The following is a 72,089-nucleotide window of genomic DNA, read 5'->3' as shown; positions in this document are numbered from 1 at the left end:
ACATATGTGCCTAAATGATATAAATACGTTCAATATTTCCTAAATGTAAAACTTTCCGAAAAATATATTTTTTGCTTCTTTTCGCTCTCCTGCAAACCAATGTAAGTGGCGTATGCAGGGCGTATGGCACAAACGTATTCTCACCCGACATTAACTTCTTGTTTCTTTCCCCGAAACAAATGGCGTAAAGTGAAGTTGAGAAAGATTTTTAATGGAGTTACAGGTCGAGTTTACTACAAAAAGTCTCCACCCTCTATGGTAATGTTCACGGCCTACCTACAGTCACAGGAAAAATAAGGGTTTTTGACTTGAAACCAATCAATAAGGGTTTTTATCAACCAATACAGGACAGCTATTCTCAATATTTTGTTTGTAACAGTCTGGAGAAACTGACAAGGCATTACAGGTAGGTACCTAATACACAACTTAAATTTACATTGTTTATTAAATTCGCATTTTATGTAATATAAGCTTAAATAAGTGCACATCAATTACTGAATGTGAATATAATGTATGTATGGAACCGTTATGATAAGCCACTGCTATACCGAACCACGAACGTTGCTCGCGATGTTTACCCGAACGGGAAAACATATTGTTGTGTTTGGTCCACGGGGAGTACGCACACGAGGCGTAGAGGGCAAATGGTACAATATGTGGCAATCGGCGTACGGTAGGTACGATTTAGTCAACAATTGGTAGGTCAGTAGGTATAGTTGAATTATCGAGAAGATGGAATTGCATTTGTAGTGGTTGTATGCTGATAGTACAAGAAAATAGAAAATTCAAATATAGAATGCCTGTAAACAAACAATACTACTACATATGCAATTCCACGCTCTCGATGATTCAACTATATAACCCATTTAATTGATTTAATACCCCCTTAATACACAATTCTTCCTGTAAAAAATCTGTTCTGCCTCTTTTTATATTGATAAAAACTTGAGCGCTTGAGATTGCTCAAGTGTCAAAGTGACATAAGAACAAGGCCATCCAACGTAGCAATGCAGGCTGCAGCCAGCCTTTTGGGCACATTGTCCATTGGCAGTGACTTGGGGAACGTTATTACTGCGGCCTTTATTTTAAGTTTATATTTATAGTTAGTATTATGTATTTCCCATCACGGAACAATTATGTTCTGGACACACAAATCATTTATTTGCCATAGGATACAAATTTTCGTTTCTCTAATAGTTTTAGATAGCCATATTTGCCTGTTTCTGGATTTATTTATCGGACATCGCTTATCTCTTGCTCCACAGTATTGCGTGACATTACGAGTACCTACATGTTTATTTGTACGGCGCCTGTACGGGCTCGTAAATATGCATATTGTGACATGGGCTCAAGTTTACAGCTCGTACATATGAAATGCTACTTTGTATCAGACAAGAAAAATGCTTCCAACCGAACTATTTTGTGTCATATCCTTGAAATATTCTGAAAGTTCAAACCAAAATGGTGCAATCGATATCCAGTTCGACTTCATATCGCTTTTAACTTGTTATTGTATTCGTTTTTTTTTACAATTTATTATAGACTATTTGAAACACACACAAATTGTAATCTCATCACATCGAAAGGTAATATTTGCATGCAAGGTTGTTAGGTAAAAAGAGGTACCTACCAGATAGACAACTTAAATGCTTGTCATAATCATAACTGAATCCCGAATATGCAAATTTTGCATTTAAATAGGTTCTAATTCTAATTTATGTTCACATACTTCTGAACTGAACTCTAACTCGTCAGAGAAACTAGATGGCGCGTAATTATTGCTCGTGAATATTGGAATACAATTACTGTTAAAAGGAGTTTATCCCACGTTTTACGTCACTTAATTGCTATGAACGGGACAGGTATTTTGAAGCTCTTCAAACGCTTTCCAATAAGCGGTCACTCCATTGGAAGATGTTTTAGCAATAAAGTTAGACCAAGAAAAGTCTGCAGCGATTTTGATAGCCCACGCAGTGCAAGTGTTATTTATACGTCATAATTTCATAGAAGTTTGACATTTGGTCTTGGTCTGACTCTACCTAGAAATTATCCAGGAGCCCGATTCAGATTTTAATTTCCTGTCAGCTTTCAAAAGTGACATAACTGGACTTGTCATTAATAAAAACAAAGCTGACGTATGGAAAAGAGACAAAACTAGCGACAGTTCTATTTCTTACCTTCCGAGGACTTACGTAGTTAGGGTATGTAAATATTGTAAATATAAAGTGACAATGAATGTAATTAATATTTTTTAGCGCAATAAACAATCGGCCCTTGCGCCGGAATGGTAATCATTAAATTTTGAATATAAAAAGCCACTTAACACAATTTTGTTATACTTAACTCAAAGTAAAAATATATTGTTATAAAACAAATTCTGTCTCAATCTCAAAGTCTACCTCAAGTAGGCATAAGTATGTAGGTATTCGATAACCATTTTACCGAACAACTTACCACGCATATTTACCTTTTGATGTATTTGGAAGCCACCTTACTACATCTAATTTATCTAGGTTCAGCAGAGCTCGAATCCCAAGAAGTCTGCCTAAATATTTGAATAATTTATCATTCTGATTACCTAGAGACTCTTGAGTTTTTGGCAAAAATACGTCCAATTTGGAATTTCAAGTTATTATTCTGACGAATTGCTTTTGTGACCTCGAATCGAAGAAGTGTTTCAAACTTTAACATTTCTAAGCCTACACGTGGTGCGAAAGTACCTAAATCACAGGATAATTTTGTGCTATCGCGATTAAGAACTTACCTTCTTTACTGATAAGAAAGTAACTGAATTTTATGTTCGCGCTTCGTTAGAATAGACTAATAGCATATTGTTAACCAAGGGATGAAATGATGCCTTTAACCCGAGTTAAACACTCTACTTTTCATTTCGAATACGAGGAAAGTAAAATGCATGTTTTTATAAAACATGACTTAAGTATATATTTTTATAGTATTTATTGAGGATACTTTCAATTAACAATTTAGGCAAAAGTATCGTTATTTATGAAACGGGGAATTAATTATCAGAACCGTAATTGTGTAACAAATCCATTTAAAACAAATATCAATTGCTTATCGTAAAAAAAATTTAAAAATCGTACTTGGAACGCAAAATGCTCTAGTGCAGAAACGTATTGTTTTTTGTACACCGTTTAGAACAACAATGTCCCTCTTTCAGAGCATGAAAAATGAAAAAATATTATTTTGGGTATTACTATATAGCAAAAAATGAATTTTACCCAAATAAGTGACAGATAGATAAATATGGGTAAATAATGGGTAAGCTAGGAGCTAGCTCCGGAAAAGGTATTCAAATTTATTGACTGTTGACAACTGTTTATTGATGGAGGTCATGGTGGCGGGCCGCAAAGAGGTTGTAAAACGTTTGGATTTGGATTTTCTAACTTGCGATTTCGATCTAGTTGATCTAGTGGGATTTTAACAGCTCAATCCGAAGGCTTTTGATTTAGGGCCACCACAAACACAATATCTGAGTTCAAAGGATTTCTGATTCAAAGGAGTTCAAAGGAAAGGATATCTGAGTTCAAAGGATCGGTTTCGGTAACATAAAAACTAGTTGATGTATTCAAAAGGTACTTAAATACACAATACAGTACGTAGCGGCCCCCTTTTTTTAATACCTGTCGTTAAATTTAAATAATCACGATTATTTAGCAGTGGCGCTAGTGTGCACGTTGATGGGCTCTTAAATAAGATGGGTGCCAGTACGCCACAAAAGCATAACAATTAAGCGCCCTTTTATGACACCCACATTTAAAGAGGCTCACATTTTAACGCAGAAATTACAATAAGACGGAAACGTAAAATACCTATCTACCACGCACATATTCACTGTTAGTATAAAAGGGTAGAGGGGGAGATCGACTCAGATTTCTATGTTAAAAAAAAAAAAAAAAATAATAATAATAATATAGTAATAATATAATAATAATAATATACTGTATAACACAATGTTATGGCAGGTGTCCGGAACTCTTAGCAATAGCCCAGACTTATTTTCCACTCAAATTTAAACCATAGACCAGGACTCTTTCCATTTTTCTATAATAGCTCCCAATGCCTGCTGAAATCGGTTTACGGGTATCTATTTATGTACCCGTGAACGGGTTCCAGCAGGCGTTCTACATGACATCAAAGCTCTCCAAACGGCCTCTACGTGTTGGATCTATATCCCCACGCACGCCTAATAAATAACCGGGCTTAAAAACCCGAGAGTTTGTAACGGAGATACAAATAATAATATTTGTATTTCACGAGACTTGCCTATCTACATTAAAAACACGCCAAGTTTTTGTACTTGGCTGGGTTGGCTAGGTTGCACCAATGCACTAATCGTAATATGTAAGTGCCTTCATTCAAACGATACCACCATCAAAAGAACGCCCATTCATAATCAAACACATAACTCCTTTTTTATTTATCCAGAATTATACAGGTAATTATTATAACCATGAAGTAAAAAATCAAGAAATTGAAAATAAGCCTGTGATTTTACATAAACTGACCGAGACCTAGTCATATATTAACCCCTATAAAACTATAGCTCGTAAATAATTGTTTTTTAAGCATTTGGCGTAAAGTTGGGTCCGGGCAGTGGGCCAAGGGCGGCCGGCAAGCCGGCATATCTATGGTGTAGCGATCAATAGTGTCTGGCTCTTCTATAGGCCATGCTTTTGCAGAACGCGTCATCAATAATTACGTACAGCAATTAGCAATCAAGGGACTAAACATACATACATTCACTTAAAGTATCTACCTTTCACTATTTTTTTTTATAATACTTATTTCATTTCCACTCCGCTTTCAATAACGACCAAATCACAGTACTAATAAATTAACAAATACAATCCTGTAACTACACTCATTGTCTTATAATAATTTTAATGAAGATGACCTTAAGTGGAAAGCAAGTGACCCTAATGCAGTTTTCAGCTTATAAGTATCGCAGGATTAAAAAGAACTTACAATATTTAATTTATACGTATAGTACGAGTTTTCACGCGTGTTACGGTTATCTTCTTGTTACGTAATCTTGTTATATTTTGTTTATTTATCTGAGCCGTCATATATAGGTACCTACCTTGTTTTATCTTACGTGAACTTTTTTATTAATAAACACGTGCTGCGTAAACAAAAACTAGATTTATTTTAAATATAAAGAGTCACGTCAGGCCTACTCTTCTGCTTCCAATTTAATGGCGTAAATAATAGAATAAAAGAAATTTTGTGAAAGAAAGTGCGTGATTAATTTCTCCCGGCAACGGTCCTATTGTAAAGTTCTAGCAAAACACTCAAGTTTATGTAAATATAATTAAAAGTTTAATGAATAAAATGTCTGTATTAGTTATAACGTAATATTTCAAAAACTTTAGGGTAAACCGAGTATGTTTTGTACAGACGGTTGGAGGCGGTTGGCCTCTTGATTTTATTAATTAAGCCAGCTATGTAAATGTATGAAGTTGTTAATTGCTGTGTGTTTCACGTTACATAAGTATGCATCCACGTCCCGCCTTTCTCGCACTAAACCACGCTACCACACAAAGCATCAAGACTAAATAATGCAGGATTAGTTCACTCAAGACTCATATTCATATTAATACACAGAGGCAGAGGTGTGAGGTTACACTTCGGCGTCTCAAAAGGAGAGAAATCTACTATCTAGACTATACTAGACTACTAAGTTAACTATTAGACTACTACTATAAGTGCAGATATATTAATACGTTACATAGGTTCTAATTACTGGCTAAACTAAATGATAATCAACTGAAATGAAATAGATAGCATACGCTAAAGAAATAGTGACCAAGTCCACCGGTGGCCGAGGCGGGAATCGAACCCGCGTCTTCAGCTTACGCGGCTAACGTCCTGACCACTAGACCACCCGGCCACCGCCCGCCGCGTTTGTTCCCTAGTTGGTTATACATACCTACTAATGACAATAGCAAATATAAGAATACAATTTTTATATCTAAACCCTTTATTGTATTTTTGGGATTAGATACATATACAAATTTTCGGTTTCATTTTTTTTTGCGTACGGCTATACGTCTTGTTGAGTATGCACTAGGTATAATACTCATCAAGACGATTTAACGACTGTCCGAAAAGATGGTAAAATCTCATTATTAACAAAAAATATTAAGCGTTTTCGGACAAAATGTTGAATGACCCTTTCCTCGTTGGTCGAGATGCAAGAATACCTACAGAAATGTATTACTCTTGTTATTTTATTCCGTCGCAAGATAAAATATAAAGTTACAGCTAACTTTTACCCGTTTAAAGTTGGTATTTAGCCAACGGAGCGGCGGAGCAAAAGGTTAGTGTTGAAGTTACCTGCCGGCGCCGGCGCTGCGGCTTCTTTGTTGTACTTTATTGTGAAGTTATAAAATAAGATAAAGTAAATGGACTAATTAGATTAGTTGCAAGCAAACTAATTAGAACTCCTATGTTTTACTCTATAATTTTTCATGTCCCTACCATTCAAAGCTAATCATAATAAGTTCATTGTTTTGCAGTATTTTGAGGACTTGTTTACAATAAATATATTAAACATGCTATGGCAGTGATATAAGCGTAGCAGGAAATCGATTTGAACTTACTAGTATACAAAAGAGTGTGATAACCAATTAATAGGTATAAATTAATACAGACATTTGTGTCACTCTCTTTTAACTAATGCATTTTATATATAAAATAAACTTCCCGGGAAAAAAGCCATTAACATATTTTTTTATTTATATTTATTTTCCCGTCTTCGCAATTTGCAGTACATATTTCCATTTCAAATTCTGTCCGCACCGCACGATTTCAGCGCGAACGTTTGGCTCAGCTTTTACTTGCAAAACGAGGACAAGGTTTTAATAATTTTGATGTAGCATATGCGGATTTTGGTTGGGTGGCAGAATCTATATTTAATTCAAAAATGTTTTTTATTTGACTAGTGCAATTACATTACGAGTAGGTAAATTCATTTTTACCTTGCTGCCTTCATTTAGGTTTGTACATACAAGTATCACCACCTATCATCAGTTCACCAGTATACTTATAGTAAGGAATTTGAAAGATATCCGAATGTTATGAATTAGCATTGATTAGTGTTATTTGGATACCTTAGAAACTCTTAACCATAAGCTGTACAATGACATGATCTTACTAGCCAAACTGTCTAGAGGCAAAAAAGTTGTGAGCAAAAAATGTACCATTATTTTTACCCCCCTTATTCATAAACGCGCTACAAACCTCAATTAGCTGATAATCGTTTGTCCTTATCTGTCATTTTGACTTATGTATTTGTAAGAAAGGGATAAAACATAATTTAACTAAATCAGGCCCGTAAAGTTTTATGAATAAGGGGGTAAAGGAAGAACACCGAGAAACTTAAACCATCGGGAAAGTTGAATCACTTGTCAAAAGTCAGATGAATTTGCGCTAATGAAATCGTTCGCTTAACGGAACCGTAATGAGTGAATATTTAATAATGAGTTAAACAGTGAAAAATTCATCTATAATTTATCTAAACAATGGAGAACATACGTCCCATCGTTATCGATTGGAAGTTGTAAAATATTCACGAACATGTATATCGTATTCCGCGTACAATATAGCAGGCGATTCTTATACAATAATATTTTGCTTTTTCGATATATGTAAATATATGTAGGATAGGATCCAAGCTACATGAATACAAGAGATATAAGCTTAGGTTTATAAAAATATTTAATTGAAATTGCTATTTCTCACAGAATTTCTTATATGGTTTAACACAGTCATTGCCTCTAAGTGCTACGGTTGCCGTATGGAGCGCGTAGTCGCTACGAACAGTGTACCCGACAGTCGGGTTCTCGGCGCTGAATGTGTTAATGTCAATATAATTGTTAAAAGCAGCTGTCTTTTTCATATGTGCTACATGTCTCTTCCATTTAGCTCCAGCGGGCATCTAATTGTAAGTCAAAGAAGAATTTGAAGAAGGTAGCCTGTAAGAACAACCGTATTTTTATAAAAACCATTGAAAACATGCGTTTTGCTAGAAAAACAACATTGCTCGTGCCACTTCTACGTGTATAACGTAGTTTGTACGACAACTATGAATTTCATTATACGATCGACCGGTTTTCGTGGAACCTACGCCGTAATTGCCGAAACCAATTAGCATTGATTATCTTCATTTACGTAACTAAAAGCTGTATATGCTAATGATTGTAGGAACATAAATAATATAATTTAAGCGTTTGTTAGGTATTTTGTAATAAATCTATTTATGTTTTATAATAGGTATACCTACTTAAAAGAATTAGTAAGTGATGATGGTGATTGTCATTCAATTATTATTCTTTTTTTTCTACCTATCTAGAATATGAATATAGAATAAATTAATTACCATGCAAAAAGTAAATTTAGTAGCTCCATAAAATCGTAGCAGATGCTACGCTTGCAGACCCGTAGCGCTGTCTACGTTTCGGCGCATTATGGCGAGACGAGTTTCATAACGACTTTTGTTCTGTACTAGTTACGACCAATGCAAAACTAGTATTTTGCGTAGATAATTATGTTCGTGCTAAGTCACTTATTTTCATTGCTTTTAAGTGTAGTTCCCGCGCTTTAAACTCAATTATTTAGCAGGTGACATTAAAGTTTAGTGAGATTCCAAGTTTCACTTCGGAAACTAATCTGAAGTAACAGTTAATCAGTTTTACGTTTAAGTAACTTGAGAAAAAGTGTCATTAAACATATTATCATAACGTGGCTACTAAGTATAATAAATAAATAGATGGCTGCCGTTGACTGTAACTTGCTAAAACTAGAATCCAAATCGTTCCATCTCATTTCATACGTCAGCATAATGCACGAAGTTCACGAACGTGACAGACAAACGACTTTACTTTGAAAACTTCCCAACCCGTGATTCAGAATGAACCAAAAGACTTCGTATAAAAAAATATGTCGCAAAGCTCATTCCGCTAATCTAACAATACAATCAATCAAAAGCATCATCAACGTCGTTCGTTTGAAGACAGGCGTCCTCAAATCAACGACAGGCACGAGTTGACAACGCAATCAATGGCCTTTGATTCCCCCTTCAATCAAGGAGCCTCCACAGAATTAGGTCTTAATTTATTTAAGGCTCGGTACAAACACGCCGCCTGAGCAAGAACTAGTTTCAATGGAGCTCAACAAAAATAAATATTTTCAAAAGCCCTAGTTGGTTGTAGATCAAAATGATGTCAAAGACAAATTAATGAGGTTGCGACAGCTATAGGTAATTATCTAATGATAGCTAGGTCATATACAGATATTAAAACAAAGGTTGTCTTTTAGGCTATTAGTATTACACTGGTTAGCAAAAAAAAATAGTTTTGAGGCTAATGAGATAAAAGCACCTACAGTCGAAAAATTAGGCTATATAGCCCTTCAATTTGAGTATGTCCACAGTAGAAACGCGACCCTATTTAATTTGCATTATATTACTCTATATAAGAATTACAGATTTGTGTGCTCAATTTTATATAAGTTAGTTCTCGTATAATAAATAAATAATCAAATACTTGTAATCACAGATAAGGTTTAATTATACAAAACAGACATAGAAAACCAAAGTCAAGTAGGTAGTTGTCTAGACTTAGAACAAAAATAGAAATTGATCAATAGCATGTCTGGTTCAGAAATAAAACAGCGGACGAAAAGTTCGGCAGTACAATAATCATAGGGTTAGAAAATATAAATAATTACACCGACATTATTCTTAGACATTATTATCTGTCGAACCCTTTTAGGTAAGTCAGCATTACATTAGGCAATTTATAAACTACAACTAGTTGTTTGCTCCGAATCCGAATTGATACCCGACAATTACAAAAACATTTCTATGAAATTATTTATTGTAAAAATCATAATTGCAAATGAAACGAATAATATTTCTAGAATATATAAGTATTATTTTTATAAAAAAAATCAATTTACCGTTGTTTCTAACTTCATTATAACATTGTGATTAATATTCCTATACACTTAGCAACTTGCTAACGAATAAATAGACATTTCATTATAACTCAACGCAGGACTTACATATTGAGTTACAAGTCTAAAGTTCACTACGTTTTGAATGTTTTAAATATTACTTAATATAAGTACTTTGGTTACGTTGGATTTGTGCCGAGCAACCATGTGGGGAAACCTGTTAAAGTGCCTGGGTGCATTTCAATTCCCGTTGATCCGCGGGAAAGGGTAAAGGTTCTTATCGAACAGTGTGCCTCGGAGTCAACGGTAAATGATCTCTTGGAAGATTACTGATCCTGCTGATATCCTTAACAAGCAGAAGGCGATATTCGTAATTAAATAGTCCGTCGTTTGTATAGACAGTTAAAATGAAAAGCTTTGATTGTTCGCATGACATTAATTTGACGTATTTTTGTCGCTTAATGAGAAATAGTCGATTTGACCTATCAGACAACGGTTCAGTTGTATGATAAACGATGTTTAATGCGAGCCTGGGTTCCGCCGCGCCTTGCTAAGGGCCCACGCTTGTGTTACAATAAATAATTATTTGCTGCCAGCAGCGGGATCAGCCTGTCGACCCTCGTCAGCGCGTGGTGATAGAAATTAGCTGCTCTTTGTAGTCTGCGCTACAATTTAGTACTGAATGGAGAGGGTCAGTTGCGCATGATTTACTAGCATGTGTGGGGAAACATGATAATATTAGATATCGCCATTCATTATTGATAACTCTAACATTTTATGTCAGATCTAAAAAAAGTAACAATGTTAAATTTTCTTTTTAACCCTGGCTGATATCGAATTTGACTGAGCACTGTTTAATAGGGTATTTCACTACTAGAAGTCTGGCTACTGAAATATTACACAAATGTATGGCGGGAAATTCAAAAAATCTTGGGCTGGTCACACTTTGTGTAGTAGGAATTATAGTTTAGATACTAGAGTATATTTTTGATTTTCTGTGCACACGTAAGGTACCTAAGGATATAAGTTAAATATACGTTGACGTGCACTCAAACTCAGCTCATATAATTTCTACCACTATGTAAAGTACAGTCAACGATAAACACATATGTTAACACGTTCTCACCATATACCATTGTAACAAGGTGAAAAATGAAATGTAGTGTAAATAAGACTTAGCTCGATAATACTGTAATATTAATCCATCACCAAAAAAAATACATAAGTACTATGCCAAATATGCTAAATGCTAAGTAGGTATCAAAATCTTTATAGAGCACCAACCTCCTAATTTGTTTACATTTGTTTAGGAGTTGTAAACATTGCAGTTTTTCGTTATACAACGCTACACGTCGACTTCGCACATTGTCGTAATTATTTACGAGCTTAAATAATAGTTTGCAAACCTCACTCAGTATAGACATTATTAATATTATTTAAAATAAACCCCTTATTATCCGCAAATAATTTGAATGAATGACATAAATTGACAACTGACTTTTAGCTTTTTTTAAATTAATAGGTGATGCAACAACGAAATATCTGTCAACAATTTTTGGCTAGCCACACTTCTATTCAAATCAGATTCCTTTTTCAAATTGTCAAAACGATTTTGCTCCTATTGAATTTATATGAAACACTAGCATGTGACGTCACAATAAAATTACCTACTGTTCTGTACGTGTACACACGCACACCTATATGCGCGTCTATGTTTCATGGTTCCATTTTCCGCGTGTCACGATTAAGTTTATGAAGTGCTATCACCGGCATTTTATATCGTTAGAGTAATTATAATAATAGTGTAAGTTTGTTGAACCCAATCTACGTGAAAAGCTTTTTTAACATTGATTTTTGTGGTCCGACTAAATAACGTGATGACATGTGTTTTTTTACCTTTTAACATTTTACAATTACAATCCATTAATAGATAGTATCTTGGTACTTGTATTATAATTTTGACTTAGGTGCGTCAGGTTTATTTAAAGTACCTACTGTACGCCCATTTGAAATCTTTAATTCCTTAATGTAATGAAATTATAGTCGTTATACATTTAAAGACGACCCGGTCTGACCCAGATATACAAGGCTTTATATAAGACTTCATTCAACATTCAGAACACGACCGTCTTGACCACAAACCAAAGGTCAGACCAGACCAGACTGTCATTTGTTGAACAAATAGTCTAATCATGGAGGTATACCATACCTATGATTAGACTAGTACCTACTTAGTGGTGCTCAAAAGTAGGTAAACCTAAAAATAGAAAAAAAAATACAATTTGTATGGAGGGTCCTAATTGCGGTAGCTACTCTTAAAATGTATTTAAACAATTCTGAAAACCAAATTACATTGGTTTTTTAGTGGTAGATTTTATATTACGCGGGTGCCCCGTAGAAAAATATAACTTCGTCGAAATAAGGACCACCCTAGTCTAGAGAAATTTAAACCCATCACTAAACATAAATGTGAAAAATGAGAGCCAAGATCAACATTAAGAGTATGCGTGGTTGTTGACTTTGCAAACAAAAGAATTGATATATATAGGTACGAGTATGAGTGCAAAGTTCTAGTTCACTTCGGCTGTAATTAATGTTCAGAAATAGACTTGACTAGGTTTTACGTACAGTCAACGGTAAAAATATGCGTGTAGACAACTTACTCAAAAATATGTCCCATAGTTCTTAATTCACTGACATAAGAGTTATGGGACATATTTTTGAAATTATTTGTACACCCATATTTTTACCGTTGACTGTACAGGGGGCCGATTTTTGAATTTCGATTCTATCGATTTCGAGTATTTCGTCCAATAATATCTCCACTACTAGGCATTTAAATTCTACTAATAGAATTGAAATCGAGTGGTCAATACCACTAGATTCCAATTTTCGATCGCTCGTATTTCAAAAATTAGTAGCATTTCGCCGTTTTCCACCGATTTTCGAGTGACGAAATCGAGCGATCGAAATTCAAAAATCGGCCCCCAGGCTATATTATATTTGTATACGTTACTTTTAAAATTAGTTTGTTGGTATAAAAACTAGCCGAGATAAATCCTGAACTTAACACATCAAGCGGGTCGTGGTTTAAAAAACAGCTCCTTTTTGAAGTTATAAGAAATCTCTAGCTCTTTTTTGTGAAGCTTGACGCTATTTAGTACTTATGAACTTTTGAAGTTTTTCTAAATAAGTCACGTTCTACCAAGAGGCATTCACGGTAAAGTAAAAGGGTCTAACCTTTTTGTGTATATTTTTAAACATTACTCTCCCATTGTGATCATAATTGTGAAGCCATATTTTAGGTTATTAATTTTTGGACAATACATGGATTCAGATAACTGAACACGTACCGAAGAGAACCATTAATAAATAAACTTTTGCAATAAAACCGACCTATAAATTAATATTAAACGGCAAAAGCTTGTTTTAACTCTCAATAATGCCTTCTGGTATTACGGATGCCATATTAATTTATTGGAAACCTTTACCTATAATATGAAACACAAAAATTTTGTATGGACAAAAACCTGTAGTAAAGTTTAAACGTTATCTCTATGTGGCTAGCTTACGCTAGCTTTGTGTAGACAAAAAACCGGGCAAGTGCGAGTCAGACTCGCGCACGAAGGGTTCCGTACCATAATGCAAAAAAAAAACAAAAAAAAAGCAACAAAAAAACGGTCACCCATCCAAATACTGACCACTCCCGACGTTGCTTAACTTTGGTCAAAAATCACGTTTGTTGTATGGGAGCCCCATTTAAATCTTTATTTTATTCTGTTTTTAGTATTTGTTGTTATAGCGGCAACAGAAATACATCATCTGTGAAAATTTCAACTGTCTAGCTATCACGGTTCGTGAGATACAGCCTGGTGACAGACGGACGGACGGACGGACGGACGGACGGACAGCGAAGTCTTAGTAATAGGGTCCCGTTTTACCCTTTGGGTACGGAACCCTAAAAATGAGGACTATATACTACTTAGTAAAAAAACAGATGTTAGAAAAACCTATATAACCTAACCTAATATTCCCCTATTTCAAATTATCTTTGCCAACAGCAGAGCTGCTAAAGGTGTGCTACGACAGCTGATCTAACACCCCTTTTGCACTTATGTAGCATAATTAATTTTTAGCACGCCAACTATAGACTGCGCACACATACGCTGAAGCTATCAAATTGAAAGCAAACCAAGCATGTTGTTTGTGGAAACAATATAGCAATTTGTATGCAAAGCATGCAAAGTCATTGTTTGGGTCCCCACGGGCCTTGACGTTCGAATTTGGGTATATAATTTTGGGTAAATACTTATGTATTTGTCGCGTATTGTTTTTTTTGTGTGATGCTTCTTTCTATAAGGTTTTTGGTCGACGACACGCAAGGACGAGTTTTACATGAAATCACATACCTACAGTTTTAGGACGCAATTCAATTGTTAATTAACATTTATCATAAATCAGACAAATGCAAAAAGAACAAAATAGAAAAGTACCTATTTTGATACAATCTAAAGCCCAAGTTATTTCGATTGAAAACTTGCGTTACTAGGTTTATTACTTTAGCAATACAGGGCCAATGAAAACACCAAATTCTTTCATCGTAGTACCTTATCTCTCTTATTATCTGTAAATTCATAATTTAATCCATTAAAAACGAGAAAATATTATGCCGTATAAAAACGAGTTGACCGAGGACTTTTTTATTGAAGGCCCGCCCTTAATTACACTTACAAATAGAAAACGGACAATCCGATACTAGTTATTATCGCCGCATTTAGGATTTCAAGGCTATGGTATGATCGATAAAATGCTGAATAATTACATTGTCGGCCCGATTCTAACTTTAAGATACGTCAATTAATAGATCTAGAAACGATATGGATTAGATATGTCAGTGTCAAAATTTACGTTTCTTCAAACAAAAACGTCAATTTTGACACTTGTTTGACACTGACATATCCAATCCATATCGTTTCAATATCTAGTATTTGACGTATCTCATTGTTCGGATACGGCTGTGTGTCTTTAACTCAGCCTCTACTTGTGTTAGTAATCCCATGTAGGCTTGCTTTTCTACATATTATGTATATAGAATTGTGACTAAAACAGAAAAATTCTAAAGCAAGTACTTAGATATCTAAGTACTTACTAGAATCTAGATAAGTACATACCTAAAGCAAATTATAACACGTGACCATTTAGTCTAGTGTCTTAAACTTTTAAATATCCTAGAGATTGATTTTGGCTGCTATTTAACTGATCACCAGATTTAATAAAATTTAATACCAAAAAAATCTATTTTACCACCCTAAAATCATGAACGATCACCAAAATTATAACACCATTTTAATGTGAAATGATTACCAATTTTATTACATTTTACTATCCTTTTAAAGGAAATGACACCAAAATAATCATTATTAACCCAAAAATAGTCAATGATTACCAAATTTCAATCCCCATTTTAATGTGAAATGATAACCAAATTTTTACATCTTGCTATCCTATTAAAGAAAATGACACCAAAATAATCATTGTAAACCCAAAAATAGTAAATGACCACCAAAATTAGAACTCCATTTTAATGTAAAATGATAACCAAATTTTTAAATCTTGCTATCCTATTAAAGCAAATGGCTCCAAAATAATCATTGTAAACGCAAAAATAGTAAATGATCACAAAATTGTAACCACATTTTAATTAAAAATGTGCAATCATTTAATATATCGTTATCCTATTAAATTAATTAATCCACTTCGTCACCTTTTTCTAGTAGCATTTTATTTCTGTAACAGTCGCAGTTCTAACCTAACCTAACCCACTTTTCTAGTAGTATTTTGTTTCTGTAAGGGTCGCAGTTCAAACCTAACCTAACCCACTTTTCTAGTAGCATTTCTTTTCTGCAAGGGTCGCAGTTCAAACCTAACCTAACCCACTTTTCTAGTAGCATTTCGTTTCTGTATGGGTCGCAGTTCAAACCTAACCTAACCCACTTTTCTAGTAGCATTTCTTTTCTGTAAGGGTCGTAGTTCAAACCTAACCTAACCCACTTTTCTAGTAGCGTTTCGTATCTGTATGGGTAGCAGTTGAAACTTAACCTAACCTACTTTTCTAGTACCATTTCGTTTCTGTAAGGGTCGCAGTGCTAACCTAACCTAACCTACTTAACTGATAGCAGTTTAACTTACTTTTCTAGTAGCATAACGAAATGCTACTAGAAAAGTAGATTAGGTTAGGTAGGTATGCGGTGCGGGCTACGGGGGGTTGAGCGGGAGGGGCTAGTAATTTTGGCATCAGTTTACTTTATTTGGTAATATGTATAAATTTTTTGGTAATCATAGTGGTTTATTTAGGTGAAAATATCGCATTAATTTGGTCTTCAAGATTTGGTGATCATTAATGATTTTTGGTGATCATTCAATATATTTGGTATTTGAATACAATTTGAAGTGCAGTCGTAATTAAAGTGGTGGTACTTTTGTATTTTTAGGCCTTATTTTTTTGGTGTTCAGTAATTTTTTTTGGTAAGCATGATTTTTTTATTTAGGGTACCAAAGTATTTTTTGGTGGTCATTATATTTGTAGCCATTGATTTTTACAACGCTGTGAGAGACTAACTCTACTTAAATGTGAAAGTGCCTAACTAAACAAGGCTTTCTTTGAAATATATTTGTTTCGCCATACTCACTAACTAGTATTAGCTATTTCAATAGGTATTCGTAATACAATAACCTAAGCTGATTGTTCCAAATAACCTTTGCCCTTGGTTCGACACAATCGAGCAATGGAGACCATTTTTATTAATTTCTAACATTGGTCCTTGCATTGTTATATAAATAAAATAAAATAAATATAAATAATTTAGCCTATATACGTCCCACTGCTGGGCACAGGCCTCCTCTCAAGCATGAGAGGGTTTGGGCTATAGTCCCCACGCTGGCCCAATGCGGGTTGGGGACTTCACATATATCTTTGAATTTCTTCGCGGATGTATGCAGGTTTCCTCACGATGTTTTCCTTCACCTAAAAGCTAGTGGTAAATATGAAATGAAATTCCGTACATAAGTTTCGAAAAACTCATTGGTACGAGCCAGGATTTGAACCCGCGACCTCCAGATTGAAAGTCGGACGTCAGATCCACTCGGCCACCACTGCATTTAAGCTCACACAATGTGTTTGTACTAAAAATGGAAAGCTCCGGTGATAAAGTACGAGTAACAAAGCGTAAATAATACATATCATGAAATATAATATTCTCAAGCTTTACCGCAAAGAACAGCTGCGGTAATACTTCATAATGAAAAACTGCCAATTAATATATATTTTTAACACATTCATTGCCCTAAGTGCTACGGGTTACGCTCGTACCGCGTAGCCACGGTTTTGCCGTATGTAGCGTGTACTCGCTACGAACAGTGTACCCGACAGTCGGGTTCTTGGCCCTGAATGTGTTAACGGTCACAAGTTGCAAAATCTATAGCAGCGCCATTCTTGAAGCGTTACTATGCCGGCCGCGTTCCTTGGTTGCTGTTTATTGGCGAATTTACGAAAAAATAACTGCACTAAGTACGAGGAATATGAGTAAATCTGAATTTTAGTTGAGGAACCGTTCTAACAGGGGAATGACTCAGATGGAGTCTTTTTTTTAAGCATTTAGTTTTAAGAGTGCTGAAAAAACTCGATCAAGTGCCGACGGATCCGTCCACTTCCTATAACAAAGAGTAGGAGTTGTTCCGGGATTCAAAAAGGTTTAACAGTAATGATAAATCGAAAATGGAACTGCAGGGCTCCTAGTTCTATGGATAAAACTGTATTTAAGATATCTAGAGTTATTTATATTTTCATGCAATTGTTAAACATAAATGTTTAGGCCCCGTACAAATTCACATCTTAGAATCCTCTATTGGATTATGAAATACCTATTAAATAAGCCAATATTACTGAATTGTCATTTTTTAAGAATTTCGAAGACAAATTATGAGTCAGTTTTTAAACAAAGACAATGTCGAGGAATAAAGAAAGAACATGATTATATTTATACGATGTATGAGGGTCTAACACTATTCCCAAATATAAATAAAAAACATACTCTACACCATGCCAGGTTAAACAACATCACTATGCATGTGGAGCTATGGAGCTCCACTATCATTATGCATATTAATTATGACCATTAAAAGGCACAGCAATGGAAAAATTATTTAAGTAAACACAATCCTGATTGCTCCGGCTGTTTCAGGCACAAAAAACTCTTTGTATCGGGTATAAGCGTAAAAGTCTACTTGTTGAGTAAAGCAACAGTTTCTTTGTACCGGGAAGCGCGGGGAACGCCTTTGTACCGACGGATTAAATGTTAAAAGCGGTACGTCCTTTGAACCTTATTGGCCATTCAGATAAAACGGTCTATTTCATCTGAAAAAGATATTTCTGCTTAAGTATTTCGCATTTTTCTGTGCACTTGTTGCAGAAAAATATTATTATTAATAGAAACAAACATGTTACTACATGATGTAACGCTGGATGCACTTAATTTAGTGGAATTAATAGTGTTAATCAGGTCATAATTAAATTATTAATAAATGTTGCGCCATAAATCCATTGCTGATACATATTTATTTTTAATACATCTTTTCGTTTACATAAAGCTTCAAAAATAATCTAAGCAAAGATTAATTAAAGTAAAAGAAGAACAAAAAAGACTAACCTGTATATGTTCGACAAAGACACCAGAGAGCAAACACAGTATGTCATAAACAAGGGTGTTTCCCGGCCGCACGTCCTGTCGCTGGGGCTGCGGAGCGCGACTGCAAACGCCAGAACCCAATACCTTTACCTGTTACTTTGTGGCGTAGAGACGCACCCATTTCAGCGCACCGGATACTTTCTACGTACTTTTTCCACAATTTCAAGGTGTTTTGAGTAACTTTTGTATTTGTGATAAGTACTTTCGCTTTTTTCCACTATATGTGACTGGACCGGCCGGACTAATACCGATAAGGCCTAGTTTACCCTCTGGGGTGGAAGGTCAGATGGCAGTCGCTTTCGTAAAAACTAGTACCTACGCCAATTCTTGGGATTAGTTGCCAAGCGGACCCAAGGCTAGTTTTGTCACGTGGGAACGAGCCGTGGCAAAAATACCAGCATAACGCGACGAAGAAGTATTAACAGGTACCTACTGAAATTACCTAGTACTATACACCCGCGAAAATACTTAATGAAAATCACCGCGGTACGAGCCATTCGCACACGTTCTGACACGCCATCTGCTTCCATCGAGCCATACTTTATTCGGAGCACGTCACGCTTTCCCGCCCTGTTCGCCGTCTCTCTTCCACCCACCGCCCACATCAAATTTATGAATGCGCCCGACAGAGACAACTATACGTTTCGGTGTTAATGAGTTACAGTTTGTTGTTGGACATGTTAGTAATGTAATATAATTTTCTGGCCCGTAGGGTGTTCTGCGTTTAATTAAATTTGTTTTGGACACGTTTCGCTGAAAAGGTTTTCCTTTGTAATCTTACATACTCGGCATTTCTTACATTTATATTATGTATATCGATTCACATATTTACAAACCAAACACTTGTAAAAAGTAGAATAGTTATTTGTTTTACAAGGGGGCAAAGTTGTTGTTTAACCGCTCGTGCTAATATTGATACCCGAGCAAGCGAAAGATTCCAAAATTGAACCACGAGCGTAGCGAGTGGTTTGAAAAATGGAATCTTGAGCGTTGCGAGGGTTTTGAAACCATTACGACGCACGAGGGTTGAACAAAATTTGCCCCCGAGTGAAACACAAAATTTTTCACCACACCAACCCGAAGCAAACATTAAATGTAAAATATCAAACAAAATCAAATTCAAATGAATGTTATTAAATGTTTATCATCCAAAATAATCATTTAAAAGTCAATTCTATACCAGCAAACATAAGAAAACATCTCAAAATTTGCATTTGATTACTTTGCCTCACATGTGAATTACTAGTTGCACTTTGCTATCCGATTTTGAAGTGCAAAGTATGCGTTTCCGAGCTGGTGTGGTGAAAAATAATTTGTCTGTGTCTCAGGGAATGAGGAACCTACATCGTATCGCAAAACGCCATAACTTACGTAATTAGCCTGTACTTACACTCTGTGTAACGTTAACATTTTACTAAAAATATTTTATTTCATTTACGCAGCAAATCAAGTTAGGTTTCGTTATTAATTAGGTGCATTGGGATAACTTCGACAGCCGGATAATTGAAAATGGCAAATATCTTCTGTAAAAGAAGGTTTCTACTGTAGTAACAGTAAGCAAGATGCCTTCCTTAGCGTTGCAGTAGCTTACACTGAGAGAAAAAACTAACAAAAACACACTTAGAATTACAAAAATAAAACTTAATCCGGGGACAAGGAGAGTCAACTAATAGGAACAAATTGACTTTTGCAATTTCCATTTAGTAGGAAATACAACTTCTATATTTGTAATTTGAAGTATGCTAGAGTAATTTCAGAAATTTGGTTTTGTTATTCCGAGAGGTGCTTTAGCAATATCGGAGGTGATGACGTCATGGGTGAAAACTAACCGTTTTGTAATTCTAAGCGTGCTTTAGCAATATCGGAGACGATGACGTCATAGGTTTTACTAAACTGTACTGCGATTCCAAGCTAGCTGTTGTTATTCTAGAGATGATGACGTCACAGGCAAAAACTAAACTAACTTTGCAATTCCTCCGCCCCTAGCAAACGGGCGCCGCGAGAGCATGTCGCGCGCGTGGTAGCTACCCGTCTCTATTTCTGTCTGTATGAATAAAAAAGCATTTGGTAGTATATCTCTGTACTAAAGAGGCACTATAAAAGCCTGTCGAGATATTCTACCCATTCCTTTCTTATTCATACAGTCAGAAAGAGACTAGTAGTTATTACGCGCGCAACATGCTCTCGCGGCGCACCTGTGCTAGGGAGGTTGGAATTGCAAACAGTTTAGATTTACCTTTGATGTCATTATCACTAGAATAACAACAGCTAGCTCGAAGTTGCAGAACAATATATTCCTGTAGACCCCAACTACACAGTAGGTCGCGGGTTAATATGTCCATGGCCCACAATATATCCTAAATTTATTATTTAACTTAAGTATGTTTTAAACAAAGAAGACACGAGACACGCCCGCCCGACATCCGACACAATACTAACTCTAACCAAATGAACGTAGCAAGTAGCTGTGTTGGTATTACAAAACTCGTTTAGTGATTGGTACAACAATGAACATAAACCCAACAAGTCTATCTACTAAATACCAGTAAACTTTGTAATGTCGCTATAGTAACAACTGAATTGTTATTTTAAATGGGGTAATGTTATTCCCGCGAACTCGTTTTTTAGATATTACAAAACTATGTAAGTGAGACATTTACTAAAATCATAACTTGAAATCACAGATGCTTTTTTCCAAAAATCACAAACTTTACTAGTATAAATCGGAGAATTTTAGTAGTAATAAAAATGGATTGTAACAAATACTGAACTTTGTTTAATGCTCCATTTACTAAAGTCTGTTTGCTGAAATTAGATTTAGTATTACTGAGCTGTTTGTAGAAATAAATAAATTTTACAGAAATAGTGAAACTTCCATGATTACTACTAAAACTTCATTTTTTCCCCCAGTACAGAACTGTTTATTAATTCCTGGTGGTGATTTTTCTCTCAGTGTAACAGGCCTATTCGGATTTCGAGATAATCACAAGATCTTGAGACGATTTAGAGATCAACTAGATCTACATTAGATATCGACTAGATGTGACTTGGATATCTAAGTCATAACTTGTCGAAATCGTTCAAGAGGACCTCCAGAATCGCGGAAACGTCAAATTTGACATATCTATCTTACAAATATCTTTAAATTATCCGTACCGTAACTTGTTGAAGTCTAGTAGAAATCTAATTCATTTTCCGAATCGAGCCGTAAGTGTGGCTAAAGTATGAAGTGCTTCTTGTTTTATAGATATTTAGTATTTTAGCGCCTTCCTTACTCTTTATTTGTTCTTATGTGTAACTTATTAAAACAGAATTTGCCGTTTCTTGTGATTGACAACACAATCTAAAAAATATATTAGAAATAAGTAACTCTGTGAGTTCAGACCTTCCAACCTCAATAAAAACCGATATTAATGCTGTCAAAACAATTTTCTGTTATTGATTCTCCCTCGAATCTAAATTACTTTACTTCAATCAAGCGTATTCAATAATTCAATTTCGTATCCAATATTTGAAATTAAAGATTATTTTCCAATAATATTTAATGCCGCACACAAATATAGCTTGTGAAATGTTTACACCGACGTCTGCTATGTAAGTATCTTACTTATAATTAATAATGATTTGGTTAACTACTTAGTAAGTAGGTATATTATTGAATTGCACAGTGCACAAGTGCACATACTGTATTTTTTTTCTTTGTATGTGATCTTCTGCTAGGAGTGCGATTTATAGATATGTACAAGCGAAAGATTTATAGATCCAAGACAAATATGAATAAAAAAATCGGGACTCAAGGCTCGAGGCGCAAATAATAGTCTCGTGTTGCAGGTACAACTTTTCACCTCAACAACAATACAACATGAAAGTGTGGTCCTCGATGTATATTTTTAAGTTAAATGGTCTCGCACAATTTTGACTAGGTACATTACCCGCCTTCGCCACTCAGAAGGTCAATTGGTGTTTTAAATATTTATCTAAATAATAAAATATAGGTATCTAAATGATGTCATTTTGCTCTCAGTCGCGCGTGCATTTCGCTCGTACAAGTATAGGCGCGACTGGCGCGAGCGAGACTCGACTCGCCGGCACTCAGTAACCGAAGTACGTATATTTTATGCAGGTGGTTGTGGCACGTGGCACGAGCGGTTTTACTTAACAATAGACAATAGGATTAGCCGTCGAGCTCTATTTGAAAGCTACATATACTATACCAACCTTAAGTATACGATCAATCTTTGGGACATACTAACCAATAAGTACCTACTAACGCAAATACTTGCACCTTCATGAATGTCAAATTTAACTGAAGCAGTTTCCTATTTACTAGGATAACATTTTAAATCTATCTTAGATGCACGTATTCCCGGACAAAACGCTAACCTGGCACGCGTTTAGAGCAATTTGCAAACTGCATTATGCAACTGCTGACCTCCATTTTGCTTTACCATCGTTATACTATTCTCAACTCTAATGTCAAGCCACTACAGTCCTAATTTAAACTAGAAACTGGGTAGTTATTTCCAGCGACAGTTCAGCTAAATTAGACCTTAAACCCTTGACGTTGAGTTTGAATTGTCATGTGCTGAGATTGGTTTTGATAGAGCCTTCAACACTTGAATTTGAAATTAGTCTGAGATGTTATTACAGGGAGCATAACATAAGCTAACTTCAAGCTACTGCTGATATTTAAGCATTAGGTGCACGTGCCATAATATTTCAAGCTAATAAATGTTATACTTTAGACGCAATATGTGACGCAATCTATGAAAAGGGACCATATTGTCGATGGCGCTTACGCCATTATTAACGATGCTCCGATATAAATGCAATGCCGCGCCACGCTGTGCGGCGTAAGCGCCATCGACAATAAGGTCCCTTTTCATAGATAATTCCCCATATAGTCAATATTAGGTATCCATAATAAATGAGTTTCGATAAGTACGAAGATGATTTTACATCTAACCTAAGGACGAAAAGAGGGTGGCTTATGGAATGGCATCAATTTCAATTTTATGTGATAGTTTCTGAGCGCCAAGGGCTGAGAACACGTCATTTGAATATATTTTGTCATTTTTAATATGCAGTATTTCATAATAAAACCATTCATCTATACACGTATCTTAAACCCTCTATGATGCGTTCAAAAACCGCAAATTACGACCTGTTTATCTCTGAAAATATTGAACAATTCTGAAAAACAAAGCAATTTGATTTGACCTCTATACTAATATCAGCCGAGATGACGATTTATTCGATCACACTTCAGATCGTTGAGGTTGCAAACAATTTTGACAAATTTCGCGTTACTCGTACTTGATATCGAACTATTCTCTACTGTGTTCAAAGCGGGCGGTGGCGGAAGCCGAAACGATCACAGCGCTCGCTATGGCTAAAAATGAAACCATTTCGCTATCTGCCTCTCTATCGCTCTTGCATTATTGTCATTTTTGTATCTGCGTCTCTATTGCCTATTCGAGCGATAGAGACGCAGATACAAAAATGACAATTTTCGTTTTTCGCGGTAGAGCTTCTGGCATGAGTTTTAGTAACAGGTTATGTATTAGATCTGGATTAGTTATGGATATGATCTGACAGATCATCCAGATCTAATTCATAACCTGAGTTGCTGTCGCTGCTCAGGGAGTTTTCCTAGACACCACGCGCTAAATGACATCGGCTAACATCCCGTGTGTTTTGGAACCGCCGGTCCTCTGTCGTACCGATGGCAAACGGCCGGTCATCTTAACTTTGGTGCCATGGCAGAAGGGGAAGCGCCTACTGTGGGACGCCACGTGCGTCAGCACTTTCGCCGCCTCACACCTCAGCCGGACGGTGCAGACAGCCGGAGCTGCGGCAGAGTTAGCGGCGTCCAGAAAGAGGGCAAAATACTCTGTCCTTGAGGCAGAGTATACACTGAGAGAAAAATCACCACCAGGAATTAATAAACAGTTCTGTACTGGGGGAAAAAATGAAGTTTTAGTAGTAATCATGGAAGTTTCACTATTTCTGTAAAATTTATTTATTTCTACAAACAGCTCAGTAATACTAAATCTAATTTCAGCAAACAGACTTTAGTAAATGGAGCATTAAACAAAGTTCAGTATTTGTTACAATCCATTTTTATTACTACTAAAATTCTCCGATTTATACTAGTAAAGTTTGTGATTTTTGGAAAAAAGCATCTGTGATTTCAAGTTATGATTTTAGTAAATGTCTCACTTACATAGTTTTGTAATATCTAAAAAACGAGTTCGCGGGAATAACATTACCCCATTTAAAATAACAATTCAGTTGTTACTATAGCGACATTACAAAGTTTACTGGTATTTAGTAGATAGACTTGTTGGGTTTATGTTCATTGTTGTACCAATCACTAAACGAGTTTTGTAATACCAACACAGCTACTTGCTACGTTCATTTGGTTAGAGTTAGTATTGTGTCGGATGTCGGGCGGGCGTGTCTCGTGTCTTCTTTGTTTAAAACATACTTAAGTTAAATAATAAATTTAGGATATATTGTGGGCCATGGACATATTAACCCGCGACCTACTGTGTAGTTGGGGTCTACAGGAATATATTGTTCTGCAACTTCGAGCTAGCTGTTGTTATTCTAGTGATAATGACATCAAAGGTAAATCTAAACTGTTTGCAATTCCAACCTCCCTAGCACAGGTGCGCCGCGAGAGCATGTTGCGCGCGTAATAACTACTAGTCTCTTTCTGACTGTATGAATAAGAAAGGAATGGGTAGAATATCTCGACAGGCTTTTATAGTGCCTCTTTAGTACAGAGATATACTACCAAATGCTTTTTTATTCATACAGACAGAAATAGAGACGGGTAGCTACCACGCGCGCGACATGCTCTCGCGGCGCCCGTTTGCTAGGGGCGGAGGAATTGCAAAGTTAGTTTAGTTTTTGCCTGTGACGTCATCATCTCTAGAATAACAACAGCTAGCTTGGAATCGCAGTACAGTTTAGTAAAACCTATGACGTCATCGTCTCCGATATTGCTAAAGCACGCTTAGAATTACAAAACGGTTAGTTTTCACCCATGACGTCATCACCTCCGATATTGCTAAAGCACCTCTCGGAATAACAAAACCAAATTTCTGAAATTACTCTAGCATACTTCAAATTACAAATATAGAAGTTGTATTTCCTACTAAATGGAAATTGCAAAAGTCAATTTGTTCCTATTAGTTGACTCTCCTTGTCCCCGGATTAAGTTTTATTTTTGTAATTCTAAGTGTGTTTTTGTTAGTTTTTTCTCTCAGTGTATTATTTTGTACCCCTCGCCTTCGAGACAACGGGGTGTTGGGGGTCTGACGCCATTGCGTTTATATTAAGGGAGGTAGGACGTAGGATTAGATTAGGGAGAAGACCTTTGAAGCTCGCGCGTGTTCGTACCTGGTGCAAAAGTTGGCCATCGCTATCCAGCGTGGTAACGCGGCAAGTATGATGGGCACCTTTGCACCCGGTCCAGCTCGCGGTTTGTTAGAATAAGATGTTATTTAGATAAATTTAAGTTATTGATTTTAGTTATGGTTGTGTGTGAACTTTCCTAGTTATATGTTAATTATAATGTGTGTATTTATTGCTTATTATGTTAGAATAGAATGTGTAATGTAAAAACCCATTTATGTAAAGAATAAATAAATTTTATTCATAACCTGTTATTAAAATCAGATTACGCCTCTAAGCGATATTCGATACTGTGACACATACCTACATATCATAATTAGTAGGTAGCTATATGTGCGCCGCTAGCAAATGAGTAACACATAAGTAAAAAAGAGATTTATTCAAGAAGACCTTACATTATAATACCTCACTCGCGCATTAAAAACCACCCTTATCTACATCGCAGTCCATTACAGCTCAGTATGAGTAGACGGGAACTTCTTAAGAACAGCATGATACAAATTGTAGAAGGCGTACACGGATACACTGAGGATGACGACCAGCGAGCCTCCGAACACGAAGCTGAGGAAGTTGCCGTCGATCATGTTGGTGCCCTGCAGGCTGGCCGCGTGACCTTGGAACAGGTCCTTGGTGCCTGTGCCGGTGGCCTTGCGCTCCTCCATCAGCCGCTTCATGGAGGACAGCCGTTCTTTCAGTTCGTCTATTGATTCCAGCATGTCCTCGGACGCTGAAACAAAAGAAGATTTCAACTATTTTATTTTGTTACTGGTAGTTTACCTATCCCCGTCATTTCTTGTCAGTGTTTGCTCCTTGTGTACCTAGTCATAATCCAATACTTACCTAGTCAAAGACTATTAGTTTAGCATTAAGTAGCATACCTATAGCTCTGTCGCTGTCAGTCCCTTGATATAATAGGGGATATTACTGCAATGTTCTGCCGCCAGAGTGCAGCACTCAATAAATTAATAGACTAACTTATACATACTGTGCCTTATACTGTTTTTTGACAAGTTTTCACAGACAATAAAATATGACATTGATGCATCAAGGCGGTTTGTTAACAAGGGCCTACCGGTAAACGCGAAAATCGAAATTTTGTTATCTGCCTCTTTATCGCTCGAATATGCAAGAGTGATAGAGAGATTAGATAACGAAATTTCGATTTTCTTGTTTCGCGGTAGGCCATGTGATTGACGTGACGTGTGATGTGTAAATGTGGTTTGTTTACTATATGTGCCACAAAGGTGCCACCTACGCAGAGCTTTGCCTAATATTCCCTATTAGTGACGGATTGAATGTTCAAATCGCGGCAGTAATGCGGCTTAGAAGGTTCCTCATTGTGCCAAGTCAATTGACAGAGCCCGCATATATGCCACAGCCTTGGAGGATATAACCAAATGGAGACGCCTTGTCTGTCATTTTCGGTACAAAACAGTCTGCCGATTTTTACGGGGAGGGGCACGTCAAATGCATACGTAAAGTAAAAATTGCCGTGTCAGATGAACGTCAGTCCATACATTATCCTAGGTGTCGACATCTCCAGTGACGTCCAATTCCGTAGCCACCTGGAAGGTAACGCTGCGCTGGCATCCATAAAACTCGGTGTGCTCAATAAAGCGAGGCGATACTTTACTCCGGGGCAAAAACTGCTGCTTTATAAATCGCAAGTCAGACCCCATATGGAGTACTGCTGTCACCTTTGGGCAGGAGCACCTGGATGCCAGCTTGGACCCTTCGACTCAGTCCAAAGGTGCGCTGTACGAATCGTCGATGATCCCAAACTCACAAGCGGTATTGAACCTTTAAGTCTAAGGAGAGACTTGGCCTCCTTGTGTGTGTTCTACCGCTTGTACAATGGGCTGTGCTCTGAGGAATTATTTGACATGATGCCAACGGCCGCTTTCTATCACCGCACCGCTCGCCGTCGGCAGGGTGTTCATCCTCACACCCTAGAACCTAAATGGTCGCGTACTGTGCGATTTAAGAGGAATTTCCTCCCGCGGACGCTCCGGCTGTGGAATGAGCTCCCTTCCGAGGTTTTCCCGAGGGTCTACAGTATGGGGTTCTTCAAAAAAGGAGTGTACATGTTTTAAAAAGGTCGGCAACGCGCTTGTAATACCTCTGGAGTTGCAGGCGTCCATAGGCTACGGTGACTGCTTACCACCAGGCGGGCCGTAAGCTTGTTTGCCACCGATGTGGTATAAAAAAAATACAATGTTTAACGGCCTCCTAGCCTAGTCGGTAGTGACCCTGCCTACGAAGCAGGAGGTCCCGGGTTCGAATCCTGGTAAGGGCATTTGTGTGTTCATCACAAATATTTGTTCCTGAGTTATGGATGTTTTCTATGTATATAAGTATTTATATATATGTGTATATTATATATATCGTCATCTAGTATCCACAACACAAGCTTTATGGAGCTTACTGGTGGGACTAGGTGGATCTGTGTAAACATTATCCTATAATATTTATTTATTTATTTCATGTGTATGACCATTGGTCATAGAGTTTTGACAGAGGAGAACACCTGTTAATGGCTACTCCGTTTGGTTATATCCTCCAAGGCCGCAGCAGTAATGCCGCACCAGTAACGCAGCTGCAATTTTCATCTGAATATCGCTTAAGGCAAATAGATCTCAAGTGAAAATTCTCATAATTTTAAGGATATATTATATATTATCTGCAGTTTAAAGGCAAGGTTATTTTACTTTAGATTTTAGATAGGAATGAGAAGATTTAGTGTTATTCGGATTTGGAAGAAATATGTTTAGATAGGTACACCATGCAAAAATATTAAATGTTTCACTATATGCTACCCACCTAAGACAATAAACGATAACCTAACTTTTTACAACATAACCTCTTCACATTTCTTCCCCGAATACAACAATTTTGTCTTTACACTTGAGAAAAGCGCTTCATGAATACGACCCACACCATTCTGTATCGAAAACATTAGTTCCACAATACGCCGCTTACATGCACAACGTTGTCACAGTAAACACTATCTGTAAACGCATTAAATACGTCACAAATGTAATAAAGTCTTTATAAATACCTTCAGTTTCAGGATCTGGACTCATTTTGTCGAAGAAACTATGGATTGTTGGTTTATTTCAGGTGTAAATCGGCAGTGTTGTGTAGCCTGGTCTCTCCTGGTTTGGGTCCCGTGAGCACGACGCATGCGTGGGATACGTGGGAGCTATTGATCCACCCGGACCACCTAGGGACTAAGTCTAGACCTTTTGAAGTAGGCTTCTACCATAAAAAAAATACTAATATGATTAAAAATAAAGATGATTTTTTATTTTATTTAAAATCGCAACATGAATAGAGTTATCCCATTTTGAACAATTTTGATAGCATACGCAGTGCAGGTGTTATTTACCATCATAATTTCATAGAAGTCTGACGTTTAAAATAACACTTGCACTAGTTTGTAGAAAAACCAAAGACTCGAAATCTGCTGAGTATTTGAAAAAAATCAGTAAGACCGAATGTTAGTTGTAAATCGTTGGACGTTATTAAAATAATATATTTACTTGTTTTTAGACAGGAAAGGTACAACTATATAAAAAAACAACGGGTTGCACTCCGGGAGTGCCGACAGAAGTGAAAACTCAATGACTAGTCCAAAATATCTGCAGCACTATGTATAATTGACCCATCCTCCTTTCTATTGAAAAACTTTAGTTCCGAAATTGCTGGTCAGTGAACTTGTTTAAAATTCGAAATTCAAATTTGTAGCGTTAATTGTTTTAAATTCGAATAGAAATTGTAGAGTTACCTTGCAGACCTCGCATCTAAATATATTTGGTCATGATATTTTGAGTTTTATTTACCAGTACCAAAAAGAATAGATAGTATAGAGGGGTCCTGTCATTGTAAATTTTGTAGTCACTGTAAATTTACTGCCATCTATCGACACACGACTAAAACTCAAAATGAAAACGTATAAAGTTATCAAAAAATGTATATATATGGATAAATAATTTTATAATTTTTATATCATTTTGATCCATGTTCGTTCACTGATATCTATGTGTTAAAATTGTTAAATATGGAACGGTGTCGTCACGCCATCTAGCCGAGGATAGGCTAAAGGTGTGTGCGCCACCTATTCGAGAATGACTTTTACTTGAATTCCGAGGCACGTTTTTTCCTTAGACTTTATTCGTCTTATACGAAGTTACATATGTCTTTGCCAGTACTAAGTAGAGTTCACTTTTATTTAGCGATTTCATCAAGATGTAGCTTTATTGAATTATATTTGAGTGATATAATACAAAGTTAGAATGTAACTGTGAGATCCTCGTATTTCAACCCGTACAAGATTAGAACCTTTTTCATGTAATGTCATTGAGTTTTTCTTTATTGATTTAAATGCCATCTAAATGAGTGGCCATCTAAACCTTACGGTCACGTGATCGCGTTACGCTGTCCCGTGTTTATCATTTTTTCCCCACCTCAAAAAGTGCCTAGCGCCGCTAAAGAAGTTTTCACTTCAAAAATATTCATACAACACACATACCTCTGTCAAAGTGATTTTGAGTTGCACTAACAATATTATTTCACTTCGCTTCCTTGTAAATATAGGCATTTCTAAGAAATAAATGCTATGAACAAGATGTTAATTAATTTGTCTCCGACCGAACTCGTTGTATATTTTGGATAAAACTGGGGGTTGGAGGGCAAAAACTTGATCAAAAATCCTCAACTTTCTTAGCTCCTTAGAAGCAGAAACAAATCGACCTGATATTTCTTTTTATCTCAGCCTTTGAATGCTGCTTTGTTTTATAGCTGACGTTTATTAAAACCAGGCCAAGACAATGCTGTTCCGTCGTGAAGAGTTTATGTGGGTTTTTTCAGAATCAAATGTAAGGTACTTATTGAAGTGTACATTTTTGGTTTCTCTACTTGCTTATAAAACCAGGTGGAGTATGTGTACGAGTAGATAGAGTTTATTGATCATATTATATAAAAAAGATTATGTAGGCACTTATCATTTATTGCACATTTATTGCGTGGGCCGATTTCGATGATTATTTAGTCAATCGATTTGTATTTAATTGTCCCAGTGTCACTGAAGACATAACATTAAAAAACAGACGGACAAACGGTCAGAGTCGCACCATAAAGAATGACTCACGTTAGACCGGGCCGGAGCTTCTGGCGCTTACTTTTCTATGACATGACGTGATCCTTTCCATAGAAAACGATGCGCCGGAAGCACTGGCCCGGACACGGCCCGGGGGGCGATTTATGAAATTCGATCGCTCGATTTCGTCACTCGAAAATCGGTGGAAAACGGCCAAATGCTAATTTTTGAAATACGAACGATAGAAATTTGGAATCGAGTGGTATTGACCACTCGTTTTTAATTCTATTAGTAGAAATAAAATGCCTAATAGCGGAGATATTATTGAACGAAATGCACGAAATCGCGCGGTCGAATTTAAAAAATCGGCCCGCCGGTCTAACGTGAATCATCCTTAAGGGTCCTTTTGTACCTTTTTGGTACGGAACTCTAATAATGACGACTGATTGTGGCATAATTATGTGAAAAATAATGAAATGAAAATCGACATATTTATTATGCCGAGTCGGGTATCATTTAATAGGAATCATTCTTAGGTTTCTGCGATAATTTTTCTAATTAGGATTTATAACAATTAATAGTCAGTAGGGATTGCAATCCGGTCCGGCCGGATCCGGCACATTTTTCAAGATACCGGATCCGGCAAAATTCACCCGATCTCGTCTCGGATCCGGTAAAGTGAATCAAAGCGCTAAAATATAAAATAACAGCTTAAAACACTGCTAAAATTTAAAAGTTCTCGCCAATATTCGAATTTTCTCGCTCGCAAACAGCAACACAACAACTTGTTTGTTAATTGACGCCAGTCTTCTAGCCAACGAAATATGTGTCGTTATAGCGTTGAGATTTCCGTGCACCGTAAGTACTGGATTGGTTTATATTCAATTTATTGTGTTGTTACATTGTAATTTAATGTACATGTTCTTTCGTTTTATTTTGTACAAACCATTATAGCCCAGTTATAATAAGTGTTACCTGCATTTAAAATATAATGAATAAATATTTATAAAACTTAATTCAGCACTTCAGCAGTTAAGTTAAATGTTTTGTCGAATTAAAAGTAATTAGAGGAATATATGTTGACTTTTGACGACCGGTCTGACCTAGTGGGTAGTGACCCTGCCTCTGAAGCCGCGATCCTAGGTTCGAATCCCTGTAAGGACATTTATTTGTGTGATATTTGTTCCTGAGTCATGGTTGTTTTCTATTGTATTTAAGTATTAGTATATTATATATATCCTTGGCTGAGTACCAACAACACAACCTTTCTTGAGCTTACCGTGGGGCTTAGTCAATTTGTGTAAAAATGTCCTATACTTAATATTAATTTATTATTGTTATTTATTTGTTATTTTGTTATTATTATGCTACTAAATAAAGCGGGCAAATGTAGTAGTAGTAGTAGTAAACAGTTTATTGCACAAAACAAGTACATAACACAGAGAGAATACAGTAAATGTGTACAAAGGCGAACTTATCCCGTTAAAAATGTGAAATGTTTTGTGTGAATAAATGTTTTAATGTATACTTGTTTGCTCAAACTAAAATGGTTGAATTGAAAGCACCTTTTTGTGGGAAATGTGGGTTGGGCTATATAATATTTTAAGAGAAAAAGATTTCATTTGTGAGACTGATTATTGTAATAAGACTTAAATAAATAAATAATAAATAAATAAATACCTACCTATTATAAGACATTCTTACACAGATTGACTAAGTCCCACAGAAAGCTCAAGAAGGCTTGTGTTGTGGGTACTCAGACAACGATATATATAATATATAAATACTTAAATATGTACATAGAAAACAACCAAGACTCAGGAACAAATATCTGTGTCATCACACTAATAAATGCCCTCACTGGGATTCGAACCCTGGACCATAGGCTTCACAGGCAGGGTCACTACCCACTAGGACAGACCGGTCGTCAAAACTTAGTGGTTAAGAAATAGAAATAGAAATAGAATAGAAGACTTAGTGGTAAAGTAATAAAAACGTTGATTTTTGAATCTTAAAACAGCCGTTTTATTAATCCATTAAACGTATCCTTAACTTCGCATAATATAACGCTAAAAAACATAATAAAATACGTAACTTGATGAATTTTTTTTCCGCAATACCAATCCGGCCGGATCTGGCCGGATCCGCCGGATTGAGGCCTAAATCCGGCCGGATCCGGCGGGATTCAAAACCAGACCGGATTGCAATCCCTAATAGTCAGTAATACTTAATTGTATTAAATAAACAATTCTCATTTAACCCTTAAATACATAGTGTTGCCAAATGTCTACTAAGCATTAGATAGCTCACAGATAAAAAAAAAGGCGTACGTTCTTGAACGCACCTTCATACTAAACGTCAAGTAGTAGGGTGATGATTTAAGGGTTAAATTTACGCAATATTATTAATTTATAAAAAATACATTCGTTTTAAGACGAAAAGTCGGAAACCTTGGAAAAATCCAGAAGTTGATAATTTTTAGTAGGTAAGTATGTGATTATGAACCGATTTGTTTGACCAATTTTCGGGGTTTGTAATTATTTTATATTTAAAAACTTTATCATAGGTATACCACAAATAGTCTAGTGGTAGTAAAAAAAATCATATACTGAAAATTACATATTTACATAAATATGATTTAGCCAATTCAACTTCTAACACTGATTTCGCAGTGAAAATCGAAGTATATTACGTTGTCGAGTTTTCTTTTTGTATGCTTATTGATGTATGAATTACCTACTGTAAATAGTCTTTCCTTCATTATTTATTTTGTGTTAATTCGACATTGACGTGCCACACCCCACCCCGGAATGGCAGCAGCAATACCAAATACGAATACAACTGAAATAAAATAAGTACCAATATAATAGAATAGGGAATATTACGCGAAACTCTGCGTAGGGGGCGCCACTACCACAATCCATCACAATCTGGGGGTCTACCGCGAAACAACAAAATCGAAATTTCGTTAACTAACTCTATCACTCTTGCATATTCGAGCGATAAATCAATGATGATGTCATCAATGTCATATTGTATTGTATATTGTGAGATAAATAAATCATATCATATTGTCTATGAAAACTTGTCAAAAAACAGTTTAAGGATGGTTTACTAGAGGCGCTAGTGCTGCACTCTGGCGGCAAAACATTGCAGTAAAACCTACCCCTTATTATGCCTTTCTTAAAATTACATTACAAATCTCTTTTATTAGGTACCTATGGTGGTATTTTCGCGGTTTAAAGCCCACGTCCAAAGATACAGATAAGGATTAAATTAGTAGCGGTACTTAATCGATTTATTACTATTTTTACTACTACGTGTTAAAGGATAAGATTGTCAGTCACGTTTCACGTCATATATTGTCAATTTATTGAATAAGATGTGTAAAAAATATTATTAACTTATGGTCAAAGGCCTCTTCCTCTTCTTACAACGCCGGTTTTGTTTTAAAAAGGAGTCCAAGTTATCCTGCTATCGCTGATCTATCGGATCCCCGCGAGTCAACGATGTAAAGTCTGAGAAATAATCCGTACCCAAGTTACCATGTTACCACGATGATGTTATGCGTTATGTTGTGTATATGCGATGTGTTTGTGTTGTGGAATAATGGTGTCTCCCAATAGAGGCCTTATACCCACCGTACCTAATTACTATTTTATGCCACATAAATATAAGGTGTATTATTAACCCCGTCTCCTCGACTCTTATCTACCTGTCTTTAAAGATAATTGCGTGCCCAACCATGGTAGGGTTATGATGTGCGTGTAGAGTCTGGCCAAGCTATAATTCCTTTCTGCACAGTCTATATATTGGTAAAGTTATGATCCTTAAATCCTATGCGGAGCATTTGAAAAGTTGCAACTACTGCATGAAAAAGGCTCAGGAAAAAAGACATTATTTCTATGTGAGGATTAACTGAACAGAAGCATATGTAAATGGGACTTTTATAAATAATAGAGCGGAAAGCTTGCAGTTTGATCCTTAAAACGTCAAATATTAATGAAAATAAGATTTTTACTTTGGCAATACGTTTGGCACGTAAAGTCAGTGCAAAGATATCTCAAACGGACTCTTATCCTCAAACCGGAACAGCTGACCAACATCGGCCCACCGAACAGGCGACCACGCGACCTATCCCGACCAAACAGAGGGTCTAACGCAAAAATAGATAATCGAAATTTCGTTATCTGCCTCTCTATCGCTCGAATGGGCAAGAGTGATTGAGAGGCAGATAATGTTGGTTTTCGATTTTCACGGTAAGCCCACTGTTTGGTCGGGATAGCTCGCGTGGTCGCATATATATGTTTTCGAATGAAACAAATACCTAATAAGTATTTTAACCTTTAACTATATACCACAATATCCTTGTTTCACATATATAGTCGGACCAAAAAAAGTCTGCAGCTGCAGCGGATTTGATAGCCCACGCAGTGCAAGTGTCATTTATACGTCATAATTTCATAGAAGTTTGACGTTTAAAATAACACTTGCACTGCGTGGGCTATCAAATCCGCTGCAGACTATTCTTGGTCTGACTCTATCTGGAACTGTATAAATTTAATGGAGCCATATAGATTATCACTAGATAAAGAATGTTATATATAGGGGTTACATTGACTTTCAATCTAGTATTCGGTGAGTCAAAATGGCGTCGCGTGTAATTTTGTCTCTGGCGCTCTTCGTGGGTATGTTCCACCGACTTTAACCATATTTTTTTACTTTGGTTGGCAATAGAAAATCATAGGTTTTGCCGTGTCTCGCCCATTTTACTACACAAAAATGTGTTAATTTTATGTTTTAGTAAATATTGTTTTGTACACATATTGAAACATAATTTGTATTACCTACATGTATGTTCAAAACGCGAAGGTTTATTAATACATTTTTGGTAGTCAAATTTTATATTATTTTAATTAAATCATACCTACCTACGCATAGAAATATTACTAAATAGATACTACTTACTATGTGTTAGACTTAGAGATTTCACCGAAAAACCGTAATGACTACCAAATTGTAAACTTATCTCCAATTGTTTCACTCTCGAATTTGGTAAGGAGATTTTCCAAAATCCGTACATGTGCAAATTATAACCAATGGTCTCGTCACACCAGCTGCCGCAGCGGCGTCACCGAACCGCATCGTGGGTGGCAATCCCACCACCATCCAGGACTACCCCTGGATAGTGCAGTCCGAGACCCTGGGCATCATCACCGGCGTCTGGAGCCAGAGCTGCGCCGCCAACGTCCTTACCACCAGATACGTGCTGACCGCTGCTCATTGTTATGCTGGAGTGTATGAATATTCATGCTACTAAACCAAACTAAGAAATAATAACAACCAACGTCATAATAGAAGTTAGACCAAGAAAAGTCTGCAGCGATTTTGATAGCCCACGCAGTGCAAGTGTTATTTATACGTCATAATTTCATAGAAGTTTGAAGTTTAAAATGACACTTGCACTGCGTGGGCTATCAAAATCGCTGCAGACTTTTCTCGGTCTGACTCTACCAGCCAAAAGATGTCTACCTACGGTAAAACATATGCTTTTCCTAAAAATCGTACCGAGAATTATGATCTTCAAGTTTTTGTTTACTTTTTTGATTGTATTGTTACAATATGCTTTAGATTTTTCTTTAAACGTGTGCTCTCTTTCGCTCAAAGATCTATATCTACAGATTCTTCGTCATCTATATATTTTGTTAATCTAGGTAGGTACCTACTTGTTGACAAATATCGTGGCGCTTGTAAATCATTGGAGGGTGCATTGGGGTCGCCCTACAGTATTTATTTCTGAAAATAGCCACACATACCTTCGTATATTCTTTACAGGCTCTACTCTCCAAACCTCCGCCGCATCCGCGCAGGCAGCACCTACAGAAACACCGGCGGCGTCATCAGCTACGTCGAGTCGGCCATCAACCACCCCACGTACCGCCATTTATTCGGGTACGATGGCGACATCAGTGTGGTGCGGCTGATCGAGTCTCTGATGTACACGCCTGTCGTCCAGCAGACCACCGTAGCGGCCCCTGAAACAGTGCTGCCTGCGAACGTGCCCGTTATCCATGCTGGCTGGGGCACCACTGAGGTTAGTATATCTATGGTCATGGCTATATTTCTAAATGGCAACTCTAGCATGTGCTACAGTAAGACGAGACAAATACATATTTTTTGCTATCAAGTGATTGTTAAAATTCAACTTTGTATTACGCTACGCAATTGTAGTACGCTGCTTTATCTAATTGAGGTATTTTATATGAATCGTCATTACTGCATTCGAATGTAAATAACTCTGATGAGGAATTAGTAAAGAGAGAGTTATTTTACTTACCTAAATTCCTCATAATACCTACTTCTCCAACAGCATCAAGGTGCTGCGTCCAGCGTTCTCCAAGACGTCACCATATACACCATCAATACCGAACTGTGCGCCGAGCGGTACCTCACTCTGAATCCACCTCAAGTGGTTACTGAGAACATGATCTGCGCTGGTCTCTTGGACGTGGGCGGTCGCGACGCCTGCCAGGGTGATTCTGGCGGCCCGCTGTACTACAAGGATGCGACCGGATTGACCGTCTTGGTGGGAATTGTGTCGTGGGGCCATGGTTGCGCCAATGAGACGTTCCCGGGTGTTAGCACCAACGTCGCAAAGTACACTAACTGGATCGTCGAAACCGCTGTTTAACTACTAGTTGCTACTAGGTATTTAAAAATATTAAATGATTGAGTATGGAAAACTAAAATATGTCTTTATTTAAAGTAATGAAGCACACGTCAATTACCACGGTTAACACTAAATTGCGCAAACTCGGATACACGCATTTAGGACCACATGAAGGTGTTATTAAAGCGATTTCCAGTTTGCTGGGAATTAATGCTTCGAAAAATCTAATTTGATTGGCTTAATGGCAAAACCGACCGGCCAAGTGCGAGTCCGACTCGCCCACCGAGGGTTCCGTACTGTTTAGTATTTGATGATGATGATGCTCTCCTGACCGATTTCAGCCCCAGCGACATGTGTGCTCTGGACTAGGCAATTTTTAGCTCGTGTTATTAGAGTGTCCACTCTCTGATGCGCTCTTAGGTGGCTCACGTACCCTATCTTCTTGCTAAATATTCGAGCGCATTTTGGGCACGTCAGCACACCACCTACATAGTTGTGTTGTTGTGTGTGTTTAGTATTTGTTGTTATAGCGGCAACAGAAATACATAATTTGTGAAAATTTCAACTATCAGCCTGGTGACAGACAGACGGACAGACGGACAGTGGAGTCTAAATAACAGGGTCCCGTTTTTACCCTTTGGGTACGGAATCCTAAAAAATACCGTAAACTTATGTATTAATTATTGGCTATATCATTTACATATTTAAACATCTCTTCGGATCTTCACGCCATCTTGCGGACATGTAACATACTAATAATTATGAAAGCTTAGCTCGCGGAGTCGCAGAGACTCAGTTGAGGGTTTAGTAAGGGTTCCAACGTTAACTCATAGGTGGCGTTAGTCCCGTAAGTTGTTACAAAGTTGTTATTGTAAAGGACTATGCGTCAAAATGGCCCCAACACCTACAGAGTTGAGAGTTAGGTCATTACTGTCATTAGATTGGTATTTCTCTGTACTTCATTTCGTTCTATGGGCACCAAGCGGAATTCCATTGCAGAACTGAGATATTGGTATTTTAGCCAAAATGTCGTCACCCTTATTACCGAGGCAATAGAGTCCACCGCCGGGCGAGCGCGGCAAATCATTCGGTGTGTTCGCCCGGCGGTGCGCGAACATCTACCCTGCAGCAATTAATTTACTTACTTGGACTCTATTGCCTAGGTAATAAGGGTGACGACATTTTGGCTAAAATACCAATATCTCAGTTCTGCAATGGAATTCCGCTTGGTGCAGAGAACAAAATGCAGTACATAGAAATACCTATCGAATGACCTTACTCTCATTTCTGTTGGCGTTGGGTCCAGGCTCCATACAAAGTTGCCCATGGTCCTTTGTACCTAATACCTACTTTCTTTGCCGTTTAAGTACAAAGTGAAAAAATAACCTATTCGATTATCTACAATGAAACACTGCTCCATAGCAACTGATCGTGACATTCGAAAACATATTTTGTTTACCTACAGAGTTCTAGAGAAATACAGGGGTCGCGTTCAGTATAGATCAAATGAAGACCCATGATAGAGGACCATAAAGACTTGATAAAAATTAAGGCTTCGGAGAAATCATCGAAGTTTGACTCCATCCATACAATGATGACCATCAGAAAAGTTTTCAGTCAAGTACTAGTGAATATGTATGGCTAACCTTGACAAGATCTGGAGGAACAGAGGTATTCGACGTACGACTAAGGGGCTATTCATAAATTACGTCATTTCAAATTAGGGGGGGGGGGGTCTGGACATCGGATGATGGTAGCATGACGTAGGAGGAAACGGGGTCATTCGAAGCATGATTTTTGGATGATTTTAGGGGGGGGGGGGGTCAAAAATCGTCAAAAATCGATGACGTAATTTATGGACAGCCCCTAAGGTGCGATTGGTTCGAGCTCTTGTCTTCTCGATATTTATGTACGGTGCCGAAACTTGGAGCCTGAAAAGCTGTGATGTGGCTAAGATTGACGCTTTTGAAATGTGGTGTTGGCGAAGACTGCTGCGTATACCTTGGACAGCTAGAAGAACTAACATATCTAATATTTTGGAAGAACTCAGTATTACCACACGGCTCTCTAAAGCATGCCATGAACGAGCCCTTAGATTTTTCGGACACATTATGAGCTAGATCACCAATGCATGATATGGAGAAGTGTATCATCTTGGGGCGAATGAATGGCAAACGCGCTCAAGGTGGGGCTCGTAAGAGATGGTCTGACGCCATGAAGAAGACGAGTGGCGGCAGCCTGCACCGTGCGGTCCACTTGGCTTATGACCGCAATCAATGGAGACGTGTTGCATGTGGTCGCGATCCTCAGCATTGAGGGAACGAGGAAGAAGAAGAAGTGAATATGTATTGTAGTAGATTCTGGCCATTATTTTGTAAGGGCATATTCGACTTAAATTTTTCTTAAAACACCTAATCAAGTTACAAAAGTGAGGTTAGCACGGTTCTGCAAGAACACAAAATCGATTATTTCTCCGAAACCATTATATTTTGCCGAGCATATTCCGTCTGCTCCGAACTGAAAAAGAAAACGTGTAGGTATTCAAGGTGTAACGAAAATAGTGAGGATCCGTTTAGGGGCATATTCGGTATCGTGTTCTGATTAGGAAAAAGTAGAAGAAAAAATATTTTAACCCAAAAAAAAATATTTTTTTATTTCTTTTATGTTATTCACCTCTGCAAAGTTTCCAAAATGGTAATTCTACTAGGAAAAAATCTAGAAAGTTCTCATATTTTCGTAAGGAGATTAAAATTTCTGTTCCAGAATAGAATTTATCATGAATTTTCAGTAATATCTGAGAATATATTCAACTTTTAGGAAATTTTCCGCAACTTGCTAATCTGTAATGGGTATGAGTAGACATGTCTCTAATTTGATTATTAGTGTGCTTTATTTATTTATTAATACATACTTGCGCACTAAAAATGGTGCGTGACGACGGTGCGTACGCTCATCTATTTGTGCGCACTGATTCACGGCGCATCGCGCGTATTTATACACGGCATGATGCCGATTACACATACGATTAGTGTTATTCAATTTAAAATAATAATTTAGAATAATAGGTAACTGCGATTCGCCTAGGTCATGTGTCTGTGATTATAACTAACAAATAATAAAATAATAAGTAATGAATGATATTTAAACGTTAAGTACCTACGTCCAAAAGTCCTGCGATACTGATTTGAATTCGTTATAAGTTGGTTAATAGTTATTTGTACAACAAGAGATCAAAGTTTGATATTATTTCGAGTGCTTATATTGAGTCCCGTGCAAGCGAAAGATTCTATAGTAGATTCACGAGCGTAGCGAGTGAATCTAATTTAGAATCTTGAGCGTAGTAAGGGACTCAAAAGCGCACGAGATGTAAATAACTTTGATCTCGTGTAGTACACAAAATTTTTCATCGGAGCAGTGAGAACATACCTATTAGACAACTTGAAAAATGTAATACTTCTTCATCACTTAATACCTGCACTCAAGTTTTCTTAAGATATACAAACAATTAAGTTTAATTACCGCAATCGAACACAAAAACAAAACGTAATAATAAATTTCAGTAAAATAATATGGAAATAACGAACTTCAACTGACACTTCAATCGATCACTTTTTTTTGTAAAAAAAAACTTTGTAAGATACGGTCCGAATTGCGGATACGTACTATTTGTCAACTATGGTAGAAATTCTTTTGTAAAATAATTAATTTTGCGTGATAATCTGTGTATTTTTTGAGTTCATTATTTTAATTGTACAATAAAATACCTAAAATATATTATTTTATCAGTTTTTATCTAATCTTAAACTTTATTTTTATTAATTAATTATTAAGAATTCATACTCGTACGTGGTTTGGAACGATGCGGTCTGAAGTTTTCGGGGGTCTATTATAAACCGTCAATATACCGTTGAATGTCGTTTCAACGTTTTTTGTCTGTTTATTTTTGCTAACAGTGTGAAAGGGACAGAGATAATAGAACCCAAGTATTTCGAACTTGTATTAGACCCCGCATGTTGAAATGATATTTGACTATAAAGGTCACTTGAATGTCATTTTGTCTCACTCAGTGAGCAAAATCGCATTTTGCTCACTGTTTTTAAGAAGCAAAGTACCCTAGTTCGAGCTGCTGAGGTGAAAAAAAATTAATAGCATTGAGACGATTTATCTTGTAATGACCTATTTCTGCCCATTATAGTTAGACATCTAGCTAGAATAAAAGTCTGTACTTGCAGTGGCGTTGCGTCTAAAGCAGAGACGCTTTCCAGATAGATTTTCGTACATTGACCCACCTGTTGCTATCTCTATTGCACGCGCATAATTACATTGCTGTCCCGCCCATGATGCCGGTTGTCAATGTCACTGTGCGAGTTTGAACATACTTACATCCATGACGTTTTTCTCATAGACCGTTTGACGTAAATACCTAAATTTTTTATTAGAAGGAAAGAAGTTTGTGTACAAGTCACGCACTATTAGACTACATTGTTGTCTGTGTCATCTTATTAGATTTTGAATTCCTATTTATCTTCAATGAGCCAGTGTGGACCGAGCACGAGACGCCAGCGCCGAGTTATTTCGATCCGGACCTACGGGCATTAATCAACCAAATGCACAATTTAATCACGACTGACGAGCATAAAGCATTTGATGCCCTGCAGTGGACACCGCGGAATGTACTAAATATAATGACCTGATAGCGAGGATTGCAATGGATATAGACAGGTGTGTGCAAACCAAACTTATTTTGCTCTTGTTAACATTTTTACCGTATAAGTAGTTGCCTAATGCAGTTTTTCATAAACGTTATCAAACCTATTCTTAAACTCATGGTTCGAATCTGATTATTTATTTATTTAAACTTTATTGCACAAAATACAAATAAAATGTACAAATGGCGGACTTAATGCCTAAAGGCATTCTCTACCAGTCAACCATAGGGCATAGGGTATTAAGTGTTGGGCAGATTATTTTTTCCTGGACCATCGATTAATTTATTCGTTTTTATAAATGGATGAAGGGTAGGTATATTTTTGGTATAGTCTAGGTACTCTAGGTCGTGATTATATGGTTATGTAACGATATAGATAAAGATAATAAATATAACAAAACGTAATACATATTCGTAATTAAGTACAAATTTGGAGTCAATAAAGATGATATGGTGTCACTGGTTGTAGTCGCATGTTGACTAGACATACAGAATTTAGATTAAGAGTGATCGTCTCGCGTAAGCGCTGGGATAGGCGACTACTGTCGGCTGCTCGTTTGACAAAAACTAGGCTCGTGCTAGCAATTACAGTACAAGTAAGTAAAGGTACCTTTGATTACAGGGTGCTAGGTTTAGTGCGGAGTTCTTGTGTAAGTACTTACTGATAATATCAAATACATTATGTTAGTAAAATAATACATATAAGTACTCGTATTGACAGTAAGTATGAGTAAGACAATTTATTATAACATTTATATGGTTCTAGTGCACTAATTAAATATTATAATATATCCTTCCCTACAGCGGTGGTGGCCGAGTGGATCTGACGTCCGAATTTCAATATTCAAATCCTGGCTCGTACCAATGAGTTTTTCGGCACTTACCTATGTACGGAATATCATTTGATATTTACCACTAGCTTTTCGGTGAAGGAAACATCGCGTGGAAACCTGCATACAACCGCGAAGAAATTCAAAGGTGTATGTGAAGTCCCCAGCCCGCATTGGACTAGCGTGGGGACTATAGCCCAAACCCTCTCGCGCATGAGAGGTGGCCCTGTGCCCAGCAGTGGAACGTATATAGGCCGAATTATTTTTTATCCTTCTCTAAATTACAACATTATATGTATTTATAAATTATTCTGAAGCGTGACATTTGCAACCCTATATGGGGAAAGGGTTTACCTCCATAAACCTATTATTTACATGTAACTGGGCGAATATTTCCTCTTTACATAAAAATCTAAATCTATTTAAATTTTCTGAAAAAGTCATTTATTTTTGCAAGAGTGAACCTACCCTCCTACGTATTATTAGCAGTGTGGCTAGTAGAGTAGTAGGTAGATACGCCATTACTGGCATTTTTGTTTAATTGTTATTGGTTGCGCCTGATTCACTTCTGTCGGCCGCCGACTGGCACGCGAGTCATTCAGCTAATCAACTAGTGTAGGGAAAAGGAAAAGTATTAAATAGGTACCGAAACTACCAACTGTTAGAAAATTTGTTCTAAATTTTACAGACAATGTAAAGAAATTTGACGTCTAACTTTGTATTTAGTTGCTATTAATATTAGTAGTGATTTTTGTTGTAGGTACTAGTTTTAAATTTTGCATTATTTATTGTACCTACTTATCTCCATAATTATGAGTTGTAACTACATTTACGAGTATATGGACCTATGTTGCTTTGCATATTGGAAATTAAATTCGTATGAATTAAAATTTTAAAAAAACTGTGTATGACAAATGACAACTATAGTAGCGTTACTAGTTGTACTATTGTTGACATCTAAATTAGTCCTCATGTCCCAACACTAACTTTTTACTTCTTATACCATTATAAAACTATGTGACAGGACAGGTCGTGATTTTTATTTATTGGGTCATTAAAGGGCATATTTGTAATTAATTGGCTAAATCGAGTGTTCATTAGAGGAAAATACTTTTACTTTATATAGTGGTATGTCTGGGAACGCGGAGCTTAGAATTATTCCTCTATTTGTAGGGCTTGAAGGCATCCTAGAGGTGTAATAAGGATTAAACCATTTAAAGTACCTTTTCTTCGACTGTCCAATCGAATGTACTTAACGAGAAATGTTACGGCAGGCGTGGCTCACTCCGCGATTTCGTCGCCTTGCTACAGGTAGCTAAAAGTACATCCATTCGGCCCCAATTTTGGGGTTTGCCATAAGCCGCGCGTGGCGCTGTCGCCACCTAGCGGCCATATCTGTGCTGATCGTAACAGACGCGTTTTGTTAGAGAGTGAGACTTCTGTACCTAGTACTATTATTTATTCTGTGGTTACGGTGCGATTACCAATATCCATGGATCAGTAAGGTAAACGTACTAGTGCTCGACATGCTAATGCCCAATAGATGACACCTTGCTGTCACCTCTATTGACAATGACCAAGTTTCAAGATGACATGTACTGGGACCGCGTCGAGCACCAGTACGTTTACCTTACAGCTTGCCTGTGTTATTTGGTTAAGAGTTCGCTAAAGTCGAACCAAGTTAACTCTGCATGGCATTTGCAATGACAAAGTGTGTTCCATGAATACATGACATTTATGATGACACTACCTCACTTTGTTCTATTCAGATCAGTGCAAAGTTAGCTTAGACGGAATTTACTCTATAATGTATTGTTTTCAGGAAAAAATCTCTAATTTCGCTGTCATCTTAGGTGGCATATAAGTGAGCGTTAAATCTGACGGTAAGTTTATACTAATGACTGGCGCGAGTGGCGTAAAACAATATACAACATAGGTACAACTCTAAAAAAATATGACTTCAGCTGATTGCACATTCTAAAACATTTAGTTTAGAAAGTACTAACACCTGAAGGAGAGTTTAATGTTTTTTTTTTTTTAATTTTTTACATAGAGGACTATACACAACTAATCTCAGCTTTATACAAATGTAAAGGTACCTATTACCGATCTAAGTTACTGCGTGTCAACAAGAAACCTACGTCTAACTATTCCTACCTATTCACACCTGGCTCTGTCTGAAACGATTTCTTGGTACATGCGATGTATCTCTCACAATTAATGGACATTATGATGCCCTTATAAGCAATTAGGTGTGCGCATACGCATCCGCATTCCCGTGCGGTTAGTTAAGTCTGACATATTTGTGTACTCGTTCCGAGAGAAAAGTCATCTAATGCCTCGCCTCTATTATCATTTAGCATGACTTTATAAACTTTGACTTAGTCCAGGGGACTATACTCGTAGTTCGTTTTTTAGGGTTCCGTACCCAAAGGGTAAAACGGGACCCTATTACTAAGACTTCGCTGTCCGTCCGTCCGTCCGTCTGTCCGTCCGTCCGTCCGTCCGTCTGTCTGTCACCAGGCTGTATCTCACGAACCGTGATAGCTAGACAGTTGAAATTTTCACAGATGATGTATTTCTGTTGCCGCTATAACAACAAATACTAAAAACAGAATAAAATAAAGATTTAAATGGGGCTCCCATACAACAGACGTGATTTTTAGGGTTCCGTACCCAAAGGGTAAAACGGGACCCTATTACTAAGACTTCGCTGTCCGTCCGTCCGTCCGTCCGTCCGTCCGTCCGTCCGTCCGTCCGTCCGTCTGTCACCAGGCTGTATCTCACGAACCGTGATAGCTAGACAGTTGAAATTTTCACAGATGATGTATTTCTGTTGCCGCTATAACAACAAATACTAAAAACAGAATAAAATAAAGATTTAAATGGGGCTCCCATACAACAGACGTGATTTTTGACCAAAGTTAAGCAACGTCGGGAGTGGTCAGTACTTGGATGGGTGACCGTTTTTTTTTTGCTTTTTTTTTTTGTTTTTTTTTATATGGTACGGAACCCTTCGTGCGCGAGTCCGACTCGCACTTGCCCGATTTTTGACCAAAGTTAAGCAACGTCGGGAGTGGTCAGTACTTGGATGGGTGACCGTTTTTTTTATTGCTTTTTTTTTCGTTTTTTTTTTTGCATTATGTTACGGAACCCTTCGTGCGCGAGTCCGACTCGCACTTGCCCGGTTTTTTTAGCATTAAAAAGAAGGTAAGCGATCTTGACAAGTTTTTAATTGAAAAACGCTTTTTAAAAATCAGTAACTATTACTTATGAAAACAGAAGATATAAATGATCGTATTAGATTCATAATTTTTACATATTTGCCGTGACTTATTTTTAAAAAGTACCTTTTAATTAAAAGACATGTCAAGATTGTTTACCTTTTTTCTTATGCTAAAAAAACGAACAATAAGGACAATTAAAAACACCCCCACACCATCTCCACTCGTTGTGAATTTCCTATTTCCTATTTTTCGCATTTGTATTGTAAATCACTATTAATAAGGTTTCATCCACATATTACATCACAGCAGCAGAGGGAGGGGGGGGGGTCATGCCAAGTGTGACAGTACGTATTAAATACCTCTCTCTTTTCTATGAAAAAGTGTGACAATGACAAGGGGGGATGGGAGCTCAAAAAAATCTAAATTTTGTGTGATGTAATTAATTGATGACCCCTAAGGAAAAATTAATTTATATTTTTAAATATGAGAATTTTATATCTACTTACTTATTTATATTTTTGAACATTTTGTTTTTGATATTTAAAAATATCTAATATTTTGGCCGTGAGGAACCTTGTCAAATTCTATCCTTAGGGTTTATCAAGTTACAATAATATGTTACCCTGTAATAATATCATAGGTTACCTAGGTACTTAGATAATTAAATGTAAGGTAGGTACATACTTATTTAAGTATCTATCGACTATGGAAGTGGATTTATAAAGATTAATTAGGTAGGAAAAGTAAATCAACAACTTAAAAATTTACCCATTTCAATGTTTACAATTTTTTTATACAATATTTATACACAATATTTATTACGTTATATAAATATACCTTATAATTACGTATATACACATAAACCGATAACATTTTATGAACTGCATAAGATTTCGTACTAAGTCATAAATACTTTAGGTTTTTTAACAATCTACAATATGTAATTATGTATGTATGCATATACCTAATATGATATATTATTCTATAAGGTTTCATATTATAGAATAATAAGTATAGTGGATTACATTGGTAAATAATAAAAAATACCACATTTATTGTACACTATTTTTGAGGATCATAGGAAAAGAAGACCGGAGAATCATTGTATGCTGCAGAAGCCGTGAACGACGTCGCTCGCTCGGAATTTTTCAGTAAATTCTGCAACAATGTCTGCTGCTCCATCAATAGTATGTTTAGATGCCTCATCTCCTGATCGATCTTTTTCAGATTAAATGTAGTCTGGTCTATTTTCTCCTGCATACCTTTAATCTCTATATTGAAATTTTGATCTACAATTTCATGCCCTTTTTTGAACTTTGAGGAATATTTGTTTTTGTATAAAACTTCTTGGACAGATTTTCCTGTTTTCATTTTGTTTAATTGTGCTAGCTCGTAAGCGGCCATCATTATGTCTGTCGGTAAACGTTTTTCTCTGTGGTTTAGAGCTTTTACACTTAATATGACCTTTCCAGCTTCAGGAGATACAAGGGCGGTTCTATAGACATACTTGTGAAGACATCTTGGCAACCAGCAGCTAAACATACCCATTTCGACAAAAAGGATCAATTTCGTTTGCCGTACAAGCTTTGACAAGCCTGCAGTTTTTCTAAGGCCTTGGATATCATGGACGGCAATACCGACGAGCAAATTCATAAGAATAATTGTTACAAACATAAGGAACAGTATAAAAATTATTTGAGACGATAATTCAAATACTAAAGGTGGATCTTCTCCTTCAGGGGCATTGAGTAGGATATTTAAATTTAGTTCCCCCACCATCATTGCCATTGTGCTAATAAAACCCATTAAGGGATTGGCAAACATCTCTTCGTTGGGAAAAACTACGCAAAAGCAAATAGTAAACCCGAGTAGTAAACAAATATAGGCCAACAACAGCTTTAAGAACTCCTTCAAGACCTTTTGGTACATAGCGACGTAGTCGCCGAACATCGGGAGTTGACCCATCATTAACATTAAGTTTGTCCATGCCCCTAAAACAGCATAACCCCCAACATGGTTTTGCCAGCTGTAATCTTTGTGAATATTATATAGTGAAAATACAGATAGTAGGACAAACCATTCCATCAAATTCTCAAACGTAGTAAAATATTGCCAAAAAGTCGAGTAACCAGTTATACCCGTTAATTTTCGTAATATCTCGAAAGCTGTGATTGCCATCAATACCCATCTCTCAAATTGTATCGGGTTGTCTTCCAAAATTTTCCCCAAAATCGATCCAGGTTGACAAAGCTCATTTTTTACGCCATATTTTGTTGAGAATGCCCCTTTGCACGTTTTACGTACAGCAGTTAGTACATAAATTGATAAAAAAGACACAAACAGAAAACAAAATATGAGTCTCGCTAAATAAAACTTCCTGATCTTCCTCCACTTCATAAATAAAAACGCCGAACATAGAGGATGAAGTAAGATATCTTTTTGACCTTCATCGATCAAACTATTTAAGTATGTAATCTCGCGAGGATAAGAAAACTTCAAAAGGCGACCGAAATCAAATTCCACTTGAACTTCTTCATTACTTTCTTTGGGATAACTAAGAGTAATCCCACAATCTAAATTATGTCTCAGAAATACTAAAGATTTAGGTGACTTTCTTGCGATCACACTTAATGCTGTATGCCCTTTCTTTGATTTCGATGTTACGTCTGCCCCAAGGACTATTAAAGTCTCAACACAGGGCGTTAAGCCATCTTTTGCCGCAGTGTGAAGTGGAGAATATCCGTTTATATCTTTCTTATTAATTTGTGCGCCCCAACTTGCGAGCATTTCAATGATTTCACATGAGCGTTCAGAATTACTGACTGAAGCGTGCACTGGTGTACGTTGAGTGTAATCTTCAGCATTTGGGTCAGCGTTTCCGTCCCTGAGTAACAATTCAACGCACTCCAAACTACCGCACATAGCGGCTAGATGTAATGCTGTGAATCCTTTGTAATTTTTTGTAGTAGCCTTTGCACCTTCCGACAACAGTAGTTCCACGCAATCAGAAAAGCCTCTCGCAGCAGCCAGATGTAAAGCTGTGCACTCTCTATCTCTCTGTTTTATCATTCCGTTAATAGGAATCTTAGTTTCTTTTAATAAGAAAGCCAGGCAACGTTGTGACCCTAGTTCTGCTGCCAAATGTAGAGCATTAAAGCCCCCTGATGTTGTAAAACATGGATCGACACCCTTATCTATAAACAATTCCATGCATTCGACAGCATTGCATCGTACTGCACAGTGAACGAGATTATCTTCACAACCAGTTCGTTGCACGACTGCATGCAAAGAAGCGCCGTTTGCAATTAAAATTTCAGCCACTTCCAGTGAATTTCCAAATGCAGCGCAGTGCAGAGGAGCGAAGTATTTAGGAGCGAAGTCCGGATCGGCACCGCGAGAAAGCAAGAATAGAGCTGATCTTCCTGCACCGCTAAACGCAGCAAGGTGTAAGGCTGTGAGACCCATCGGTTCTGCAAAGTGAATGTCCGCTCCAACATTAAGAATGGAAGGCAGCAAATCATCCCGTGACAAAAATGCCGCCCATAACAAGGTCAAATTGACTACCCCTTCCGGAGCAGAACAAATGTGATCTTCAATGTTGTCTGCCGTGATCAACCCACATTCGATGTCATCAAAGAACCTTCCAGCTCCCAATGTAAAAGCACGTTCGCACAAGCCCCGTCTGATAGTTTCTTCGGTTAACTTAGCTTCTGGATCCGGTGCTAGAATCACAAAACTCTGATGCATATTGGACATATCTTCGGCGGGTGGAGATGGTCCGACGAATAAATATTCTTTTCCTTGTTCTCGAGAACCCTCGACCAAATCGAGGCTCCGTAAGTACCTGTAGGTAGTGTTGAAGGGGAAGTCTTCATCTCGATTTCTGGAGTTGAAGCTACTACTAGTAGCCGTACGCGATCGAGACAAAAGTCGGGCGGATGACGCACTGGAGGCTGGCCAAGCCATCTCGCGGTAACCGAAATTGTCCATGGCCCTTGTGCGACTGAGACAATGGCAGCCGCCTTATCTTTTTATCTTTGTTTGTTTTGACTTGATGTTTCTTTGACGTTTATGATTTATCACACGCGATACGCACCTCCTATTTATGTACTTTGATGCAGTTTCTGAGTAAATTATCTGCGACGTATGTAATAAACTTATTTTGCTAAATAACTCTATTAAAATTTAATTAAAGTAAGGTCACTGTGGATAAGTCCGTCTACAAGGCAAGTCCGTCAACACGTTATAACTTTTGAATTTGAAGGCGTATGTCGCTTTGGAGTAGAGTCGATTAACCAGTTGTTCGCGCTAGTTCCATCACTGTAAAAAAGATGGCGCTGTGACAACCAACTTCAGAGCAATCCGCCTTATCACGTCATTTCGTGTTTTGAACTCGAAGTCATAGTGCGACAGCCGTTCGAAAAAAAATTGTTAAAAATAGTTTTTGAAAAGATTGTGCATGAGAAAGTACGTAGTAGTTAGTTAGACCAAGAAAAGTCTGCAGCGGATTTGATAGCCCACGCATTGCACGTGTTATTTTAAACGTCAAACTTCTATGAAATTATTATGAAATTTCATGGACTGACTCTAGCATAAGAAACAGTTGTCTTTATTCTATGTTTAAAATATCAGAAACTGGCTTAGTTTTGTAATTATACGTTCCACCATTTATCACATTAAAATTTGACTAAGTTGGAAAGTCCGTCTATTATGTACAAGGCAAGTCCGTCATATGACTTTCGTTAAATCAGAGATTACCAACTGTTTTTGCGACTTTAATATTATAACGATTTGATAAGGTATCAACAAATCCTCCTGACTTTGCGCATGATGTTACTTTATTAAATTTTGATCTCAGTAAATTAAAAAAAATGATTAAAATTCATTTTAAAATTACTATTGATGTTTTATTTCGGAAATCAAAAAAATAATTACGTGTAATTATTTGCCAAAAAAGGTTTACCACCCCATTTTCGTAGTATACGGACTTGTCTTTGTATTAGAAAAATGGTGTTTATTTCGAATCTAAACCCTATATTAACAAGTTTAAAGTACACTTTTCATTGTCTTGATTTGTTATTTTTATAGCCATTTGACTACGAACATATACGCACCCATAGATTGGCTGATATCATAACTAGACGGACTTCTCATAAACTGCACGGGAAGTCCGTCTACTCGCCGAAATTAAAAAAATACTATTGTATTTGCTTAATTTATGTTTGAAATGATCTGGCACTAAAGCTAAACTATTAATTATTAAATTCTTCATCGTACGACTATGCGATTACAAGCGGTAACGTAGGTGAATAATTAATGAAACAAGATCACTCCAAAGTGAAAAAAAGTGAAAAAAAAATAAAGTATGCCGGTCTTGCCCACAGTGACCTTACATTAGGATTTTAAAATTAAACGATTCTCAGCGGTGTTCCCCTTATACCTTCTTCCATCATTTTTAACAATGATAATAACTGACCAATAATCTTAGTCACATTTTAAAGTATATAAAAAAAATGAAAAATGTTAAAATTTACCGCTTCGGTTAGGTATGTTTATATATTTACTTTTGTATCGTATTATGTAATATTACTAATATCTCATATTGTTACTAACATATTGCCTCAGAGTATTTAAATTAATTAATTAAAATAAACAAAATTACTTTGTAAAAAATAAGTATTTGATCAACAAAGTATTTTTTCTCAAAAATGGACGGCAAAGTCGACTTTGCCGTTTAAAAAATAGGTCGCGAAGCGCGTAGTTTATGGTCAGTCAAAAATTAAAAAGTTAAAAACATTGCAGTCTCGATTTTGGGACTGCAATGTTGCATACAAATTCCATTATTTGTCGAGTTCCAAACTTTTTAAAAGTTGAAATGGCCATATCAAATGAAGGCACAGGCCCATTAAACAGCCAAACAGATGATTAGTACCGCGACTATTTAGCTGTCTCAAACAGGTTGGCGTATTTTCGGCAGAAAAATACACTTCTATTTTTTATTAAAAAAATAAAAAGGCGGCAAAGCTAATTTTTTCAATTGTTTCTACTTTTTTCTGTGAAAATATATACGTAAGAACGTTGCTTTTGTAAAATATTTCTATGATATTTATATTTCTTGCACCATTTTTGAGAAAAGCACTATATATGACTCGGCTGGAAGGCTACTTGATGGCTTCGGATTCAATTAAACGGACTCCCAAGGTCGCCCGTTTAAAACGAATCCTCAGCCTGCAAGTAGCTACTTCCGAGCCTCGACAATAATTTACTATTCTCAAAAATGGACGGCAAAGTCGACTTTGCCGTTAAAAAAATAGGTCGCGAAGCGCGTAGTTTATGGTCAGTCAAAAATTAAAAAGTTAAAAACATTGCAGTCTCGATTTTGGGACTGCAATGTTGCATACAAATTCCATTATTTGTCGAGTTCCAAACTTTTTAAAAGTTGAAATGGCCATATCAAACGAAGGCACAGGCCCATTAAACAGCCAAACAGATGATTAGTACCGCGACTATTTAGCTGTCTCAAATAGGTTGGCGTATTTTCGGCAGAAAAATACATTTCTATTTTTTTTTTTTTTTAATAAAAAGGCGGCAAAGCAAATTTTTTCAATTGTTTCTACTTTTTTCTGTGAAAATATATACGTAAGAACGTTGCTTTTGTAAAATATTTCTATGATATTTATATTTCTTGCACCATTTTTGAGAAAAGCACTATATATGACTCGGCTGGAAGGCTACTTGCTGGCTTCGGATTCAATTAAACGGACTCCCAAGGTCGTCCGTTTAAAACGAATCCTCAGCCTGCAAGTAGCTACTTCCGAGCCTCGACAATAATGTACTATTATTGCAAAGAATAACAATTGACCTGCAGTTAAAACTAGTCTATGTGTTCCATCCCCTTCGAACGAATAAAAATGTAAAATCGCCATAAAACATATCTATTACCATGAATCCTGCACCATGCCCTAGCCCTACTAGTGGACAAACGTACACGGACTCTACCAAGTCAATGTTTACCGTCGCTGGCTTCACTTTGGTACACTGAACGGTAATATAAGGTCTTTTCAATAGATGTGTACAAAACACGTAGTAACAAATATGTAAAATCGCCCTAAAACATGTCTGTCCACGAATCTTTTGCACCATGCGCTAGCCCTGCGGTGACAAACGTCAGGCCACGTGACGTGACAGATCGTCAACCTCGGCTTGTGTACACGATGCACCAAGTCAATGTTTACCGGCTCTGGCTTGACTTGCGTACACTCAACGGTAATATAAAGTGCATTTTCAATACACGTGTAAAAAGACCAATTTTTTGCGCATGATGTTTTTTCTTTTTTTTTTGTACGTAGGTTTTCTTAAATTTATATTATTATAGGTGTTTATATATTTAGTCTACTTTTTCAGCATATACATCATGCAATATTTTTATGAGCTTCATATTAGATAAATATAAAATTATAAGTGAATTCAACAAGGTTTAATAAATGTACTTACAACAGTAAGTACATTATCATTATCATTCCAAAACCGAGATTTATGCCTATCAAATCGTTTCACGTCGGGTCTACGATAAATAATACTGGACAAAGTAAAAATGAGAACGAAAACCCCAGTTAAAATTAGTAGAGTGTACTTTTCTCTACACGCGTTTGTAAATAGTTTGCATTTCATTTGCGCCCAAGCAAGTTTGTCAATTACTCGTAAACAGGACTCAGTGTTTGTCTTATTTAATGTCAGTTGTTGTAACATATGTATAAAATGTATAATCATTTAATGAACAACCACATCATAATATTTGTAGGTAAATACATTGATACTGATATTGGGACTGCGTTTGGTGGATTGCTTTTCGATAACTTTAAAACATTGTGGATAACTGAATTTAAAACAGAAATTTTATTTCAACGAACGAAGCCTTGTATAGTGCGACATAAAATAGTATAAATTAAATTATATGGAACCAAAAAAAACATTATAAATTGTTTAAGCATTTTATGTCAAAAACGTGACAGTTACGTAGGAGGGCGCCCTCATTTATTTTCTACTATTTTATGTCGCACTATAGCCAAGTTCCGAGCTAGATTTTAATCAAGTTATTAATTCCTAGGTCGTGATTAACTTTGTTGTCATATATCAACGGTGTTGGACTACATTTGACTAATCTGCAATAATTGCGGGCTCACACCGCATTGACAGCAGTTGGAGCGCCTGTCATTAATGCAATCTTAATCTTTTCAACCTGGTGTAGATTTATATCGTTTCAATTTAAATATCTGCGCGTCTGGTTATACTTAATACTATCCCTACTAAGACATAATATTATAAATGCTAAAGTAACTCTGTCACCTTTTCACACTTAAACCCACTGAAGCGATTTAAATGAATTTGGTATGGAGTGTTATGCCCGAGGAAGGCCATAGGGTAATTTTTATCAATTACTTATGATAACCATTCCACGTAGAGAAAGTCGCAGGCAGACGCTACTTAATACATATTTACAAACAATTATACACGCCAAAACGAATTAGCCCTAGAACAAAACATGTGTAAATAAAAGTTTTTTTTTTTGGTGAACCTGAATCAAACGAACTAAAAACGTGTAATTTGAGGTGTAAATAACGAAGGGATGTTGACTGTAGTTATTTTAAAACAAATTCACAACGTGCGTGAATTAACGCAGTAGAAAATGATTGATAAATCGTAAGCACCGCATTTTGTTTAATCTTTCGACAGGTAAGGAATATTTCAGGCAAAACACAAAGGAACTTCTAAATCTGTTGCGGATGTTTACCTACTTGCCTGCTATTTGTGGCGCATGCCTTCGGTCCATGACCTGCTGTTTAGATGATCCCATCAACTCGGCTGAAAGCTTGTAAGGTGAGAACTGTAGAAAATTAATGTTCTGTAAGGTATTTTTAGAACCGAACTATAAATAAAATAAAAATAAGTCGAAAAGGTTTCTATGACTGTAAATATTTCATTTTCGATAGACGATTATAATTCTGTTGATTACTGTACTTTGAGGGATCTAAAGCATTTATTGTAAATGCAACGATAAACATAATTCCGTGCTAAATCCCTATCGAATTTATGCTCCATACAAAATAGTAGATAGGTAACACATAAAAATGAGGTATAAAACTTTATATGACGCATTATGTGTAAAACAAAACACTGTTTATTTTTCTTATTTTTCGATCGTAGCCTTGACATTACGAACAACTGCTGACATTTATGCATTTTATAAATATTGAGAATACTGGTCACATAAAGCACTGTTTATATTACTTACATACCTTAAAAGGAGATTAAATTAAACAAACAGTGTACGTTGTTTAATGAAAGGATCCTATAAGTAGTATTTTATCGCCAGACAATCGACGTAGTGAGAAATGAAGTCGAAATTAGCTACTCGTATTATACAAATTATAGGATAATCTTACACAATTACATCTAGTCTCATAGTAAGCTCAATGAGGCTTGTGGACGGTTACCAGACGACCATATTATAATAGATAGGTAAAGATAGATACATAGATAGTTTGCTGTACTCCTATTGAACATATAGGGCACGTTTTTGTAACTATGTTTGTTTCTACGTTAAAAAGGAGAATTTGGGCATGGATAAGTTAATTTTCGATATTAATACCAATGTGAGCCTTGTGGAAGCAATCCATATATAACGTTTTTACTGAAGCTAGCAGCGTGTGACGCACAAGTTACACGCGCGGTATGCGTCCAGATGGACCCGCCAGACGCATCTATCCTGCCAACCCTGCCTATAGTGCCTATGCTCCAAGCAGTTCAAGCGTTAACAACACGGCATAAAAGGTGACATTAATATCAAATGCGTACCATAATAAGTGCAGCTTTTTGTTGTATGTTGGCATTATTCTTAGAGTTACGTGAACATTGGTTCTCTTATAAAATAAATAAATGGGTACCTAATATTTTTTATAATGTGTGTTGAAGTCTAGTCAAAGGTCCCGCTTTGTCGCTTACCATAAGGACGAGATTTGCTTGTATCTTTATACGAATAACCTGTCAAAGCGTCCTTATGGCAAGCGACAAAGTGGGACTTTTTGCTTGAAAACGACAAATATATTATTATAGAACCTACTGTGCGATTTAAGTAACGATGAAATTGTCTTCGAATCTTTACGTATTCCTTTCTAAACCTAAAATATTTTTTCTGTTGGTAATATCTTGTGAAATTCTTTCCGTAGGTAAATCTGCAATAAAATCTGTTAGGTATCTGAAATTAGACACTGCTTATTTTGAAGGAGTACTCTTCCTAAATATAAAATAAGTACCTAGTAAATAAAATTAAATGTGTGTGAGTGTTATTTGTTAATGCACATTTTATTCATGGTGTGAGTTTTCACCATAAATATCATATTAAGCATAGCCTTAATTCATCGTAACTGCTGTAAGTACAAGCATGCAATAATAATTTATTATATAATATAAAACCATTTTAATTTTAGGTTTGCTATCTCTGCTGTAGTCTGGTCTAAAGCGCACGCAAGACTCTTCAATTTATTGTAGTCATGGTGGCCCATTGAGCCCAATATTGAATCGCTTTGAATGAAACAAGATTGTATGGTAACTTGTAGATTTCAAGTTAATAAAGTCAGTCACAAATAGAATAAAACTAATAAAATCGAAATTAAAGACAATTTATTTATTTTATTATGTGCGAAACAAGCAAACACGCAATACCCAATTTTTCTCATCAAAATCGAACGTACACTTTTCATAACTTTTTAGACCTCACAGTTACTTTCAAAACAGTAGCCACATTGTGCGGGTATTTACTGTTAAATCTATCGCACAGACGAAAAGTACATTAAACATATTTGAAGAATTTAAAAAGAATCCACACATAGGAACGTTGGTTTTACCAAAGTTTTTTCGGCTCACGACGATGAAGCAATCCTTTGACAAACTTTGAGCCTTCAGTCAACAAATATTCCATTCCATTTTGTTTTTCAACTTTTTCATAGAATATTATATCTGCCAATGCCATTATTTCTTCTTTAGCACGTTTTGAAAAATTATAAGCCATGGCTTCAACAATATATTGTATTAAATCTTGTAATGCTGTCTCTATAATATCATTGCTCATATTGGTCGACCATTCTCTGAGTAATGAAATCCATTTCTCCATGTGAGTGCCATATATATCATTGCCATCTATTCCAAATGCAGTATCCACGATGTCTAGAATTATATACGCAGATTTCGCCTTGTCTTGCATTTTTTTCTCATTTGTACGATTAATTTTGTACCGTCGAATTACAATAGAATGTAAAAATGATACGACTTTTCTCATTTCATTTATATTTGCTGATGCCATATTATTCAATTTTGTTTCCAAAAAAGCAATTATTTTATCCCTTAACACCGTTTCAAAGAATGATCTCTTAGTAAGTAATAATCGTGAAATTTTATGAAGACAATATTGAAATTTTCTGTTGTCCAGTTTCAAAACTTCGTCTAACAATCTGAACAGGTAGTCTGAAAATGCAGGATTTGTCCTGCAAATTTTATAATTCGAACACATGAAATTGATTTCGTGTCGTTTATCATTTTCATTAAATATTCTAATCGTGTCAATCAGTATTTCTTTTTCTTCATCTTGTGTATCTTTAGCCAAAGTAAGAATTTTCTTTAAGAGTTTTTTCTCAATTTTGACTCGAATCATACAAACAACATTGACCATGTCTAAAATTATATATTCTTTATCTACCTCAAAAGTAGGTTTTTCCCTGGCAAGGTCTGAAAAGTATTTCTTTAACATGGTAATATAATCGGATTTTGTTCTTTTTACTATAGGAATCAAATCAGCTTCTACTAAGTTAAGTTTTTTTTGCACATGGTCAGCAACAGCTTGGATACTATCGATTCCTTTCTGCTGTGATCTTTCTTCGAATTGGTGTATACGCGCTAATATTGAATCACCCCCAGACGTTATCTCAGGCAAGTTTTCCTTTAATAGCTCATGTAAAGCATTATCCTTAACTATCTCCATTATAGGAGCATCGCCGTCCGATTGACTTCTAAAATATCCTAATTCCAGCTCTTCATCAAGGCCTTGTTTTATGAATTCAATGAACGTGGGGTCCATATGTATGTCTGCTTCTAATTTGACATTTTTAGATGCAAACAGCTCTACCGCTGTAATCATACATTATTATTTCATTAATGTAAAGCGAATAATAAATTAAAATCCCTAGTTAAGCGGAAATATCTATATCTTAGAGGATTAAATAATTATAAAAGAGGTTAAATATAATAAGCCTTACCGTATAAGATGGATAAAATAATAAATTGAAGCCACATTATTTTACCTCCTTAGTCTCTTTTCAAATACGAATATTTAATTATTAGTATTTTAAGCATACCGTACATATATTTATTACTAATGAAATTGTTAATGACCATAAAATTGCGCGGTTGATTATTAACAGGGATATTACAGTTTATCAGCATGTAGTTATAAGTATAGTGATATAATGAAATAATTAACAACTTTGTACCACTCGCCCACTACATAGGCACATACTTCTATTTCTGTATGATTGCATCGACGCATATTTTAATCTCACGAAATACAAGAAACATTTTTAAAATCCTTGAAATCCGTATTATGGACCACATCTTTAGCATAATATAAAATATTGGTAAACAAAATAATGGCACGTTATGGCAAATGAAATTAGTGCAAATTAATAGAAAATAAAGGTATTCAGTTTGTGGCATTATTGGCTAGGACCCGGGTATGTCCTTAAACTACGTCCAAGACCACCGGTGGACGGGCAGCAGCGTCCCTCAAATTCGGTGTACTCGACTGCGATCGCCAACCCGCCTGCCAAGCGTGGCGATTATAGCATTCACCCCCCATCATGATGAGCACAATAAAACCACGGCCCCGAGGTTCCGGCGACCCCCGGTGCTCTGGCTATGGTAGCGGTCAGGGCATTAGCGGGGTCAGGGGTGCTAAGAATCTCCGGCAAAGATCCGGCTACCCGCCCCGACGACGACTGGCCCTGGTAACACACAACATACGCACTATGAGGACTGACGAAAAGATCTGCGAGCTGGAAGAGGAACTGAGCAGGTTACACTGGGACATTGTAGGGTTATGCGAAGTCCGTAGAGAGGGGGAGGACACGACAACCCTGAAGTCTGGTAACTTGCTCTACCACCGGGAGGGCGACCAACAGTCCCAAGGTGGTGTCGGGTTTCTCGTTCACAAGTCCCTCGTAAACAACATAATAACCATCGACAGTGTGTCGAGCAGGGTGGTATACCTAATACTCAGAATATCCAAAAGATATTCGCTGAAGGTCATTCAGGTATACGCACCGACCTCGTCACACTCCGATGATGAAGTAGAAGCTATGTATGAGGACGTAAGTAGGGCCATACATACTTCTAAAACCTACTTTACTGTTGTTATGGGGGACTTCAACGCAAAGTTGGGCAAGAGAAGCGGGGATGAGTTGAGAGTGGGGCAATTTGGGTATGGACAACGGAACCCTAGGGGTCAGAGGCTGGCCGACTTTCTGGAGAGAGAGGAACTCTTCATGATGAACTCTTTCTTCCAGAAGCCGCCTCACAGGAAATGGACCTGGATGAGTCCTGACGGTTCCACGAGAAACGAGATAGACTTCATCATGACCGACAAGAAACGGATATTCAGTGATGTCTCTGTGATCAACAGGGTAAAGACCGGTAGTGATCACCGAATCGTAAGAGGCACACTGAATATCAATATTAAACTTGAAAGGTCCAGCCTGATGAAGTCTACGCTCCGACCTACTCGAGCCCATGTTCAAAACCCCGAAAGCTTTCAACTCGAGCTCTCTAACCGCTTTGCTTGCCTAGAGAACTTGGCTTCAGTGGACGAAATCAACGACGGGCTAGTGGAAACTGTCCACACAGTAGGGTCGAAGTTTTTTAGACCCCGCCGTAAAGATAGACCCCAGAAATTGACCGAGCAAATCTTAAACCTCATGGCTGAACGACGCTCGCTACAGTTGCAGTCTCCCGATGACGCGGAGTCATATAGGCAGCTCAATAGACGTATATCTAAGTCCTTGCGACATGATCTGCGTCTCTTTAATACTAACCGTATTAAAGAGACTATTGAGCGAAACCAAGGCTCCAAAGTGTTCGCAAAGGACAAGTCTATTGGGCAAAGCCAGCTGACAAAGCTGAAACGGGAAGATGGCAGCATAGCGTCGAGCAAAGCGGAGGTTTTAGGTGAGATCGAGAGGTTCTATGGACAGTTATACACTTCGATCGCAAAGCCCGTTGACAGCTTGGTAGGAGATCCAAGAGCCAAGCTGTCCCGACATTATACCGAAGATATCCCGGACATCAGTCTGTACGAGATTAGGATGGCCCTGAAGCAGCTTAAGAACAACAAGGCGCCGGGCAAAGACGGAATCACTTCAGAGCTTCTGAGAGCGGGTGGAACACCGGTACTTAAAGTCCTCCAGAAGCTCTTTAATTCCGTCTTGTCCGAGGGCATAACGCCTGAAACATGGAATAGAGGCGAGGTGGTGCTGTTCTTCAAAAAAGGTGATAACAACCTATTGAAGAACTACAGACCCATCACGCTTCTGAGCCATGTCTATAAGCTGTTTTCAAGGGTCATCACGAACCGTCTCGAACACAGACTTGATGACTTCCAGCCTCCCGAACAAGCCGGTTTCCGAAAAGGCTATAGTACCATAGACCACATCCATACGCTGCGGCAAGTTATACAGAAGACCGAAGAGTATAACTTGCCATTATGCTTAGCGTTTGTGGACTATGAGAAAGCCTTCGATTCGGTGGAAACATGGGCGGTGCTTGAGTCTCTTCAGCGATGCCATATTGACTATCGGTACATCGAAGTGTTGAAGTGTTTGTATAGTAACGCCACCATGTCGGTCCGAGTACAGGAGCAGAGCACGAGGGCGATTCCATTGCGAAGAGGCGTAAGGCAGGGAGACGTTATCTCTCCGAAACTGTTTACTGCCGTAATGGAAGACGCCTTCAAGCTCCTGGAATGGGAAGGTCTTGGCATCAACATCAGCGGCGAATACATCACTCACCTTCGGTTTGCCGACGATATCGTAGTCATGGCAAAGTCGATGGAGGAACTCAGCATGATGCTCGATGACCTCAACCGAGTTTCACAACGGGTGGGCTTGAAAATGAACATGGACAAGACGAAACTTATGTCAAATGCCAATGTTGTGCCCATCCCAGTCTCTGTTGGGAACTCGGTACTCGAAGTTGTTGACTCGTACATCTACCTAGTACAAGTAGTCCAATTAGGTAGGTCCAACTTCGAGAAAGAGGTCAACCGCCGAATCCAACTCGGTTGGGCAGCGTTCGGGAAACTACGTAATGTCTTTTCGTCCGACATACCTCAGTGCCTCAAGACGAAAGTCTTTAATCAGTGTGTGTTACCAGTGATGACTTACGGCTCCGAAACGTGGTCTTTCACTATCGGCCTCATCTCAAAACTCAAAGTCGCTCAACGAGCTATGGAGAGGGCTATGCTCGGAGTTTCTCTACGTGATCGAATCAGAAATGAGGAGATCCGTAGACGAACTAAAGTCACCGACATAGCCCACCGGATTAGCAAGCTGAAGTGGCAATGGGCAGGCCACATTGCACGCAGAGAAGATGGCCGATGGGGTCGAAAAGTGCTCGAGTGGAGACCACGGACTAGCAAGCGCAGCGTAGGACGTCCACCCACAAGATGGACAGACGATCTTGTTAAGGTCGCCGGAAGACGCTGGATGCGGGTCGCTTCCAACCGGCACGTATGGAGGTCCAAGGGGGAGGCCTATGTTCAGCAGTGGACGTCTTATGGCTGAGATGATGATGATGACCCACCAAAAAGTCGATGAACACTTAAAAATTCCAAAAGAAGGAGGCTCTCAATTTGGTTCTATGTCTTTTTAATGTTTGTTATCTCAGAAATCCTTAATTTCGTAACAGATTTCGATATCTTTTTGTTTGAAAGTATATTTTTATATTAAAAGTATACTTACAGATTGGTTCCATTTTTGTCAAAACCTAGTTCTGATGATGATGGGATCTATAAGGAACCGAGGGACCTCCTCAAATCAATTATTTACATTTACATTAAAATAAGTGACATTTGATGGAGCGTATAGCTGCTGATGAAGATCAGAATTCCTCAACGACGTGTAGGTATAGTATGTGTTTGGCAATTTGTCTTCTTCGTTAGTGTTTCTTCTTCCGATTTGCAAACGGGGCTGATGAAGACGAATAGTAGTAGGGTTGCCATCCGTACTATATTATATAGTATTGTACTATATTTTGGCTCTCTGTACTATAAACTTTTGGAAAAATATATAGTACGCTAAAATACTATATTTCCGATTAAACGTATATTATACTCATGTTTAGTATTTTATCTAAAAGTACTATATTTTTTTGAAATGTACTATATTTTTGATGCCTTATTCTGGAAAATACTATATTCCACCAAAAAAAGTTGGCAACCCTAAATAGTAGGTAGACAAACAAGTCGGCAACATTAGCAGGGATGACAAAATGAACACCTTCGGTGCGGCATAGGTATGCTTAATTAAGAGCTACACTATTTGCCGCAATTTTTCTTTGCATAGGGTTTTGGAGCCCCTTCCGCAGAGAACGTGTTAATAAAATTTCACAATACAGTTCCTTTCTCCCAAGCATTGACACTGCCTACGCCTATTTTTAACCCTGGCTGAACTTGAGGCTAGCCCCTTGACTTGCAAACGAGGCTGAGGAAGACGAATGGCAGACAAACAAGTCGGCAACATTAGCGGGGATAATTTCGCATGCGCGGGGCGTGTCTGGAGCGTACAAATGAGCTGCGCAGACGCCTGTATTGTCATGGCGGCTGCGTTAGGGTTGTCTAATGGAAAATAATAGATTAAAGAAAATGGCTAATACTATTTTATTGTTTGATAACCTTTATAAAAGTGCAGGAATAATAAATAATAAACAAGAAAAATTACGTTTTATCCAGTTGTAAAAACAATAATTATTGTTACTTCTTATTTCTTTAAATAAAAAAAATAACATCACTAGGTACAGTCAGCCAAGAAAGTGGTCTACCACTTTTCGACTCTATCATCTGATTGATAGAGTCGAAAAGTGGTAGACGACTTTCTTGGCTGACCGTACACTAGCTACTTCTTAGAAGAAAATTTACCAAGTAAACAATGTCGAGTAACATTAATAGTCCATCATTTAATTTAACAAGATCATTTTCTTATATTTAGTGCCTACTAGAGGGGCACGGAATTTGTGTTAACAAAAATGTGAAAGTATCATTTAATAAATTATAAACGTCAAATTTCTATGAAACAATGCGTTTATAATAACTCTTCCAACCTTTGTTCTATCAAAGTCGGCGTAAAATTAGCTTGGTCGGAGTCTACATAGTTATAGTTAGCGATTTGCATTAATATTAATATTGAAATATTCCTCAGTTAGAGTGTACCCTAGGGAGCCCGATTTCCATTGCCATCAAACACCTAACCTTATTGGTACGAAAATAACAAATGACTAGCGATAACAAAGGTACCAAATGATCGCTAGTAGCAGTAAATGATTGCCACCATTTGTAAAAGCTACGCAGTGGCAGCCCTGTGGCGATCGGTCCGAGGGGAACTGGCGATGATTTACTGTGCGTTCGAGCCTTGGGCTTGTTACACGGAACCATACCTACTAGCTTTCGCCGTTTGCTCATTTAGGACCGCAGGGTCTATATTGTTTACAATAGGTATCATGAGGAGACAACACTTGGTTGGTAGAGAGAGAGTTATAGTTATATTGCGATTCCCAATGCTGTCCTACATATGTTAATGAATATGAAATATCAGTTGTTTGAGTTACCATAGAAATCACCGTAATTCTTCATGGATGGGTCAAAAACAATACTGTGTTCGCGTCTTTCCTGTAGACATACACAAGAGTTAAGGACTATTAAGGTTAATTTTCTTATTTAACCCTTATCCACGTGAAAAGGTCCTCCTTTTATTTAGAGAACTATGATAAAATCATTACTTACATGCCCACAAGCTGTTAACTATTGCCCACAGGAGAGAAAACTAGCGTGTTCGCGCGAACTGCCGGCCTAGCCAAGGTTACAATCGCTATCGCTTCGACAACGAAAATCTTTATGTCTCTCTATCACTTTTCCATATTAGTGCGACCGTGACAGTTGCGTTTCGATCGCTACGGAGCGTAAGCGATTGGCATCTTGGCTACGCGGCCTGTACATTTTTCTCTCCTGTGGGCAATAGTTAACAGCTTGTGGGCATGTAAGTAATGATTTTATCACAGTTCTCTGAATAAAAGGAGGACCTTTTCACGTGCATAAGGGTTAAATAAGAAAATTAACCTTTGTAGCCCTTAACTCTTGTGTATGTCTACAGGAAAGGCGCGAACACAGTTTTGTTTTTGACCCGGATACCATCATCAGAGAGACATCTGTTTTCAAACAATAAATAATTGTTGAAATCTTCCAATTTTTTTTTACGAGGCTGAGTTCTCGGCGAACATAGGTAAGTAAGGTATACATAAAAAAAAAGTTCAAAAACTAAAACCCGACTAATGCAAATCGCGCTCTAAAAAGTATGAAACAAGATAGAATTCTTATCTGAAATTATCATATAGGAAAATTATAAGAGTTATCTTTTTTTTATATATTTACAGAGATATTCAAAGGATCGCCGTGGACGTATGACACGATTATAAACTTTAAGGTAAAGTGGCATACGACCACGGCTATACTCTGAATCTCTGTAAATATATAAAAAAATGATAACTCTTATAATTTTCTTATATGATAATTTCATTTCAGATAAGAATTCTATCTTGTTTCATACTTTTTAGAGCGCGATTTGCAGTAGTCGGGTTTTAGTTTTTGAACTTATTTTTTATTTAATTAATTTTGGGGTCAGGATTTCGTTACTTACAATAATATTTGAAGTCACTTTATATTACTTTTGCGAGGGCGTCCTCAGTACAGAAATGCACGCAGAGCGCCGCATATATCGGGCTACGCCCGACTCGTACGTCGGGCTACGCCCGACTCTTTTAGTATGAGGGCGCCGAAGGCGCCCGGCTTTGGAATGCGTACATCGTGCTTCGTACGTCGGGCTACGCCCGACTCTTTTAGTATGAGGGCGCCGAAGGCGCCCGGCTTTGGAACGCGTACATCGTGCTTCGTACGTCGGGCTACGCCCGACTCTTTTAGTATGAGGGCGCCGAAGGCGCCCGGCTTTGGAACGCGTACATCAAGCCTCGTACGTTGGGCTACGCCCGACTCTTTTAGTATGAGGGTGCCGAAGGCACCCGGCTTTGGACCGCGTACAGCGCGCCACGTACATCGGGCTACGCCTGACCCTTTTAGTGTCGCCTTTTGGACCGAGTCCGGTGCGTCACATAGGTACGTTTCAGTATTGTAGATTCGTAGTTCGAATTACCTACCAGATAAATTAATGTTTTATCGGGTGCATGCAAGCAAAGCCGGGTGCAAAAGCTAACAATATGTATATATTTAAAATGTGCTAATTGAGCTCTTTCAAATGATATACAACACGTCATCATTACTTATTTTTATTTTTTTGGTTCGTGACTTTATGACCTCTAAAGGGCGCCGTGTTCATTTTTAGGGTTCCGTACCCAAAGGGTAAAACGGGACCCTATTACTAAGACTTCGCTGTCCGTCCGTCCGTCCGTCCGTCCGTCCGTCCGTCCGTCCGTCCGTCCGTCCGTCCGTCCGTCCGTCCGTCTGTCACCAGGCTGTATCTCACGAACCGTGATAGCTAGACAGTTGAAATTTTCACAGATGATGTATTTCTGTTGCCGCTATAACAACAAATACTAAAAACAGAATAAAATAAAGATTTAAATGGGGCTCCCATACAACAAACGTGATTTTTGACCAAAGTTAAGCAACGTCGGGAGTGGTCAGTACTTGGATGGGTGACCGTTTTTTTTTGCTATTTTTTTTGTTTTTTTTTTTTGCATTATGGTACGGAACCCTTCGTGCGCGAGTCCGACTCGCACTTGCCCGGTTTTTTGTGACGTCATATCATCATCAGATCATCCAGGTATCTGCAACTTGTTTGCCCTCGTCACCATTCTACGGCCTTTCGCGGCAGTTTTCGGTACGCTGCCACGAAGTGTTGGAATGACCTGCCTCCACCAATCCGTTCGCTGAAGTCGTTGAGTGGCTTCAAGTCAAAATGTCGTTCTCACTTATTACAAACACAAATTGAAACATCACTGCAATATAAGTAACACACGTAGACGTTAACCACTTTATCTCTCTGGAGACGTATGTAGCTGTTTGCGTTTTGATACCGTCATTCTATTAAAATAACTATAATTTGTTTGTGGGTAGTTTTTAAGTTTTTAGGTTACAGTTTTTCTTTTTCTTTTTAATATTTTTAAATTTGATGTATATTTTATAATTCAGTGTGGTTTTTTTTTATATGTTATTAGTATGTTTTTAGGGTTCCGTACCCAAAGGGTAAAACGGGACCCTATTACTAAGACTTCGCTGTCCGTCCGTCCGTCCGTCCGTCCGTCCGTCTGTCACCAGGCTGTATCTCACGAACCGTGATAGCTAGACAGTTGAAATTTTCACAGATGATGTATTTCTGTTGCCGCTATAACAACAAATACTAAAAACAGAATAAAATAAAGATTTAAATGGGGCTCCCATACAACAAACGTGATTTTTGACCAAAGTTAAGCAACGTCGGGAGTGGTCAGTATTTGGATGGGTGACCGTTTTTTTTTCTTCTTTTTTTGTTTTTATTTTTTTTAGCATTATGGTACGGAACCCTTCGTGCGCGAGTCCGACTCGCACTTGCCCGGTTTTTTTTTTTCGTTGTTGTTCAGTATGTATAAATTTTAGTGTCTCTCTCTTTTTTATGTCTGTTGTTTGTGTGTCGCTGGCGTATGTGTTGTCGTCTCATAGTTTTAAGTCAGGTCCCCACTGAAAACCATCAGCGCCACGGATTGCCGCGGCATTATGCTGAGTGGGGTCCTATTTTAGCGTCCAATGTTTTTAGGGTTCCGTACCCAAAGGGTAAAACGGGACCCTATTACTAAGACTTCGCTGTCCGTCCGTCCGTCCGTCCGTCCGTCCGTCCGTCCGTCTGTCACCAGGCTGTATCTCACGAACCGTGATAGCTAGACAGTTGAAATTTTCACAGATGATGTATTTCTGTTGCCGCTATAACAACAAATACTAAAAACAGAATAAAATAAAGATTTAAATGGGGCTCCCATACAACAAACGTGATTTTTTACCAAAGTTAAGCAACGTCGGGAGTGGTCAGTACTTGGATGGGTGACCGTTTCTTTTTTTGCTTTTTTTTCGTTTTTTTTTGCATTATGGTACGGAACCCTTCGTGCGCGAGTCCGACTCGCACTTGCCCGGTTTTTTATGTTTGTATGTCTTTGTTTTCTAGATGTAATATGTTGTGGCGTTAAATAAATGTATTTTCTTTCTTTCTTTCTTATATAGCCTATAACCAGCGGACGATTAAGACGATTCGAATGACATGTCGTTTGTCAAATTTCAATGAGTACTTTAGAAGTTATGAGGGAACAGATGAACATACATACATACCCACAAACATACCGGTCAAAATCATAACCCTCCTTTTGCGTTGCCGTAGTCGGGTAAAAAATAGAGGTCAAGGTATTAAATATCGATAAGTACGGAAAAAGTGCCAAAAATATGTACCTACACACCGCCATAATGTAAAAAATTGTTTCCTTGATATAAGTATAATAGTATATATTAGGTTGGTACCAATATGTTTTCAAAAGGATTTTAGCACCTTAGTAAGTAAGACTACACTTATCAGAAATTATTTTCATAACTTACCAGTTGCACTTATACAGAAACTGCGCAAGGTCCGTAATTGTTAACTAGGTGTATTTATTATAGTATCTGTCCACATTTTGCAATCGGTTACAAGCTGCATATCCTAGATATCATATTTGTACGATGACTCCAATAAAGCTAATGAGTAGATATGCACGTCACTCAGGCCTATAATCTCTTTCGACCTGATTTATCCTTCAGTTATAGTTCTTAACGTATGGACTTAAGGTCTAGCAATTATCCTGTATTTTACATATTATTTCTACTGTACAATAGTAAAGGGAAGTAAGTGTATTCTGTTTTATGCCAAGATAGTTCGTTTCGTGTAAACATGAGTACAGTGGGCTAGCGTCCGTCGACTTATATAAAGCCGGTGGCGCCGTCAACGAGTTAGCGCAGCGCCGACAGCCAAGTGCGCAGGAGTTTAACGGAGAACAGATTTAGTAGGTCTTTTCATCAATTAGGTGATTACTGCGTATGAATATTTACGTGACTCAGTGTGCTGTTGCTCTAAAACTAAGCAACACCGGCCTATGATACCTATACCTTTTTGGCATACCCATGATATACCTAATACTATATAAATGGATACTTGTTTAATAATTCCCAGATGAATGTCACACTGACGCATTGAGATAAATAATAGAATATTTTTTGTTGTTTTGCGTTATTTGATTTAATTAGGAATGAGAAGCGGTAGTATAATATGCATTATATTAAATCTGTAAATATATTTACATAGATATAATCACGCCTATTTCCCGGAGGGGTATAGGCAGAGATCACGGATTTCCACTTGCTACGGTCCTGACATACCTGTTTCACTTCCTTCACTTTCATAACATTCCTCATACACACTCGCCGGTTTAGGGTGCTCTTGACCTGGCCTTTCTTCAGGATTTCCCCGATCTGATCAGAGAAAGTTCGCCGAGGTCTACCCCTTCCAACTCCCACTTCTACTTCTCCCTTATACACTCTCTTTGTTATACATGATGTTATACATCCTGTAAAGCAAAATATTTAACATCCTGTAAACGTTTAGTCGCGAATTTAGTACTCACAATATTTCAAAGTTAGTCTTATATTCTTACCCACTGAGTTTGTGTGCACTATGACAATGTAATCCGTCTTAGTGTCGTCGGATCCAGTACAGGAATTCAGCCTTGAGTACCTTTTCTAGTTCCCGCATTCATGCTTTCTCATAAATCTAAGCATGATGCGACTTGACGTTGCTAAACTTGTGTGCTAGTCTCATAAGAGTACCTTTGTTTGAAATTCTTTGATATTCACTTAGCGAAACGGCCAAATTTCAATTTGACAAAAAGATGCACAACACAATCTACATAAGTAAGTACATTATTATTGTCTATACCACATTAAATAAAAAAGATAACGTAGGGGTCTTAAATATATATATATAGGGATTTTAAATATATATGTACCTACATATTTTCATTCTAAGATCAAAGCAAGCTTTGGGCCCCTGTACATATTGCGCCAACGTAGGCCAATATAAGGGACGCAGCTATGATGCAGTGGAATAAGATAGCAATATCACTTAGGGAGCAAAGCGTCCCTTAGATTAGCCTACGTTGGCCCAATATGTACAGGTGCCTTTACACTGTTTTGTTTACAAATTCCAATGTTTAAAATATAGGTTTTGTTTTATTTTGCCATTCTACACTATTATTGTAAATCAAGTCACGCCTTAGTGTGTAAACTCGGTTAGCAATGAGGAAGTAAGTAAAGGCTATAACGAATGCCCTTTATGCGTATCGTATGCGACGATAAGTTGGAACAGGAGACCTATTTGAACCTTAAAAATCTCATCTTAATCTATTGTTGCTATATGTGCGGACAATATTAGGAAATATTTGGGGACAATATTATACAAAGAATAACCCAGCTCCAAACTAAGCAAAGATGAGTGAGTAATGTTTGCGCATTTGCGCATACGCATACGCATACGGTTACAGGAACTCGTTACGTTACACAAAACTAAAAGGACTGCTGTATTTAAGACGGATTATGTGCTTGTTTGCGACCGAGTTGGTATTTCTACGGTAAAATACAAATAGCTGAACAATTGCACATTAAACTTGACGACTTTTTTAGACTTCTCAATGCTCAGTTAATAACGGATAGACTACATTAAATACCTTATTAATTATATGTGATTAAGCTTCATAAATTTTCTGCATTGGGTCTTATAATTATAAACCTATTTTGTATTTGTTTATTAATTCAATTAATTATAAATAAAAAATATTGGCTTGCTCATATGCGATGATTTTACAAGTTGCAAACATCGAACTCTTATAATGGTCGCAAATGAAGGATCGGACCTAGGTCGGATCTAGGGGTCAAGTTGAGCATTTTTTGAGTCTTTTATTCTAACAGCGTTAATGCGGAGGCGTTGACGCGAGCAACGTCACTGTTGTGTTAACGAACGATGCAACAGCAACGCTTCTAAGCGCCTACCATCACGAACCACGTTCGACTTCGAGCAACACGGAAGAGGCGGCATTCGCACTATTTCCCCTCTGCCGAGGTACAAGATTAGCGCGTCAATCTAATCTAGCGCGGGTAATAAAACTAGTTGCACTTGGATTTTTCACTAGACCGAGTCCAGACGCGCGCGTGAACACTGCTGCACAAAAATGCCTGTTTGCTCGGTTTTTTGTTATACAAAGAGGTCGGGGACATCAAATTTACAAAAAGAAAGTGTTACATTTCACATGTAATATTTTTTTTTACATATCATACGTTTAATTACATTCAAACACAATTATTATATTTTAGTCTCATGTAATTGTTGGATTTATCGATTTTGCTCGCTCAGTACAAATTGCGGATCGGTCAAGCGACAAATCCGACTTCTCATCTCTCAGAATACAATAACATACTTCAACGAAAATGTGTTAGTGTGCGTGTTGTGACACTTGTCACTCGTCCGTACACAAAAAGAGATCGAGGTTTGCAAGATGTGTCTTTGACGTGTGTCATTTTCTATGTATTTGTGTCGTAATTACAGATTGGATTTTGTATGTAAGTGTGTGAGAAGTGCGACTGTGTGCACCTTTCCCCCCGCGAAAAATGGCAGAAAGATTTGTACGGTGAGATATCGCTTGGGCCCCTCCCTTCCGATGTGTCTGAAGCCGGTGTTGCTCGAAGACGTTCGACGTGTTGCCTCGCTGTCACAATTAAGTACGAATTTACAAGTGCGACAGAGAGGCTAAACGTCAAACGTGGTTCGCGGTAGGCCCTCTGCAGTCATCATCTGAATGTTGGCCTTAAAGTCGGTTGGCATATACGTATGTCGCCGTGTCTCTTTTGCATTATTATTTTCATAGAATTTTAATTAACGTAACATTGTAACACAAATAAAATGCTAAGCACTTACCTGATAATTCTAGGTTTCGAGGCACCAGCTGACATTACGACGTGACCTAGAAGGGATTGTAAT

The 72,089-nt window shown here is 37.4% G+C and overlaps 4 protein-coding genes and 1 non-coding gene across 5 annotated transcripts; 1 reads left to right on the top strand and 4 right to left on the bottom strand.

The window, feature by feature from the left end:
- Positions 1–5,842: 5,842 nt before the first annotated feature.
- On the bottom strand, positions 5,843–5,914 carry Trnat-cgu (transfer RNA threonine (anticodon CGU)). The gene has a single exon. It is a non-coding gene; the product is annotated as a tRNA-Thr (tRNA).
- A 20,596-nt stretch (positions 5,915–26,510) lies between these two features.
- Positions 26,511–29,385, bottom strand: LOC134796689 (uncharacterized). The gene is made up of 2 exons (XM_063768896.1): positions 29,209–29,385; positions 26,511–26,877 (listed from the first exon to the last, which is right to left on the bottom strand). Exons 1-2 carry the CDS (start codon positions 29,231–29,233, stop codon positions 26,600–26,602), a joined length of 303 nt encoding a protein of 100 aa, XP_063624966.1. The 5' UTR covers positions 29,234–29,385; the 3' UTR covers positions 26,511–26,599.
- Positions 29,386–35,878: 6,493 nt separating this feature from the next.
- Positions 35,879–37,939, top strand: LOC134796596 (trypsin, alkaline C-like). Its single transcript, XM_063768779.1, has 4 exons — positions 35,879–35,936; positions 36,366–36,546; positions 37,084–37,342; positions 37,619–37,939. The coding sequence occupies exons 1-4, from the start codon at positions 35,897–35,899 to the stop codon at positions 37,937–37,939; spliced, it is 801 nt and encodes a 266-aa protein (XP_063624849.1). The 5' UTR covers positions 35,879–35,896.
- Positions 37,940–47,666: 9,727 nt separating this feature from the next.
- LOC134790821 (transient receptor potential channel pyrexia-like) lies at positions 47,667–50,759 on the bottom strand. Its single transcript, XM_063761783.1, has one exon. It carries the CDS (start codon positions 50,671–50,673, stop codon positions 47,746–47,748), a length of 2,928 nt encoding a protein of 975 aa, XP_063617853.1. The 5' UTR covers positions 50,674–50,759; the 3' UTR covers positions 47,667–47,745.
- A 6,587-nt stretch (positions 50,760–57,346) lies between these two features.
- On the bottom strand, positions 57,347–59,119 carry LOC134796495 (uncharacterized). The gene is made up of 2 exons (XM_063768710.1): positions 58,992–59,119; positions 57,347–58,863 (listed from the first exon to the last, which is right to left on the bottom strand). The coding sequence occupies exons 1-2, from the start codon at positions 59,026–59,028 to the stop codon at positions 57,584–57,586; spliced, it is 1,317 nt and encodes a 438-aa protein (XP_063624780.1). The 5' UTR covers positions 59,029–59,119; the 3' UTR covers positions 57,347–57,583.
- Between the last annotated feature and the right edge of the window lie 12,970 nt (positions 59,120–72,089).

The sequence above is a fragment of the Cydia splendana genome, chromosome 1 (genome assembly GCF_910591565.1).
Source record: "Cydia splendana chromosome 1, ilCydSple1.2, whole genome shotgun sequence".
Taxonomy (NCBI): domain Eukaryota; kingdom Metazoa; phylum Arthropoda; class Insecta; order Lepidoptera; family Tortricidae; genus Cydia; species Cydia splendana.
This window is presented reverse-complemented; position numbering and strand designations above follow the sequence as displayed.

Excerpts from the sequence above, each read along its gene's own strand:
- LOC134796689 (XM_063768896.1), bottom strand. The coding sequence starts at position 29,233 with ATGAGTCCAGATCCTGAAACTGAAG. Across the intron at positions 26,878-29,208 it reads TCCAGATCCTGAAACTGAAG|CGTCCGAGGACATGCTGGAA; the intron begins GTATTTATAAAG and ends CTTTTGTTTCAG.
- LOC134796596 (XM_063768779.1), top strand. The coding sequence starts at position 35,897 with ATGGCGTCGCGTGTAATTTTGTCTCTGGCGCTCTTCGTGG. Across the intron at positions 35,937-36,365 it reads GTCTCTGGCGCTCTTCGTGG|CTGCCGCAGCGGCGTCACCG; the intron begins GTATGTTCCACC and ends TCGTCACACCAG. Across the intron at positions 37,343-37,618 it reads CTGGCTGGGGCACCACTGAG|CATCAAGGTGCTGCGTCCAG; the intron begins GTTAGTATATCT and ends CTTCTCCAACAG.
- LOC134790821 (XM_063761783.1), bottom strand. The coding sequence starts at position 50,673 with ATGGACAATTTCGGTTACCGCGAGATGGCTTGGCCAGCCTCCAGTGCG.
- LOC134796495 (XM_063768710.1), bottom strand. The coding sequence starts at position 59,028 with ATGTGGCTTCAATTTATTATTTTATCCATCTTATACG. Across the intron at positions 58,864-58,991 it reads TATTTTATCCATCTTATACG|CGGTAGAGCTGTTTGCATCT; the intron begins GTAAGGCTTATT and ends GTATGATTACAG.